Raw genomic sequence first — 72,089 nt, forward strand, 5'->3', positions numbered from 1 at the left:
TGGAACATTTACTAAACTCCTGCAGTTACAGTGAGGTTCTATGGCAGTATCATGAGCAGCTATTCGGCCATAGAGACAGGGATCAAACAAGTACGAAATTAACAATGGAAAAATGGAGAAGGAAGCCTTACCAGAATCCCATCCTGAACCGAGCCTGACAGATATCCCTTGGATTCCTACTCTGGGCAGTGTGGAAGGAAAGAAACAGAAGAATTTTCAAAGGGGAAAAGAGAACAGCAGTAAAATTATGGGGAATGACAGTCTAGAACATCCGAGAAATTATTTTAGCAGAGAAATAGTACCCAGATGATTGGGAAACCAACCCTCAGGAAGGTCGTATATTGGCAAGGTTAAGCCTAAATCCTAGAGTGTTGAACGATAACTCATGGAAACAGAAACCTCCTCCTAGTGACCCCCCAACCCTCTTCATGTTTCCCCAGGAAGATTTCAAGAAACTAAATTTCGACGGAGCAGCGAAAGGGAATTCGGCGCTGCAGGATCTGGAAGGGTGTTCGAAGATACCAAGGCAACACCATTCGCCTGTACGCCATGGATTGTGGCATAGCGAGTAATAATGAAGTCGAGCTCTATGCGTTAAAGCGAGGGCTAGAAATCGCGAGAGAAAGGTTTCAGAGAATAGAGGTGGAAGGAGACTCAAGACTAGCAATGGAGATGGTTAAAAAACTCCAACGAGGAACCAGATGGGAGAAGATAAGCCAACGTCTGAAGGACGGCAAGGTTGGTTCAGGAAATAGGAAATCTGCAAGATCCGGAGGGGTGTTCCAAGATTACCAAGGCAACACCATTCGCCTGTACGCCATGGATTGTGGCATAGCGAGTAATAATGAAGTCGAGCTCTATACGTTAAAGCGAGGGCTAGAAATCGCAAGGAGAGAAAGGTTTTAGAGAATAAAGGTGGAAGGAGACTCAAGACTAGCAATAGAGATGGTTAAAAAACTTCAGCAAGGAACAAGATGGGAGAAGATAAGCCAAAGTTGGAGGACGGCAAGGTTGGTTCAGGAAATAGGAAATCTAATACAAAGGATAGATTACATTGTTCCGACACATGTCTGCAGATCGGGAACGTGGCCGCAAACAACATAGCTAACTGGGGAGGAATGAGTAGTCTAGAGGAAATCCTGAGAATAGACAAGGAAAAAGGAGAAAACCGTCGATCGGGGTGCGACGGGCTATGCAAGATAGAGGGTAGAGAGGCCGGATAGATGTCATGGCGAGCCAAGGACAGAGAAGTCGGCCAGATGGCACAGTGGGCAAAGGGAAGAGACGCTGGTCAAGGGCCATGGGACCCGACAAATGGAAGTGGAGGAACGAGCAACTCAGGGCAAGAACAGCTGTCAAGGCGGGCAGAGGAAAGAGAAGTCGGCCAAATGGCATGGCGAGCAGAGGGATGAAGGCTTGGACAGTTGGCACGGGAGCCAGCAAGTGGCGAGAGAGAAACAGGCAACTCACAGCAAGAGCAGTTGGCGGTAGGCAGGGATTAATGAACGGCATTTATGGGAAGGTAAGTGGACTCCCATCCCGAGACCCACACGCGAGAGGAAGGGCAGCGGACAGCGGAGCAGATCATGTGGCGGGCTTCTTAGAAGGGATGCCAGGCAGGTGGACGAGAAAACAAAAAGGAAAGGTGGTAAGGATGAGAAGCATTTGCATGCAGGAAGAAAAGGCAAGACATGCAGCTGGAGGTGGCAAGAGCCGAGTGTTGGGGGACATCGAGCAGCGTTCGGCTTTTGACTGTAAAACCTGGTATGTGCTCCTTGCCTTCACTTGCATTGGTTTGGAAAATATGAATTGGCATCTGCGAAGACTTCAGTTAGAAAGAGGCACTGTAATGAATCCGGAAGATGATTACTGGTTAATAATTATGGTGTTCCCTGTCAATTTAAGAGTTGAGGCCTCCCGGTATCCTTGGGTAATTGGCCTATCAACCTAGGGTGGGATTGACTGGTTAGCCATCCGAGGAGGGGGGGAAGGGACATCTGATTTTCGTCTCAAGGGTAGCTAGGTTCTGGGGCAGAAGGAGAATGCTAGGTCAAATTGATGCTAGCAGCATCATCCTAAGCGGTTTTAACTGCGTCTGTAGGAAAACTTCTTTAGGCAGTTAAGGATGGGTATGTGGATTGAGAGGGAAGGATTCAAGGAAAATTGCGAAAGGCCTGAAGTGATATCTGACCCTGGTGCCTCCTTCAGCCATCAACCTGGCTGCAAATCCTTAGTCCAGTGTCGATTCAAGACCTGGAACAGGCAAGCAGAAGAGGGTGCAGTAACTGGGCCTGAAACCGGGGAAGGGAGAACGTCCAAATTGGGCTTTGGCTCAGCTCCTTTGAGGGGATTCAATGGTGAAGGGTAGGACTTTCGCGGCCCAGGGATAGAACTGTAGTCTGGTGGGAAAGTGAGAAGCATTGTCTTGCCCTCTGGGGTGGCGAAACCCAGGAAAGAAAGAACTCTGGGAAACCGGTTGGTAGGGTCAGGAGCATAGAATGTTGGAGGTGCAGGGTGGTCTTGTGGGAGCCAGACAGAGGGGCAATTCAACTGCTCATGGGAAGCAACCTAGAAGATGGTGTTGTCACTATCCTGCAAAACCTTGAGGGAAGTGTGTGGAACCTGGGTGTCGATGGGGGTAAAAACAGTAAACAGGGCACGGAGCGGATGAAAGAGACTGCTCCTGAGCAGTCTCACCCGGATTTGGGGAAGTATGTTGGGAATCCTGAAAGGATCGAGGCCAATTCTCAGGCCGAGTATCAAAACAAGAATATAAGGAATGATGTCAAAATCAAGACCATTACAGAGCATAAAATATTATGTGTTCACTATGGTAAATTTGATGACGGTTCATAATGTTTTAATTTTGGTTTCTGTTATAGGTAGCTTAAAAACCAATGTGCAGAGGACTCTGATGGCACGACACTCGAACCACGCCAGTGAGTACCAAGCCCCGGTCCAGGTGAGCCGCTTGGACAGGAAAGTAAAAAGCAGCAAGAAGAGTTGGATGGCGAAGGAAGGCAACCAACAGGGAAGGAAAGGAAACAGAAGACTGGGAAAGACAAAAAAAAGATGAAAGGCCTGGACCGACTACAAGCAAAGGACCGAGCAAAAGAGGTAGGAAAACATGGAAGGAAAGTATGCAAAACCTTATCAACGCATACTACATAGGAACCCCAGCCGAGGTGAAAATTGTCATCTCTAAATGGGAAAGAGAACTAAACGCTAACATCGAAAATGAAGAGATTCAGGCAGAGGAATGGGAGACAATAGTCAAAGATCCAGGTAATACCAGAGGTCGCCAAACTTTGTTTCGGCAGACCATCCAATAGTATTGGGTCATGAAAAACATCCTGGCTCGTGCTATGACCACCTATAAGGAAAGAGAAGACCCGAAAGAGGACAAACCAAAAGAGCCAAGTCTGAAAGATCTTCAGAGGGAGATACAATCTGTCCAAATGCAGTTGTATCAAAACAACCTCTGCCTGAATAGGGTCAAACAGAGTCTCCAGAATATGATGCGAAGTGAAGTTCCGGGATCGAGCGCGAAAGCCCCAGCCCCAGTTGATTCTTCAGATGATAAAGTCGCCAATGTAGCATGGATAATTAGAAAAACTTTGTTTACATTTTGGACAGTGTTTGATGCAAATAGGTAGCCAACAGAGCTGGTTTCCTGTGGGCAGGTTGAGGCCACTTGCAGCTTTGTTGAATTCAAACTTATTATTATGAAATATTAATAGAAAAAGGTATCTACCAAGCTTACACAAACAAAAACAAAAACAAAAAAAATCTAAATATTTAAATTTAACTATAAATTTATTTATTGCATTAAAAAATGCATAATATTTCAGTTTTTTATCTAAATTTTAATACATAAATTTGATTTTTTAATTAAAATTTTATTTATTTATTCCTTTCTCCCACAGCAGACTTTTTAGATAAAATCAAAGTTTTTTCAAAATTTGGAACAAAGTGCAGGTATGTAGTGGGTTTCAAAATTTGGTAAAAAAACCGAGGTATGTAGGTGATCTCTGCAACAAAATCAGAGGTAAAAAGATGGAAAAATGGGATCTAAATCGTCTTTTCCATTTACACAAAAAAATGTTGAATCTCATATGCATTCTTCCCAATGTAATTTGGAAATTATTCCAAGAACTAATCACTCCAATCGAAGCAGCAGTAGTTATGCGCGGCTGCAATGGCAAGTCATGATGTTTGCTTGTACTGCAGCTGAAACCCATATACTCAACTCTCGAGAACAGTGCAGCAAGACTGATCCAGAATGGCATACAACCAAAAATGGAATTGAAGGATGCTGCATCAAGCGTACATGCTGCAACAATGTTAGATACACCACTATTTCTCGAAGTCAAATATCCTTTTGTCACTATCAACAAATATGCTATATTTAAAATAGATTTACAGAACATGAATATTCCAACTACATTCTCTACTGAGTCACTGACTACTTACCAAAATTAAAAGCTATATATGTACGTGGTAATCACCTCTTTATTATAAACGAAACAACCATTTTTCCTTGTTAGACCTGTCGCAGCAACCTACTCATGATCTTCAAAAAGACAATGTTTTAAACAAATCCCCTCCTTGGTGATACCTACCCAAAATAGACACTCCACACTTTTCTGAACCCAATGCCATGTACTGATTAGGCACTCCATGCTTTGCTGAACCCAATGCCATATATGGATTATTGGGTAAATACGTAGCAGCAGATGAGAGGCAATATATGATTATTTGTATACATACACTTTTCAATCCTGACCAAAAAGACAGGAATGACTTGCCCGTTGAAAACAAGTTTTAAAGAGCTTGAATTTGTTTTCTCAAGTTCATGAACACCAAAATTTTGACAATACAAAGGCAAGTCCTCCTGCTGCGTATTAATCTATTTAGCTTTCCCAATGCCTCTACCAAAGTCTGGAACCTTCTGCTTCTACCATTGTTTGGAACAAGTAGCAACTAGCCAATTGACTTTTCAGAGTCATCATCCAATTGAGTGTGTACATAGCATAGCCAAGTCTATGAACAGATGATACCATGAGTGCTGTCAGCTAAGATGACAGCGTAAAAAGGTTTGCTCCTCTTGAAGTTATCACTAAGCAAGTGAAACCTGCAAATGTACACAAATGCATGTTGTTACTCTCATACAATCCAGATCTAGCGTGATAATGAACAAATTTTAAATACAAACCAATTTCAGTACCAACTAGTATGAATCTTATTTTCGCAAAGAAAGCTCTCCTTCTTCATCTGCATGCTGAATAAATTCCCCATTTCCGTGGTTGAGACGTGTTGATAGAGAAGGTGACAATGGTGTATACATATCTGCAAATTATTGCAATGCCAAGGAGAACGTTGCTAATCTGGTAGTCATACAGATGCACAATGCTGCCATTCACAATGAAATATCTAAAAGTGAAATACTAAGAACAAAGTAGCATATATAAAAGCAGGCTTAAAACATACTCAGTGAGGGTCCTCTATCATAATCCTTCGTTATGTGCAACAAAACAGTCCCAGAAAGAACAATGACAAAACCACAGATCTCTGACACAATATTGCTTCCACTTTGACCAGCCCAGTCCTGCAAGCAAGGACAAATAATGACACAAAAATATGTAGTGCTCAGGGATAGAAATTGTCAGAAACAACAACTCCTTTTGATATGTTAATTTATTGACCTGAAAATCCATTCAAACAAGTTCAGAATAGATGCATACCCTGAACATAATGACACTTGCAAGGATCGTTAGAGATGTGAACATGACATAGTAAATTGGAGACACTACTGCAGTGTTGAAAGTGTCCAGAGCCTGAATTATAAAAATGAAGTACACATTAAATCACAGCACAGGTCATCAGACAGATTGCAGTTCCAGATTATGACAGAAATAAGGTATTTCAATAACTATGGAAAGTATGAAGAAACGTAGAGTAATGTGCATATTAAAAATAGCAATGTTCCACCAAGACTCCAGTGTGGGGAGATGCACAGGGGGAACGTGTGGGAGTACTCTCAAAGTTTAGGGAAATTTCAGGGGTGCGGGGGGCGTCGGGGTATATATATATATATATATATATATATCAAGTTCATATTCAATAATGAAAGCATAAATAGACTAATAGTAATACATTGATCCACACATAAAATTTAAATTCATAATTGAATTAAATCATGACATACATTGATTCACCCTCATTATTCATTTTGATACATACATCATTCATATGACATAGTCATCATTCATCCATTCCATGAGATTCAATCATAAAATTCAATAATGAAATATTCAAATACATTGATCCATATCATTCATCATTCTATAATCTACATTGATTTAAAAATTAAATTCATCATTCATCATTCTAGAAGAGCTCGATAGCAGGCAAGAGAGTAGAGCTCGATGGTGGCAGGGGAGCACAGCTCGACTGTGGGCAAGAGAGCACAACACGACGGCCGCAAGAGAGCACTCAGCAGAGCTCGACGACAGGGAAGAGAATTTGGGAAATGAATAGGTAAGTTTTAACTTTTTAATTTTTAGTTTTGTTTTATTTTTATTGTATTTTTAAGTTTTTTAATATGTGAATTTTCAAACTTCTTTTATATTAAATGTTATTAGACAAATTCAAGGGGGGATGCCCAAAAGCACCCCTTTTGGGAAGTCGCGTCCCCCACACTGGGGAAACGCACCCCCTGGGTCTCCCCACGACTTCCCAAAAAGGAGTGAGTGGGGAAATGCACCCCCAAATGTCCTCCTGTCCCAGTTGTGTGGGGTGCGTGCACCCGACCCTGGTGGACGCATGACAAAGAATGAAGAGAAATCGTGGAGCAAAGATCGCTCTTCTCAATGTTATGAATCAGTGAAATAAGATTACATTGGACACATTAGCGATAAAGGACTGCAATGAGACTAAACTAAATTGGACTAATTGAAACTGAACTAGGACACTTGGAAGGACGGTTTGACACCTAGCAGGTGGTTGGAATTAGATTCTCCAACACTCCCCCTTAATTACAACCACATAAAAATTCAATTAAGAGTCCTGTTGGTCTATGTCTCAGCTAGGCTTACAATTTAAAAAATTGACTTCAACTAGATTTATTTTTCTTCTTCTCTTCTTCCAAATCCTATAGCCCCTAAATTGTCTCAACTTTTTCTTCTTGTTGTATTCTTCAAACATTTGTTTCTTCATTTGCTAGTGCAGGTCTTTTTAAAAATTCGGCTTGTACGTGTACTGCTGCAACATGTCATTTTCTATAGTGTGCTTCTCATCATCAATATTTTGCTGCAACATAAGTTCATAATACAATTTCATCTCTTCAGGACTCTAATGCATGAAAATTTCATTAAGGTTTTCATCATCCATGTTGTCTTCAAGGTTCATTGTTGCAACCTCTAGGTTGACCTCATCTAGACATGGTGTTGCAAGCCATGCTTCAAGGAAATTTAAATCTTCTTCATAATTGTCCCGTTCACTTACCCATTGGAAATCAATGGTAAGTTTAAAAACATCTGCAAAACCACATTGGTTTTGTTCCTTCTACTCTGCAATGAGAGCTTTCTCCTGTTGCGCTTCCTTCTTTGCTTTTGCTTCTGTCTCTGTTTCTTCGACTTCTTTGCAAATCTGTGCTCTTGCAGACAAGTTGTCTTCCACTTGGTTTTCAGATTCAAATGGGCGTTTCTCACGTAATAACATCATGTCGATTTCATGTTTTTGTTGCATCATCCTCAACCATACATCATGAGGTAACAAGTCTTCATCAAATTTAACATCAACAAATTGAGCTGTTGAATTGACCATAACATTGGTTATTCCAATGGCAGCTTCATTGTCATCGGCAAGCTCTGTCGATGGATTCACCAAATTGTCATCAGCAAGCTCTGTTGTTGGATTCACCAAAGTGTCATCCACTTGTGGTTGTGCACAGTGGGATTCACAAAACTCTTCATTTTCAACTGGATTACTCCCCCTTACAACAAAAATATTCTCAAGGGTATCCCAGGCCTCCTTGGTTGTCTTTGCATCTGCTATGTGGGGTAAAACGTTGTGATCTACATATTATTTTATGCATTTTAATGTGAAGGCATTCTTTTGCCTCTTCACTTCCAAATCTTTCAAAAAAACTTCATACATCTCCCACTGTTGCTTCGACTTTCTTAGCCTCTTGGCTTTTCCCATTTGTTGAGCACACGTTCACTGTAGCTTAACAAGCAAATGTACTTGCAGACATAGCAGTTGTTTGGAACAAAAACATCTTTGTGATAATATCTTTGCTGCTCGACATAAAAAAATGAGTCTACAAATTTTCACAAGCACGCCCCTTTCACAAAAAGCCCTTTTAAGATACCTTGCAAACTCTTTTTCAAATCCTTTGATATATTTTTTTTAAATAACACTCTTTTAAACAAAGCAGCACTTAAAAAAATATCCCCCTTGCACCTTTTACATGAATATTCTCTTTTGAAGACTCCATCAACAAAGCCCTTTGAATGGAAAACAACACTTTAATACGAGGGAAGTCCCTTTTTTTTTTAAATAACATAAGCACTTTTGAAAATCACATAACCCCTCATAAAAACTTTTTAAAGAGTTCATGAAAGTGAAGTTCTTAAATGAATGACATATGCCCACTTAAAATAAACGCCTTTAATAACACAAGGCCTTTTAACAAAAAATTTGAAACGAATTCAAACAAATGATTCGTGACATCTCCATGAGGGTTCTTTTCAACGCACAGAGCCACGAAAAGTCAAAGACATTTTGTTTTTCGTTCTCCTTGTCGTCTAGTGAAAGAGGGTAGTTGGAGGACCTTTCATACCTTAAAAACAAATCGCTCAGAAAAAATTGCTGTCATTTGCGCAGCTCCCAACAAAGGTGCTTTGCGCAATTTTATGCACTTTTTCAATTCAAAGGGTTCGTCAATCCTAAATTTTCCACAATTTCGTAACTTTGTGCCTCTTTTGCGCACTCTTCTTTTTGCTGGGGTGCGAAACTGACGCACTTGGCTCTCTTCACATTCAAACTGCTTTCGCACTTTATCCTCGGACTCCCATCCACGACCTCTGACGACACGCTGCTCTCTCTGGAGTCTTATGCAACCTGACGGTTCTTCTCTCTGTTGCTCTTAAGGAGCCTTATGCAGCCTACGCTCTGATACCATGACAAAGAATGAAGAGAAATCACGGAGCAGAGATTGCTCTTCTCAATATTACGAATCAGTTAAATAAGATTATATTGGAGGCATCAGTAATAAATGACTACAATGAGACTGAACTAAACTGGACTAACTGACATTGAACTAGGACACTTGGATGGACGATTTTTATACCTAGCAGGTGGTTGGAATTAGGTTCTCCAACAATGCGTCCCCGTGGAACACTGAAAAACTGAAACTAAACTAGGACACTTGGATGGACGGTTTTGACACCTAGCAGGTGGTTGGAATTAGATTCTCCAACAACACATCCCCATGGAACACAGAAAAACAGTAAAATTTGAAATTAACTAATATATTCAAAATGGAAAATAGTAAAGATATTAAAGATATCATAATACAAATTACTGAAATTTGCATTGAATCAAGATTCCAAATGGAACATTGTTATATATGTATGATAGAAACCGCTGAAATTTGAGATGAGGATAAAGATTTGAAATTGAACATTAATATTACAACATTACATAATTAAGAGAGACAAAACGATTGCATTATACATCATGTTCTGATAGAAATTTAGAAAAACTAAATTTTTGGGTATGTGATGGTTAGCCTGTCTCCTTGATATGACAAACTAACTTAACATATTAGAACATCGTATGTAATTATGGCCTAAAACAAAGAAAATGTGCATTTCTAAACAAATTTGGCCATATTTTATAGTAATGGTACCTGTTACATATAGCACTTGCAAACAACTTGATATAAAGATGAAGCATATTCATTGGAGGAAACAGGAAATTTAATGTGCTATAAAATTATAAATTGGTCAGAGCAAATTTGATCAATGCCACATGCCATAAACCTTGGTTTGGGTCAAATGTTGGTTTAGATACATAGCTTCCCAATACAATCAAAAGCACCAAAATATCTAGAGGAACTCTAGAAGCAAAACTGTTACACTTTTCAACTCTTTAAAAATAAAGATTGTTTGCCAGAATTGCAACTCTCAATCCCTACAAAACTAAGATCCTTAGCAAAAATCTAAGTTGCACTGAAACGGATACGGGAACGGATACGGATACGGGGTTTGAAACGGATACGACAAATTTTCAAAATATGAGGATACGATACGGCAAGGAAACGGCATGCATATATATATATATATATATATATTTCATATTACCATTCATCTTTTAGAATCTAGAATCTATATCTAAAAATGCATAGTCATCGTCATGAATTCAACATAAACAAATCATCATCATCAATTCAGCATAAACATTGTCATCATCATTAGTGATTATTATAACATTCAACATATTATCATCATCATTAATAATGTAATCAGAAATGCTACGGCCTTTGTGCTTTTGGGTCCAACTCCTTCAAAGAACGTGTCATGCATGGCAGATGATATCTATCTTCCTTGCATGACAATTAAAAGGCCCATGGGATCATTGGGATATTCCATCAAGACCTATTTGAACATTTAAATCTTCTCAATGTCAGCTTGGTCTCATGACTATATGCAGGCAGAAGATTGGCTAGAGAAGATTTGTTATATTGGAGGGATTTCTGAAATCAAGAGCAAAATCAATGACAATTAACAAAACCTTAACCAAAATGAAAATTAATTGCTCAAATAAATCTCTTTACGAAGACATTCATCAAACCCTTTTATTTGCATTGTTGAACATCGATCTTTTTCTTAGTAAGGATCTTTGATAAATATATGGAGTGTCATTGTTTCTAAAGATTTAGAAAAGATTTTATGAGACCGTGTTTATAGTGAGTTTATTTGCAAATCTAATTTCTTCATTTTTATTAATTATTTATGGCTATACAAATTTTCAAGCTTTTTAACATTTTAAGGGTGGATTCTGATCACAATTTTCGTGGATCCGTTTCCGGATTTCCAGAAACGGATCCAAAAAAGTTTAAATCCCTTGAAAACGTATCCAATTCCAAATCTAAAGTTTCCGATTTTTTGAAACGGCACAAAAACGTTTTTACAGTGTTTCGGACAAGAATCGTATCCGTTTATGTATCGGAAACGGGGATCCGCGTTTCCAGAAAATTCTTCAGGAGTTTCCGGTAACTTAGGCAAAAATCCTCGAAGTTCAGGAAGAAGGAGAGCAAGATTCAACAACCAAAAGCAATTGTGTACTGCTAGAAAATACATGTGCCAAATATTAACAAGTACATATGGCAGTTTTGACTCAAGCCCAAAAGCAATGTCTATAAAAATAGTCATATAGGAGCATAGAAAGGAACTTAATAGCGCAACATATTGCTAACATTATTTTTGGTTTGAATGCTTCCCATCACAAGCAGGGAATTCACCTGTAGACTTGTGGAATCAATTCTTGGCTAAGCAGCCATGACTGAGGGAAATCTAATCTGTCACAGGCAACCAAGGATCGCACCTGGCCCCATCCACATGATATGGCTCCACAAAGGTAAATCAGCCTACAAGGGGCAAGCATGTCACTAGCAAGAATCAAACCTGGGTGGGGACAATAAAAACTCCTCACTTTACACCCACGCTAGACAACATTAAAAGCACATTGCCAGTATTAATCATGGAGTCGAATTAAAAACACATATCACATGTCATGCCCACCAAGAATCCTAGAATGCTATTGCTTACTGAACAATTTAAATATTCTAGCCTCACTTAATGTCAGACTTGTAAGGGTGCCTGTGCTGTAGTTCATTACTGCTAAATTTGGTTTGTAATATAACATGGCACAGACAAAATAACAAAAAGATAGAAGGCGATCATAATAGCATCAACATGGAGTGGAAGATCAAAAATCTTAAATATGCAAGGTCGGCTGACAGGAGAATATTAGGCAGTCATTCAATAATGCTCAGCTCTCACCATCTGGCACATCATTCCTTAAATTTTTATAAATCAAAATACTACTTCCAAACTGTGTAACTGTCATAACAATTTATTACATTAACTATCAATAGGTAACCACTCTAGCTGATTGCGATGATTACATCTACTCCTTAATCTTAATTGCATACCTGTCTTCCTCAATTGCAAAGTGTAAAATATCTGCAGTTTGCTCTAATGTATATCCCTGGAGATAACCGGCAGTCACCTACAGTATATGGTGGATGCATGTAGTAGCTACAGGTATCTTGCTCCAGTAGCACTTGGTGGTAGTCAGCGATATACAACAGTACCTTGCTCCAGTTGTACTCAATGGAAGCTGATGGGCACTTCCTACTCCTTGGACCAACATCACCCCCAGGGGTAAGAGTGCTCACTTTGTTGTTCTCAAAGTTTTCTTCACAAGAATTTAAGTTTCTCCTATTTTACTCTGCTTGACATGGGATCATCAACAAGAGCTACATAAACATCATCTGGTTCAGAGTCTGACTCCTCACACTCCTCTGCAACCTTAGTAGTAGTAGTAGTAATGGCAAAACTAGACCTAACAAATGAACGACTTGGTAGAGCTACACGACTAGTGCTTCCCATTGGTTGTTTGCCTTTACTTGATTCAGCTACTGGTTTTGGTTCCACCAGCACTACTAGATCCGCATTGGGATCAACCCATCCAACTCCATGTCATCAACATCAAAATCATGATCAATGTTATCAGAACTGGTGGAACCAACCTGTCCGATCGTTTTTGGCCCAAAATCAGTCTGAAGCAGGCCTTTGAACCGACTGGTTCTATAACAGAACCGGCCGATTTGGAACTGGTTCCGTGTAGTTTGTACCTTCCCAGGTCAGCGTAAAAATTTGCCTATTTTTTTTATTTGGTTGGTCCACTTCTAATTCTCCCCTAGGCCAGCCTAATATTCAAGCCTATGGCCCTACTATTGCTATGCAATTCATGGTAATGTTAAATTCTTAAAGTAAAATTCCATCAATTTACTTAAACTTTTAACATTACCATGTAATGGTTCAACATGTTTGAGAGTGGTTCCAACCTCATTGAATTTCATACGAAAAAAGTAGAATTTTAGATTTCACTCAAAATCCAACAAACTTAACAATTTTTCAGGATTTCAGGGTTGAGGGGATTGCAACGTTTCCATTGGATTGTCATGAACGAGGGTAAAGAACTAGTATTTAATAAAAAGCAACAATCCCTCTATGTACTTTGATGTTAGTGGCATTGGTTGTCGAACTCCTCTATCATGACTCTACTAAAAATGTACCCATCACTCAAACAAAATTTTGACTTGACATGCTACGTTTTTTCTATATTATTTTAATTCTTAGAGGGTTATATTGATGACGAAGATCCCAATATATGGAATTATTTTGATGATATGTAGGCATTTGTTGTAGCATGAATTTTTTTTATGTTAGAAGGCATCTAGAGCCTATTTATTGATGTATTTTCCAATGTTCCACGGGTACTCGTCCCCCACCTGGAAAACGTGTCCCCGCGCTTCCGTGCACTCTGGGGACATGGGAACGTTTCCCCACGTCCCCAAAAAACAGAAACGCGAGGAAACTCAAAGGGGGAACATTTCCTCCCAAAGTAGGAAACATTCACTGTGTTTCCAAAAAACTTTGAGGTCAAATCATATAAAAAAAAGTCAAATCCCTAAAAAAAATTATAAGATATCATAAATATACTATGACTCGATGGGGAGAGATGGGTTTTTCTGCTAATTTCATATTTGAAGGGACCAACAACACAATGGGATGTTGATCCAAAGGATGATGTACAAGTGGATACGGAGGAGGGGCTTGATCAGACACATATGGGGTTGGTTGGTGTGCCACTTAGCATGTTTGAGAATGCAAGTGATTCTGATTCAGATGGTGACATGGTTGATCCTGATTTATTCATGCAGCAACTGGATACAAAGACTAGAGGGGCATTACCTTGAGCAATTATGCTCATTTGTCACTTGATATGTTCTTATGTTATCTACCTTTCTGTTTCAAACTTTGGTTGTAGACTTTAGTTTGTTTTGAATCTTGATATACGATATATTATACTTGACTCTATAAAAATTTGAATCTTGATGTATCAAACTTGACTTTTATTTCAATATTCAGTATTCACAGTTAGAACTTCAATATGGTTTAAACTTTTATTTTCATTGTACAATGTTACAGTTACATGTATGATTGTATCATGCTTTTCGTTTTAAATTTATTTTAGTTATATGATTCATCAATTTATCCTTCATGATAAAGATAGTTCAATTATAAAATTTCAATGATATATTTATAATTTTTTAGTATTTTACTATTTTTGTTGAGGTCCCTTGTGTTAAAGACCCCAACGTCCCCCCATGTTTCCTAAAAATTGGTGGGGATATTTTGCATAGGCTGCTCTTGCGTTTCTCTGCTCCCCCATCCCCACGTCCCAGAAACTTGGTGGAACTATGGTATTTTCGGTTTATAAGCACCCTTACATGCTATATAAATAAGATTTTTTGCTTATTTGTGTATAAATGGTTTGGATTCATATGGATGCACATGAATATATATGTTTATCTTTAAAATTTGAACATTTTATGTGTTTTTGGTAAACCTATTATTTGGTCCCATTTTTTTACCGGTTTCGGTCGGTTCCAACCAATTCCTAGTCCACAAGGTTTTTTGGTTTGGTCACCAGTTCGGTTCTGATAACATTGATCAAGATCAGACTTAGATGACTAAGTCTAGTCCACCAATTATGATGTTGAATCAATATCCTCTAACACAATGGGATCGAGATCAGGTCTTTTATTCATCAATAGTCAAAGATTGTACTACAAGAAGGCGAGATCATTTTACTATTTTTGTTCCAAACATTTTCTATTCTTTTTGTGAATTCGCTCAAAAATAGTGCTCACAACCAAAAGCACTGCAAGTTTGGTTGAGGACTCTAACTACAAAATTTTGCAATTGAGGACATTGATTGCCAAATGACTCCCACCAATGTGTGCAAAGACAGACTATAGTTAGTTCATTGTACAACAATTTAGATTATATGTTTGGCTAAAAGAGCAAGTATTTACAGTTTGAATTATAAACAATAAAACTTAAAAAAAAACGAATTGGAATTGCTTACCTAGTTGATCTACATCTCTTGCCATCTTTGCCAAGTTTTTGCCAAAGGTACTTGAGGCCTTCATGAAAACACAATCTGTTTATGTATTTCCAGGTGCTCAGACTCATTAGGGACCATGCGCTCCAAGCAATCTTACAACCCATATCTGACCTCCCCAATATAATCTTCTCATAGTTGAGCTCTATAATAATACTTTGGGTTCAAGAAATACTCGGTTGCATGTATTGGACGATGGAGTTGATTGTTCCATATATTGTCAATGATCTCCCAAATTGGCCCATATTTACCTATTTTATTTTTGCAAGTTGTCAGTATCTGCTCCTTTGCATGATCCATAACCTCATAGACATAGCCCATGGCCAATTTTTCCTCATCCACCACCCACAACACCTTAACAAGGGGCTCATCGATTTTCACAACCTCCGCAAACTTTTTGCAAAAAGAGTTGTCAAATACTTTTTTTTTGGTTCTTTGCCATCTTGTCTATGAGCCCACCGAGATGAATTCCATTCATCACAAGAAAACATTTTTTGCAAGTTTTGTTGTTGAGAATTGAGAGATTACAACATAAGGAAATGAGGTGCCAATCTCATAATGGCAAACATAACAAGCTCCTTGCCCCCAGTGTTTTTCCTCATTAGGCTCAATACCCATGAGTGGTTGTAGATGTATTTTGTGATGCAATTGGCATGCTCTACGGTGTTCTTTACCCACTCCACTTTGCTTATATACTCAAGCATGAGATCTATGCAATGCATAGTGCATGGGGTCCAAATTATGGTCCTATATATGGACTCTAGCATCTTTCTAGCAAGAACATAGTTTGAGGCATTATTTGTGATGACTTGCATCACATTCTACTCCCCCACTATCCTAATCATCTCATCCAAAAGCTCAAATAGAAGATTTGCATCCTTCACCCCATCAAATGCATCAACTAATTTCAAAAACATGGTTCCTTGAGGACAAGAAACAAGGAAATTAATGATAGTGCAGTTTTTTCCATTAGTCCATCTAACATGATGGAACAACCTATTGTGGTCCATGACTCTCTATACTCAGTGAAATATTCTTCGATGAGAAAAATCTCTTTTTACAAAAGACTTCCCCTCGAGTCATGCATATTAGGGCCTTGGACACCTTTTCTTGTAGATATAATAGATTCCCGCATAGCTTAGCAATAAGGTGAGCGAGTAGCATTAAAGGGGATATCTACTTCAGACCACCATCTAGCAATGAATTAAAAAGAAACTTCTTTGCATCGCTTTTTCCAATGGTTGTCCAAAGTGGGTTGAGTTAGACTTAGTTGGGAGGAAGTGCCATTAGCAGAGGCAATGACAAGGGAAGGTGTGAAATAACTCTTAATGTTCATCATCTTGTTACCTTTAGATTGTTGCCCTTGAATGTAGGAGCCAAGAGCAAAATGAACATAACGAAAGGGGTCATGGACACTAGTGGAAGGGATAGAACAGGAGTCTTGAACCTCAAAATCTTCATAACCACCTGCTCGCATGGCTTGTACAATTTCCTTCTTCCTTGCAATTTCATTTTCGATAGCATTATCCTTAGTCTTAACCTCCTCAAACTTCTCAAGAAATTCTGCACTAATAGGCCCTATTACTTCATTTGGTGCTTTACATGGTTTTACTTGGCCTCTTATCCTAGGCCAAGTGTTGTTTCAACCTATGAGTACCCCCCCTGCCCCACACAAAAGATTTTTGGCAATATTTGCAAATCATTTTGCCATCAATCATATGACAATGAGCCCATGCATTATTCTTGGCTTTTGGGGGCATAGTGGCTGATGAAATGTTTGAAATTTGTGAAGGAAATAAATCTGCAAACAAACAAAAAAACCAAGTAAAATGGAAAACCGAAGATGAATTTGGAAAGAAAAAAATGGGGCAGATTTAGCCTACAAACGGGCTGAAATTTGGAATTTGAAAACTGAAAATTGAAACTTGAAAGAACCAAAAAAAATTAAATACATGGACAGCAATGGATATGGATTTTTTTAAGTGAAAAGCCTTACCTGGAAATGAAAACTAGTTGCCTTAGCCTCCTCTTGAAGATGCCAACTCCACTAGATAGCTCCAAAGAAGCTCCAAGATGACAAACACAGCCCAAACTCTCTGTTGTACATTGCTCTTGCAAAAGCCTGGCACTCTCCAAGCTCACAAAATCTCCAAATGAGATGTGTGAGGCAACTAAAAGGGGAGGCATGGTTTTATTGGCTTGGAGGGGTTGTTTTGGAGAAAAGAAACCCCTAGTTTCCAAAAAAAACACTCGATGCCACCCTAAACTGCCATCTATGGGTTTGCGGCCGCGCACGTGGAAGAGTTTAATGAACCAACTGTGTTATGACAGGACCAGCCAGTTCATATCATTTTATGTCAGTTTGGTACCAAACCAGCGGGTTCCCAAACTGGGGTCATTGGCCAAGTTGACCTTTGAGGCTAATGAACCGGCCAATTTTACCAGGTACTGGTTCAACCCGACAGGGTTTTAAAACCATGGTTTCCATTTCTCATAATTCATCCTACGATAGCCTAGTAATTAATGGAAATCTTAAATTATTGAAGTAAAAGGATGAAAATGAAAGAAAAGGTCGGATTCTTTCATTTTCATCATTTTACTTCAATTTTAACATTACCATTAATTGTTTTAGGATGTTTGAGAGTGGTTTCAACCTCATTGGTTTTGTATGGAGAAGGAAGAATTTTAGATCCCATTCAAATATAGCGGACTTGATAGTTTTTAGGATTTTAAAATTAGCAAGATTGCACCATTTCCACTAGATCCTATCATGTGTGAAGTTATGAAACTAACACTTAATCAAGAGCACCAAGCCGTCTATGTACCTCAATGTTGGTGGCATTGATTATTGAACTCCTCTATCATGACCTTAGTAAAAATGTATCCTTCACTCAAGCAAAATCACTGATGAGGCATGTTAAGCTTTTTCTATCTTATCTAAATGATTAGGGGGTGAGGATCCCAATATAGGCAATAATTTTGTTGTTATGAAGCTGCTTGTTGTAGCATGATATACTGTTGTCTGAATATTTCATTCAAGAGAGATGGTCGAGAATTGGATACTTATGTATGTACATATATGCTTCATTGCATTGTTTCTTGTTCCTTCATCATCTATATGTTTGTTTTCAAGCTTGAATTCGATTTTTTAAGTTTTATATTATGTAGATGATCCATTTTGGATTGTGCATTTACAAGCATCAATTCACATATTACTTTGGATGGAGGTTCAATAGAATGGTAGTTTGCACAGTTTTGTTTGCAAGATTGAATGGAGATTTTAATCAAGGATTAGTTTACTTTCATAGTATCTTTAAATAACTTATTGTCCAGAGTCATAGACAATGGCATGGTTCGTTACCTATTAATAAACCCAATGGAAAAAGGGGTATATTTTGTCAAATGCCAAAAGATAATTATGTGCATATAAGTTTCGTACAAAAAGCTCAATGAAGTATAGCTTGGAGTTAGTGCCATTGTTAGATTTGTTAACCCGAGAACTTGTATTGAAAAGTTTAATAACAACTTCGATAAAGAAAGATGACGTTTGAGCTTGCTTTCAATAATCCACCTTAAATCCATAGGACGACATCCATCTACACTTTTATTTTACTAAGACGACAATGAAAAGAACCTTTGATGCATCACAATAAGATCCTCTAGTTAGCTTTAAATCAATTATAGCCTGGTCAAAATTCACAAATGCCGGAAAGAGGATGTTAGATAACCATTAAGATTTTTGGATTGTATTAAACAATCATACCTAATAAAAGCATTTTCATCATTGTTTATATGAAGTCTATTTAATAATAGAGTGATATAATGCTTAATGAGAATCCTTTGTGTGAATAATCATGGGAGAGTGTAAGGCATTGCATGTTGCAAGTGGAAGATTGACTCAAGAATGTTGAACTTGCGTAAGATTTTTTTCAATCTTCATTTCTCACATGGCAAATACTAGAAACTTGAACGAGAAAGAAGAGAATACATAGTGCTTCACAGAATCAAGCAACAGATCCAAGAACCATGCAGCTACAACCTTGACCAAAAGGGAGTAAGACCAAAAGATAGGAGCGAGGATAGAAGTTGACTGCTACTGGAGAGAAAACTTGCAAAGTCTCCGAAGTGATGAAGGAAGAAGACACAAATTTGCAAAACCACAAACCTCAGCATTGTGAAAGGGACTAGGAAGTGCAAAGTGAGCTAGTCAAGTCACTGTTGTGGCTGCCCAAAGTCATGAGACTTTTGTTTAGAATGTAAAAACAAAGTAACAAAATTGTTTAATAAAAGCTTCACTTGAGTAGACAAGAAATTGTAATAATGAAATATTTGATTAAATATTATCCTCGTAGTCAACATGAGGTTAAAGACAAATGTGTAAGGCTGGAAAGCCCAAGAGTCGAAGATTTTAGGATAGTTGGGAATTGCAGAACTGGAAGCCCATGAGCCATATACAATTTTTATTAGTAGAACCACTGCAATTCATGCAAATGGTTCTCTTCTTAGCAATGTAAACTATCTTTGTATGTTAATAAAAGACGGCATTGGCTATTGTGTTTACTCTTGCAATGTTATCAACGGGTGTAGACTATTATCTTCGGTCTTGGTTTTCTTGATGCTTGTAGGGGTAGACATTGCAATCTGTAGACTATTCCCATGCTTGTAATGGTTGTTCTCAGTGACTTGTTGACTATTCTCAGTTTATCAAAGTCACCTTGGTTTTGCACAAAACTATTCCCCACACAATTTGTGTTAAATCTTTGTTTCATGTCAACCCATTCTTTACAACTCCTAGCTAGGATTTAGATTGGTTGCATTTCTGCATTTGCATTCTTAGCTGCATTTCATTTTAATTCATCCAACCTATATTACAACAACTAGGTCATAACTGGAGGGCTTGCCATTCCAATGGATCAACTAGATCCTTTCGTAGGGTGAGCCTATGAGGTTGACAAGGAGCATTTGCTCATGTCAACAAGTTGATAACACAATCTATGTCCAGCTGCAACCATATTAAAATCTTAGATCAACTATAATATAAAATAAGATTACAAGTTCAGTAATATAGATATTATTGGGTAAAATATAAAATAAAAAGTGCACACCTTGTCCATAGAAACTTGCAATGAAAGAAAAACACACATGAAAGAACAAATGGAAATACAAAATTCACACCACTCGACGAGTACAAAAACTTCATGTTCTTCCCAAATTAACTATCGAACACAAAGAGAACTTGTATGACAAGTTGTCACATGAATTCCTAGTCAAATGAAGGATTCAACTTGAAGAAGATGCTACATGGCAAGATCTAATCTTAGCCGTCAATCACTTTGGAGATTTGGGTTAGGGATTTAGCTCAATGAGAAGTTATAGAAACAAGACTAGCGAGAGGAGAAAGACACACCACATAATGAGCACAAGACTTGAGAGGAGATCTCAGTGATTGAGTGGAGAAGGACTTCCATTCAAGTGTGTTGGGTCTGAGGAAGGTGCAAGGGTGTAGCATAGGAGATCCAGATCAGCCAAGCAGATCAAGAACACAGACCTAGGGTTTGATCCGCTGGATCAAATCTAGATATGCTCGGGCCATTTTCCTAGGAAGGGAGCCCGTGTAGGTTTTGATCATGATTAATAAAGAACTTATTTGATTGGGAAAAAATTTGTGTGTGTGCTTATGTGTTTCATATTGGTCGTGCTTCCATTGAATAATTTTTGTTTATGTCAAAAACTCATTTGTGCTTCTATTTAGAAGACATAAAATCTACTAGGAATTAATTGCCAAGTGTTGGATTTAGAAATTAACATGGTATCAAAGCGATAAACTCTAAGAAAGCCAACCTCAAAATTAAGTTTGTGCAGGGGTCATTGGGGTCAAGTTCAGCTAGTGATCATACAAAGAGGAAACAAAAATTACAAGCTATGCAAGGGCTAAATACGCAGGTCGTACGAATTTTGTACATCGTATGAATTCTGGCTACAAGTGAAGACAAAGTTCAAATAATAATAATAATAATAAAAAAAAAAAATTGTGTGCAGATCGTTGTGGCTGACACCATGGGGGGTTGTCAAACCCAGCAGTCAAGGGCATCAACACAAGTTGTGTGAGAAGGACCAGTAGGCCAGCAGCAAATTGGCCGACGAGAGTTGGCAAGCAGATCAAGGGCAACAGTTCTTGAGAAGAACCACCGAGGGTCAGTGCCTAAAAAAAATTGTCATGTGCATGGAAGATTGCAGAGGGTTGTTGCAAGCAGAGACTGGTCATAGGAGTGTTGGGTCGAGATGTAGCCACAGTCGTAGGCCACAATCGACAAGTGTGTCAAGGGGCCGAAAGTGGCAACATGCAGGTAGGGCGAAGTGACAAAGCCATAAATCGTGGAGAAAGTCTAGCCATCGCCAGATCTGCCAGGCGCAACAGAGGACCATGCAAGTGTGAATGCACAAAGAACATGGTCGTCAATTACCAGGGTGAGGTAGAGGGCCATGGAGGATTCTAATAACAGAGTAAGGACCGCAACCAAGAGAGAAGCATGGAGGTCGGGTGGTGGTCAAGAGTCTGGAAAGCAGTTGAAACAACACCACATCCACCAACAGAGCCACCAAAACAGTCGCGGCAAAGGTGAGAAATCTGTTGAGATCTATCAGGACATGGTCAAGAGAGAATGGTGCAACAAGTGGGTACATTGGGGCACAACAACTGCCACAAGCTATGCACGTGGAATCGGAGTTTGTAGTTTGTAGAGTCAAGCATCCTAACAGCATGAACCAACAACAATGACAGGCCACGAGGTTGCAAATCACAAGAGTGTGTCCCCGTGAGCAACCAAGGACAGTAGAACAACCATAAAGGCCAAACCAAGATTGGATGTCGAGACAGTTCATATGAAAACCAACAGATCTTAAGTTTAGCTAGTGGATTTCAAGGGAGCTTGAAGGACTAAGCATCCAACTGGGGTTTTACTCTGCTTGACGGATTAAGCTCTATTGGATGCCTAAAGGACCAGGCAAATTTGTTTCTTCAGTTTACAAGACTTGACATATATCTTTGACAAGATCTGGTGAAGATGATAACAATGGTGTTCTCCTTAATGTGTGAAATGAAGCATATTTTATTGGGAATTCCTTACTGATTTAGCAAGAGAAATTCTCTACTACATCGGGGCTTCAATTTGAAGACAAGCTCGATAGAGCCTCAAATTTCCTACCTTGGAAGGCTAGGGTTACCTTGATTCTCAAGGAAAATGATCTCTATGAGATTGTTAAGAAGGTGATCATGGAGCCGACAAATGCCAAGGAGAAGGCCATTCTAGCAAAGAGGGTCATAAAGGCACAAAGGGTACTCTTGGAAGCAATGAAGAACCATTTGATTCTTCACTTGTCTGAGAAGAAAGCCAAGGAGAAGTTTGATGCTTTGGTGGGTCTATACCAGAGCAAGACTGTTAACAAGAAAATGGTGTTGAGGGGCAAGCTTTGGTCTACATAGATGACCAAATATGACTCGATGACGAGTTACCTAATGAAAATCACTTAGATTCGTGATCAACTTGCAACAGTGGAGGAAACAGTGAACGACATCGAGTTAGTGAATGTGGCACTGAACAACTTCCCAAAGATGTGGGATCCATTTGTCAAAGGAATCTATGCTCAGGAAAACCAACCCACATTTTATAGTTTATAGGATGACTACATCTAGGAGGAGATAAGGGAGCAATCAAAGGCCAAGGCTAGTAAGCAGGAAGGTGATGAGGACCAAGCTCTTGTTGGTAAGACAATGAAGAACAAAGTAAAGGTTTGAGTGGGGGTGAGGAGTCAGCCTCACAGCCAAAGAAGACGAAGGACTTGGCAAAGGTCAAGTGTTTTGCACATCATAAGACAAGATACTATGCTTCACAAAGTCCAAAGAGGAAGAACGGTGGAAAAGGTATGCAGTAAGTTATAGCTACGCTGGCAGAAGCTCAAGTGGAAGAGTTTGTTAGGAAGTTTGTGACAGAATTCAAACTAATTTCCTACCTTTCCTCGAGCACCATACCAATTGGTGCATAGTTATTGGAAAGTGGAGCCAAATGTCATATTACATGAGCATAGGGGTTGTTTAACAGCCTAACAAATTGGGACTCCGACTTAGAGATGCATGTGGAGTTTGGTGTTGAAGCTAAACATGCAGTTAAGGGAGTTAGGACAGTGATATTCCAGTTTGAGTCAAGAGGCATGTTGAAAGTAAAGGACGTGTTATGGGTGCCAAAACTCAAGAAAATTTTTCTCTCATTGTTGTAGCGTTAAGATGGACAGACATTGATCAAGCCCATGGGATATAGCTTTGACAATGGCCATGTCATTGGCGTTAAAGAGGGAAACTTGTGTAGGCTAAAGGGCAAGCCTGTTCGAGCAATGGAAAGAAGAAGGATAATGACAGAGAATAAGGAGCGAGAAGCTCCAAAGGTTAAGCATAATAGAGGGAGTCAACTTTCAAGCTCATATGGGCAGGAGCAGTCAGCAAATCCTTCCAAGTTTGTCAAAAAAGTCTCATGGTATGAAATGACTTTACAAGATGTTTAGGAGCATGAGACTTTTAGGAACAAGTTCAAAGGGAACAAATCTTCAAGGATGATTCCAAACCAAGTGGCATGAAAGGCTTCCAGTTCAAAGGGAGTAGCCATGGTAGCGAATGCAGTTCCAGGATTGAGGTAGAGCCAATTCCAGGTGGTAGAAGTACCTCTCTCACTAAAAGGGAGTGTTGATGTTTGTAGCTCAAGCAAGTACTTCTGCACATGCCTAAGTGTCTAGGCATGTAGAAGTCGCCCAAAATCTCTTTAGGATACTTGCTCAAGTATTAAGTAAGTTACTTTTATAACTTAGCCTAACTTAGGAAAAACACATAATTAATTGAAGTAGCTATTGAACTAGAGAAACTAAGGAAAAGTAAAGTATTTAATTTAGTAATTATGTTTTAATCTCAATTGTTGACCTCAAGTGAACCGACATCTAATTTCAACCATCAATTACTTTGGAGATTAGGGCAAGGATTTAGTTCAATGAGAAGTTATAAAAGCAAGGCTAAGGATAGGAAAAAGACACACCACACAATGAGCACAAGACTTGAGAGGAGATCTCAGTCATTGAGTGGAGAAGGACTCCCATTCAAGCATGTCAAGTTCGAGAAGGTTCAAAGGTGCAGCATAGGAGATCCAGATCAGCCAAGCAAATCAAGGATAGATCTAGGGCTTGATCCGCTGGATCATATCCAGGGTATGTTGTATTTGTAAATTTCTTAGTATGTCGTTTTCCTAGGAAGGGAGCCCAAGTAGGTTTTGATTATGATCAATGAAGAATTGATTTGATTGGGCAGAATTTTGTGTACATGTGATTGAGATTGGTTGTGCTTCCACTAAATAATTTTTTCTTGTGTTAAGAACTCAGTTGTGCTTTTTTTCAATGGGCATAATCTAGGAATTAATTGCCACATGTTGGGTTCAAATATCAACATATGGAAGACAAATAGATAACTATAGAAGGGGCCCTTGAGTAGGGTGTGCCTTAGATAGGGTGAAACCATGAAAATTCTTCCCTTGAGAAGGGTAGGGGGTGCCCATAGGAAGATAGCCCTCAAAAGATGTTTGGTTAATTAAAAACCATATGTAGTACCAATTCAAGAAGCAATGTGTAAAGGGTCTAGACTCTAAAGTTTAGGCAATATTTTCCATCCTGTTTAGAAGATTGGTCTTTTCGCTCTCTTAATGCAAAAGGTAAGTTGGGAGGATTAGTCACAAGGTGGGATAATTCTAAGTAACTCATCCAATCCTCCTTTCAAAATGTAGAAATAAAGACTGAGTGAGAAAAGAAATGATGATAAAGGACAACCTTGTAGATGAAGCTTTCTAGAAACTTTTTATCTTTAATTGCATCCTATGGCTAGCATAATTCTTTACTTACAAATAGGGACTTCAATGATTTTGACCCATTTACTATTTGTGAATGATGTTTTGTTGTTTGTAAAAGGGTCTTTCAAAGAAGCAAAAAGATACAAAGAAATTTTGGACTTATTGCAAAGCAACAAGGATGGAAGTGTGTGCTCATAAATCTTCAATGTTATTCAATAGGTTGGATGGAGGTTTGGAAAGACAATGTTCTTAGACAATGTCATTTTCCATCCAAAGATTTGATAATGGATTAAAATATTTAGGATTCAGTCTTAAATCCAATTATTATAGGGTAAAGGATTGCAACTAACTACACTAAGAAAATAGAAGGGAGGGTGACAAATTGGTGCTACAGGTGGTTATCCAACAAAGGTAGTGTAATGGGAATGGAGGCGATAATGGAGCTAGGGTTTTTTCTTCGCGAGAAGGAGCATCTGGATGTGGCCGCCATACTCTGTTCTTTAGAGGGTTCGAAGGGTGGTCATGAAGGTCGCGGTTCATGGCGGCAATGGATGGGTTGGGCCCTCGTGGCTACACCATCATCGTCAAGTCTTCCCGATTTACCCCAAGGGATCTTGATGATCTGCTCTCACAGGCCGACCAGGTTGATGTGGGTTCTTCGCTCCTCGCAGATCCAAACAGTTTTAGAACCCCGACAGATGAAGCAGACTACCCACCTCATGTGGCTGCGTGCTCAGGCTGCGGGCCAAGCAAGGGTGATGCTAGGCGGCTGCCTAGGTTGTGGGATTTGGTTATTGACTGCCCAAGGCAGGTCGCAGGGGGCTTTGCTAGGGGTTCCCCACGGATTTTCTGATTCGGGAATGGTTGCAGGTCGGACGCTCTGCTCACCCTGGTCACCTACTTTCTCTAAAGACGGTACTCACTTCCTCAAGGCGGCTTTGGTTTCCGGAAAATTAGTGGTCGCGGTCTGTCTGAGTCTATGCCCTTTGAAGCACTGGCCGGGGTCTCCCATGAAGCAGTCGACTTGTTCGATGGGCTGGGCAGTTGGGGTTATGGCTCCGGATTTTTTGACAGCAAACATCCGCTCTATCTGGCCCAAAATGTTTCGCTCTGACCGGACCACAACGGCTCATGATCTTCCCCCTGATGCGTGGACTGGAGGCAATATGAGGGAGGTTGGCTCCTCGTTCCGGGTAAACCCTTCCTGTTTTCAAATTTATATAAAATCTCCAGAGGGGCTTTCCCTTTCGATCTGGGTTAGTCTAGCAGACAGTGTTCTTTTCCTGAAACAAACCATTAAGCAGAAAGTTGGATATCCAGCACACATGCAAAATCTAATTTATGGAGGCAGAGCTTTACATGATTACAAGTCTCTGAAGGATTACGATATTCAAACGGCATCCACCATTGTCCTCAACTTGAGATTGAGGGGGGGTAAGGTCTGTCAAAAATCCTTCCACGGCAAGTAAGGGTTTCAGGAGCAATACATTGAAATACTCAAAATTCAATAAGAACCAAATGAACAGAGGCCCCTCGTTTAAAAATATTCTGCAAGGGAAAAGAACAACGACAAAATAAAAATAAAAACAATAGGAAGGTTCAATCTCTAGCCCATAAATAGTGGAGCTAATGAACTCAACCCCGGAACTAAATATAGATGATACTGAAGCAGATGTGAGTTGTGCCTCTTTCGAAACACAAGCCATTATCTGTCGATTTAACTGTTTTTGGCCAAAACCTGAGGAACTTTTTCATTGGATTTTGAGCAACTGGTCCCTCGATTATGAAATACACCTTTGCTCAAAAGGATTTTTTATAGTAAAACTCCCTTCTCCTGCGGCCAGAGACTGTATTCTGCAGGAGGGGCCATGGTTCTGGGGATCGACAAGACTTTTCATCACTCCATGGTTCCCAACTTTCGATGCAAACACCATGGTCATCTCCAGAATGCCGGTGTGGATTCATCTGCACAATCTCCCTCTTCATTTCTGGAATGAGCGCATTCTCTCTGGTATTGGGAACAACATTGGGAAATATCTCAAAATGGATGCCCAAAGGTTGGATGAAAGGATCTACACACATGCCCGAATTTGTGTGGATGTGGACCTCAGCAAAGGTTTGTCGGACCGTATTCAGCTGATCCACAAGCAGATGAACTGGACTCAGACTCTAGACTATGAAAACACAGCTTTTAGATGTAGAATCTGCAGACAAACAAGGCATCTTCAAAATATATGCCCGGAAGCCAAAAAAAACAGCGTCAGAAGGAAGAAAAATGGGAAGCAACCAAAAGGATGGAACTTCTATCCAACCCAACAAGAAATGGAGGAAGACAAAGCAGAGGAGGATCTCCCACATCCTAGGAACAACCAAACATCACAAACACCAGAAAAACAGGAGGAGTTTGCTCAAGTTCCCAGGGGAACTCAAGACAACCAGGCACCAGATTCCCAGGGGGAACAAGAACCCATGGAATCACAGAACAACCAAGTTCAATCAACAGTTATGTCAAAATCAATGGAACCAAGCAGGTATAAGAGGATACACTCATCAGACAATTCAGACTCAGATAAAGACATCCTTAGACCTGATAAGTCCATGCTCGCTCTTGTCACTACCACTCAGCCACAGGGGGGTTGGCGCAAGGTTGAGAAGAAAAAAGAGAGGAAAACTTAGTTTTTTGTCCATTGTATACTAGTTCGTTTTTATTTTTGATGTTTATGCTTATCATCGGCCAATGGCTTGGTGATGTTTGGTTATCTGCAAATACAACATGTAATTTTATTTTTCTACATTAATAAAATTACGCCTTTTTCCTTGTAAAAACAAAGGTAGTGTAATATTCCTACTAGGAAATCATAGTGATAATCAAGCAAAACTACAATATGCAATACAAAAAATTCAGTCCATGAATAAACAACAGCCATTTACTCAAAAATTGCACCAAGTTGAGCCATTTTATTAACTGAACCAAGAGGGGTACAAATATGTGCGAAATAGGTGCACCTGGGCTTACTACAGCAAGCAAAACAAGGTCCCGGGAGAGAAATGGTAGTGCCCAAGTGCCAAAAATGGCTTTGCTACAAGATCTGCACCCACCCAGAATAATTTGTTAATACTGCTAGGAAGGATTTGCTGATTTAGCCCTCCAAACTGCTCCAAAAATTTTGAGAAATTAGCCATAGCCTCTACTCCACCAGCCTAGCAAAACCCAGGAAGGAATCGAGCTAGTTCCAATTGACTCGGAAGCCCCCAAAAATGCGCACTGCCTTCCTCAGCCAAGAACACACACCACAAGAAAGAATACCCTCATACAACCTCCCAAACTCCCAAAAAAATCCACAACAAATCCTCTGTAAAATCTCCTCATCCAAGCCCCAAAATTCCCGGCAATCCTCCTCCACAAATATCCAATCTCTCAATACCTACGCAGGCCAAGCCAAAGACCCTTTGTGCACTGCTCAGAGGCTAGATAAACGCTGCTCCAAGCTCCCTCAACTCCAGCCTTCCAAAAAACTCCAAACCTCCAACAAATACCAAAAAGATAGCTCCCCGAATACTGATATGCCTGGGAGAAATTTCTCCCACAAGTGCATGCTCCCCTAATTGCACCCTGTATGCTCCCAAGGAACTCGAACTCTCTAGAAAATCTTCCCAAATCAGCTCACAAAATGTAGCAAGTGACTCCCCTAGGGTGGCACTCGAAGTCCACTGAAGATGGAGGTGAGATCTCCCCTTGGAAACCTCTTGTGCTCAAAGGCACGAGTAGACTGGACTAAAGTCCATAGTTTTTAAAACCGGCCTAGCTAACTGGTTACCGGTCTAACGGGCCGGTCAACAGGGCCACTAGTTGGAACCGGCTGAAAAACCCAGTTAAGGAGGCGCTGTGGCGAGAATTTGGCCCTAACTGGTCCTAAACCAGCCGGTTACCTGCCATGCCCACCGAGGACCCACATTGCGGCTTTTCCAAGGTAGTTTAGGGGTTTTAGAGGGAAATTAAGGGTGCTTTCCCTCCAAAAAACCCTCTCCAAGCCCTTTAAGGAATAAAAATGGTTAAATGATCTTGTTTTCGTGCAATACAACCTTCGACTGAGTAGGAACCAAATGATGAACAAAGCACCTGATCTAGATCCCATTGTGTTGGACGATATTGATCCAACATCAGAATGGGTGGAAGAGACTGAAGATCCTGTGTTTGAGGCTAATTTTGATATCGACATGACTTTAGCGAGGGATGAAGCAGATTTTGTGGCGGCATCAAAACCAAGATCAGTAGCGGCATCAAGGAAAGGCAAAGAACCAATGGAAGGCACTAGTCGTGCAGGTCGACAAACTCGTGCTTCCATTAGGTCCACTTCTATTGTTATTGGTGGCATTGCTACTGAGGTTGTAGATCAGGCTGAGGCATCCTCAGACTCTGAACCAGATGATGTCTATGTAGCTCCTGATGATGATCCTGTGGCTAGTAGTGGTGATGAACTTGATGATTGATCATGTGTACATTGTAGACTTGTAGTAGGCCAATGGCCTCATAGCTTGCAGCATTGTTTTTGGACTTTATAGGCCATTTAGAGCCTCATTGCTTATGTATTTTGCTATTTTGTCGATGATATGTATTGCACTCGGTGCCATTTCGATATATTCACCTTTACATGGTATATAAATGAGCAAACTTTGCATATTTTGTCTCTATTGGCTTGGAATCATGGTTTTAAATCTTAAAAATAGTTTTGTTTCACTAAAAATTAATTATTTCATGTATTTTTCTAAAACCGGTTCGTTTAGACCAAACTAGTCCCGGTTAGACTGGTTCCGGTCGGTAAACCAGTGCATTAGGTGGACCGGTCTGGTCACCGGTTCCAGTTTTAAAAACATTGGACTAAACAGCTCCAGCCTACACGAGACTCAATTCTTAGTTTTAGCAAATGTCCCAAAATGATGCATGCTCCTCCCATTTATCCTTGGGCTCCTCTCTCCATTTGGGACCCATAATTCATTCCCCCTTCTTCCCTTTCTCTCCACAAGTGCGAATTTCTCCAAGGGGTGTGTATTCCCTCTTGGAGTGGCCCCCACTTTCCACTTGGAATTCGATTTGCCTCCTTTTTCCTACATTTGAGCCTTTTTTAATCAAAATTGCAAAGTGGGCTCCTCCTAACCCACTTTTCCTAAGTCCATCATGTCAAAATACCAAAATTGTGCAAAAATGTATTTACTTAGCAAAATTGTTAAGTGGGAACATCACAGGTAGATGGACAAGGAAACGGAAAAGAAAGGAATCCCTCTGCTGAAATGTCAAAAACTGGAAAAATCTAAGGAGGATAGAAGGTGTGGCTTAAAAAATATAAATTTGTTTGGACAAGCCCTAGCAGCAAAAGGCTTATTGAAGATAAAAGAGTTGTGGGGTAAATGATTACAGAAAAGTGTATAGCTCCTGGAACAGTAGAGGATTGGATAAGAAGTGAAGTAAAAATGTTGGAAGGTGTATCAGTCATCTGGAAGAACTTAGTCAACTAAGGCTTTTCCTTTGCTAAGTATATGGCTAGTCTGGAAGGTGGGAAAGAGTGACAGGATTAGGATTGGTGAAGATCCTTGTATGGGGTGTGTAGAAAATTATAAGCTGTCTGAAACTTAGAAATCTGAACTGGCAGATACTGAGATTCACTGCTTAGCAGAGGCAGCCGATCCTGTATCAACCTCAATATGGAACCAAGGGTGGAAATCAAATGCCCAGTGGGAATTACATGGAGAGATAGCAGAGGTATGGCAGCAGTATATCCCTAATCTCCCCAAAAAGACCTATCAGACTAAATAAAGTGGAAGACGAAATTATATGGCCTAAAAAATAAATCCTCAAGTTTATACAGAACAGCATTGGGTTATAAGGCCAAAATGAAGGAAAGCGAATAAACGGGGATGGTGGAAATCTGTATAGAAGCTTAACCGTCTGCTAAAAACCAAGATTTTCTTATGGTTGGATTTATTCAATGAAGTTCTAAACACGAGTAATTGCAAGAGGAGAGAATGCCATATGGCAGTGTCTAGGACAATGTACTTTATTGAAATCATCCTCCTTTATTAAAAAGGTGGATGAATTCATAAGCCGGTTTGTGCATTTCCTATATCAAAAAGAAATATGGGAAGAGGCTCTGAAGTTATCAGATGGTAAAGGCAAATGGGAGGGAAATACAATGTTAGAATGCTTTGAAGGTTGGCAAAGGATAAACAAGTGAAAAACCATAGAGCTCTGCATTGCACAGAGGTGTGGACATATGGTTTACAAGAAACGAAAGGATATTTCAAAGCAAGGAAATTCTATCAATTCAAGTCTTTAATCAGGTCAGATATGCTTATGGAGGTATTTGGCAACCTTTGAAGACAGATTCAATAAGCTTTGAAGACTCAGAGATAGACAACTCAAAGCGGCTACTTTGGCAAGGCAATCCAAGTAAATGTGGAGGAGGTACAATATTCTTAACGGACAAATATGTCACTACATTTAAGCTTTATATCAGCAGTAGAAGAAGGATCTAGTAATAGAGCTGAGGTTTATGCTCTTTGGTTGATATCGAAAAATGCCATGGATAGAGACCTAAACTGTCTGCAGATAACTAGGGACTCCAAGCTCATTGTGGAGTGAGCAAATGGAAATTACAGGCTGGAAAGTTTACTACTTACACCTATAATGGATAGGGTAAGCGAGGCTATAAATCAATTCCTTTCTCTCATTCCAGCATGTTAATAGGGAGCTCAACATTAACACAGATCTGTTATCTAAATAAGCCCTTAGACTGCAGAAGGGGATGCTGGAAATTGCAGAAGAAGTGGAGGGGCATGCCCTTCCAGTCAGATTTGTTTCTATTTATTCCTATAATCAAAACTACAGTCTGTCATAAGAGGGTAACCTTACTTGTTTAGTTCCAGTTTTTTTAATTTTTGTTTATGATTGTATTAGACTATAATTCTGACTGAAACACCTGATGAAGAAGAATGTATTAGAAAACAAAAACATGTAGGTTTTGTTAGACCTGTAGTGCAATCTTATGCATTTTGAGGGTGCCAGGAAGAGACAGCTTATGTATATTTGATTTCTACTTGAAATATAAATATATGTTTTTTTCTTGGGAAAAAAAAGTGCACTGAATATTCAAGAACTTGTACAAAGCCAATTTACCCATTAATAGCTAGGTCCCCCCGCCCCCCCATGAAGAATCCTGAGATCCAATGCTGTAAGTGTCGGCAAAGCACAGTCTAAAACAAGTTTTTGCTTCTGATCCATAATATGGTTCTCTGATATGGTATTCTTGAGCGTTTATGGTGGAGATTAAACTTAATCAAGATGGGAACCACTTTGTTTGGATTATTATTATCTTATTATCAATAAAACTCCACAGTAGAAAACTGACCATGGAATCAAAAGCCATATGAGAGTTGAGCTATGAACCATCCTTACTCACAAAAAGAAAAACTATGAAGGTTATAGCAAAACCTTCAGACTATCTTACAGGTAACTATTACTTGCAAGTATTATTCCCTATCTATAGTGAAAGATTTCACGAAGTTGAGATCACCTCCACCATTACAGCTATGAGTGAGGATACATTAATCCTGCTTCAAAAAACAATGTCTATGAGTAGCCACGATTATTCTTTGTGAATTTAGACAGACACAAGGCAAAATTTCATTTCTTAGGATTTAGTTATGTTTCAGGCATAAAGTATAATGTAAATAACTTGAGTATCATTAGGATTTTGAAGTAAGAAACAGTTCGCCTGACCTTGTTCAAATAGTTCATTTGCATGATGACACACGTTACCACTACCATAGTAAAAAACCACGTTTCTGGATAAATTAACTGGTTCGTCCCCTCGAATGTTAGCTTCAAAGAGGTGCCCAAGGCTTTCACACTCATGACCTGCAGGCAACAATATCATATTCTGAAGGAAAGTAAAACTCGATATAGATTAGTTTGGAGGTGGTGATTGTCTTCCTTGGAAGGCATTTTGCTACAGTATATCTGGCAGTGGAAAGAGAAATATTTGGAATAAGGAAATAAGAAGAAAGTTGTTATGACCATACCGATAAAGAGCCCATTAGAGAGCAAATGCCTGTGAAAACCAACACATTTGTGTGTCCAAAACGTGGCGCAAAGTGGAATATTAGCACCATAACTATAACTATAACTGATGCCACGTACAGTAAAAATGCTACACAATAAATCAGAAACAATAAGAACCATAAGATCTCTCTTTCAATAGTCCTATCCTTTACATATTCAATTCAGTTCACCAATTGCAGGTCTAGAAAATCCAACCAAAAAGTGTAAGAATAACAGAAATATGACTACCAGGCTGAGTTGCCAAATGCCAAACTTCTTGGACGGAACCGATGGAACTTTCCTGGGGTACATGAACCACAATAACTATGGAGCCAACTACACACATTATACAACCCAGCATCCCCAATTTATGTAGTCTCTCCTTCAACAAAAAGTGAGCTAGTATAGCACTGTTCCAGCATATTGAAAGCCATACCAAAATTAGACTCTCTTATTTAGGTCCTATTACAGGGAAGAGAAAGGAATAAAAGGTAAAATAAAGAACTTTGAAGCTGGTTATATTTTACCTGATTATTATGCTTAGTGCACCTAGAGGAGTTACCAGAACTGCAGGAGCAAAAGCATAGGCTACAAAATTTGCAACTTCGCCCACAATCACTGCCATTAAAGAACAGTTGTAAATTATATTCTATGACTTGAAATAGAAGTAATAGAACAAAATTAATTGTACATGTCATTAGTAGTATTTAATGGTGGTAAAATGAAATGCATACAAACACAATCAAGTATCCTTCAAATAAGTTTCAGGGAACTAAACCATTAAGAATTCATGGAAACAAAACATTCTAATTTTTTATACTTATTTTTTTCAAACTAGGTTGAATTTAGACCAAAGCCAGCCCTAATGTTGAACACTTTACCAATTTATAGGTGAAAAGGAAACCAATCAAAATAACAGCAAATGACGAAAGTTGTTCCTTTTATTAGTCCCTGCCATCTAGGCATGGGACTATAGTAATCGATTCCATTAGTTAGCATTAGTACATTTAGATATTAATCCAAAGTTTTTATAAACTTCACCTTTTTTATAAAATGAAAGTTGTTTTCAACCTATCAAATTGCCGTAATAATTTTGAAGACCAATCAGATAATTGATGGTCTTATTTGGCCTCCTTTCGAGGCAGACATGCCATATCATTGATATTTTTCATAGGATATCTCTCTTCAATGCATTTAGTTGATTAGTATTTCTTAAATTGAAACTAATGCTAGCATTAGTTTATAAACATTAAATGCTACCCTATAACCAGGCAAACAAACACTCGTTGTGGAACTAGAAAAGGACTAACCATACAACCATATGGTTGTGTGCATGTTGATGTGGTGTATGGTGTCGACTAATGGGACACTTGTTATTCTTTGTGTGCATGTTGATGTGGTGTGTGGTGTCGACTAATGGGACACTTGTTATTCTTCTCCTAGAAAATTTAGAAAAATAAGTGACAGCTTCAAACTTCTTAGCAGTGCAGCTTCAGACTTCTTAGCAGGCCATCGGGGAGGATGGTAAAACATGCCTTTTAACTTTGGACTCAGTTGCAGCTTCAAACTTCTTAGCAGTGCAGCTTCAGACCTCTTAGCAGGCCATCGGGGAGGATGGTAAAACATGCCTTTTAACTTTGGACTCAGTTGCAGCTTCAAACTTCTTAGCAGTGCAGCTTCAAACTTCTTAGCAGTGCAGCTTCAGACTTCTTAGCAGGCCATCGGGGAGGATGGTAAAACATGCCTCTTCTCAAACCGTCAACTCGCATGGAGACATCCTTGCCATCTCTTCTCTAACCGTTAGCTCGCATGGAGACTTCATTTCCATGAAGAAAAGAGAAGAAGAAATATGAATCTAATTCCAACAACTTTCTATCTATTTGAATGGGCTCCTGTTACACGTTGTTACAGGTTGTTTTAGTGCAACAAGTTCATTCCACACCATCTTCTAAGAAGTCGTTGCGCAAGCCATTCTTCCTTTTTGGGCAAGGCAATAGAACCAATATTTAGTCCCCTCAAAGATGGACACTATCCTAAAAGAGATTGGGTACTTCGCCAGAGTGTTGGAGCATAACCTCCTCCTCTATGGATGGGCATTCATCTCTTGCCCTTTCCTGTGACTAGTTTGTTATATAGACCCTATTCTTCTTGAGTTGTGGCTAAAGGAATTCATTCTCTGAAGTTACTTGCGTGTGGATTTGACTGAGCTTGCTTTATTTGTACAAGGAAGAAAAACCATATTTGTTGAGAAATGTAGCTCTATTTGGATGTCAGCACCTGCAACAAAAAATGGTAGGACGTTTGTTGGTGTTGCAGATTTGTGTGGTTTAACGAAAACATCATAAAATATGAATACAAAATTCAAATGTAAGTATATTACCTTTCTTTGTGGCTTTCGTAGTGTAGTACCTAGTCACAGGTAAAGACAACCTAGGGTACTGAAGGAAGCAAGTTAGAACAAGACCCACTACTGGTAGTTTCAGACATGATGTAACATAACCTATTGCCTTCCCGGTCCGGTGAAGCATCAAGATTACCATTGACTGATGAATGCATTCTCATTTTACTATTGACCGATGAATGCGTTCTCTTTTGGCATGGTGTTGGCATGGCGTTTTCTGTTGGCCTTCCGGGTAGGAGACTGATCAGTTGGTGGTAGGGGACTGAACAAACTGATAGGTATAATTTGGTTGGGTACATCTATTTTCTGTAAATCCTTTCAAACATACCATAGCCATAAATCTTCGTCCTTATTAGCATACCTTGGATCTCTGAATACATTTCCTTAAAAGTAGCTACAGAACATGAGTTGGGAGTCCTTACGGAGTGCTTAGGGGGTCCTTATGGAGTGATCACAGATATAACAAGTGGCAACTTTGGAAGTCGAAATCTATGGTAATGATTTAGTGTGATTTACATAGGGTGCACGTAGCGGCATGCAAGCCCACATACCTCTCATATGTTTTTCATATTAATTTTGTCTATTATTTATAATATTAAATTTTGTTTTTAACTATTTTTTCATATTTAATTTTATTTATTATTTCTTTGAGGTTGAATGAAGGTTGTGGCTTTTGGTGTCTTCCCCTGCACTTTCCTGAATATCCAAGGGAAGCTGTAAATTGTAGCATTTTGTTCTGAAATGTGTTGTAGTTTTAATGATGTTGTCCAGTTTTGAGCTCAAGTTTTCAACATCACATGCTAGTTCAGTGATTCACTACGATTATCACTCTGATAGGTTTGTATTTGGTGGCTCCCCTGTTTCATGAAAATAACTATTTGGGATTCAACCTTAATTTACTGGCTTTTATTCCTTCTTTTGTAGGCTACCCAGATTGGCCCCTTGTTCTTCTTGGTAAATCACATTGCCACAATCTTGCTACATGCAGCTGCCCAGATTGGCCACTTGTTCTTCTTGGTAAATCAGGGAGATGACAAGCCGACATCAGGAGTTCCAAGACTTTACCCATAGATTCTGCTGGTGGATCTATTGTTGCCTCTGCAACTTTTTGTGCTCAGTGAATGTTCCACAGTTCAACATGAAAGTCGGTGAATGTTCGACGGTGAATGCTACATACAAGTAAGTACCAGTGCTATTTGTCAATATCAATTTTAAAGTCGGTGAATTCTTGCTCAAAATATATTTTTCCTTACTGTGTCCCGTGAGTTGTTATGCAGCATCCATGGGTGTGATACTTTTATAGTTCAGACTCCGCAAGATGTTGTCCATCCCACCTGGGACCCTACCCATTTCCCAACCACACAAGCCTAGTAATCCATATACTTGGTTTCACATCCTACCGCATGCTTAGTATAGAAGAGACCCTTAGTATAGAGGAGACCTGCAGATTGCTGCAACACCCACCACAAATTTCACATAGTTCACTTTGTTTTATCTATAAGTTATAACAGACTGCTCAAAGGTTTAGTGTACATGAACACAATTTCTTTATTCTCCAAACTAGACATTATAAATCACAAATGGAAATCACACCATGTACACTTAAGATATTTGAAAAACACTTGTATTCAATTCATAAACTCAGACATCTCAATTTATTTAACAATAGTTTTTTTTCCCTTTTTTTGGAGAGGTTTTCTTCTAATTGCAGGCCGCAGATCCAACAGTTCCTGGTTTCTCTAATACTAACCAAATAAGCTTCAATTGTACTCATTGTCCCTTTGATTTTTAAGTCTGAAAGCATCTGATACAGTTGTAATCTTAGTCACCAGGTTCGAGTTCGAGTTCGAGTTCGGCGACCATGAAATTCGAATAAAGTTCGGCAACTAAAATTTTGTCGATAAAATTCGACATAAAATTCGACATATAGAAATTCGAAAAAAAAAATGTATATTAAAGATAGATATGCATATGAGAAATGGTATGGCAGCAAGTCCTGTGAGCAACCATTCATAACTGTTCAAAAAATAAAATACATCTGAATCTTAAAATAATTCAATCTTTTAAAGATAGATTGGCATAAAAAAATATACAAAAACAGTTTTAAAGAATTTTCATTGTCCAATATGGGTGATACAAGGTTTCCAAACTCAAATTAAAAAAAAAGCTAAGAGTTAACACACAACAATGAGCAATTTGAATCTATCGAATTAAGCTTTTTGTGGTTAGCTGGAAAAATTTCAGTTTCTTCCGGCACTGCAGTAACTGATGTACCAGTACAGCATAATAGGAGAGCCTCAGAACCATTTTGTTGATCAGAAGAAACCAAATTCAACTACATGGTTCATTCATTTTAATTGTTTATGATTCTTTGTATTTCATCTTCAGTAGCCCATTTAAGAATCAGTTTTTCTTTCCTCCTATGTACCGTCTGGCAGTATATATGTTTGTGCCTTGACTGAAAATGATTGAAAGTGTCCACTTGAATTGCTTTTGTCTTCATTCATGCTAACATAATATTTTTTAAACCACGGAACCTCTTTGTGGTTCACAATAAAGCAACCATAGAACTCTGGCTGTGTCATGAAGGCAATGATTCGATGGTGCAGGGTTTGCTGAACCTTCTTATTGTGTTGTTAGTTTGTTACTATAGCGTTGAAGTTTTTTACGTTATATTAAGCATTTATAGCTTAAGTTTTTAACATTATATCAGGCATTGGACGTTATCTTTATTTTACAATGAGTTTACCATTGCCTTGGTACAAGAGATTCGAGAACAGTGTTCAAATATAAAAACGAGATTGTCTTTTACCAAGGGAACTGATAAAGCTGTTTTATTGGCAATGGGCACTGCTACAGAACTTCAGAAAATAAAGGATCTAGCGACGGGAGTTGAATCATTATTGAAGCCTAAAACGCGTGAAAAAAAAAAAACGAATTTAATCGAACTGTAGGCGAATTTAATCGAACGTCCGGCGAATTTCAACGAACGTCAGGCGATTTTGTTCGAAAAAAAATCGAATTCGGCTTGAAATTCGAGTTCGCCATTAAATTCGGCGAACTCTAACGAATATGTTCGTTTGTCATTGAAATTCGCCGAATTTCGAATTTAATGGTTGAAATTCGGCGAATCTGGTGACTGAGGTTGTAATACCATTAGAAGGAAAATATTTGACCTCGTAGAACTTTGGTAACTAGCACAAAGTCTACAATAGCGCTGGCATGTAACACTGGGAGATGTTTTCTGAGGTTTTTAGTGATCTTGTTGAAGAAAAATGGTGCTTTGAATCTAGAGATGAATATGAGAATATAACACTAAAATTTGCAACCTGAAACTATATATTAGATTGAGATTTGTTCTATCTATACCATTTAGAGAGGTCTGGATGTAACTATAAAATTTGGATAGATTTCAATAAATATAGTTAATATGAGAAAACTACTAGGCCTCAAACTCACAGGTTGTTGCTAACGAGATTCGTCATCCCATCACACCCATAGAACTTGGCTAAGAAAATAGTGGTGTTCACTTGTGATAGTGTGGTGCTTATCCGTTGGAGGTAAGGTCTCAGAATGCAGGATTCGTTGCAACCCTTTGGCAGGACTCGGTAGCAATTGCAACTCATCCTCATTATATCTTCTCATATGACAAACGGGCAGAGCATGAATAAGAATATTGCGTTCACAATATGTGCACACAAGGTTTGGCAATCTAATATATAAAAAGGGTAAGAACATTTCATGCATTCCTATTTCATAAATTATTCTTTTGTTATCCGATTTTTCATGGTAATCTTGGGAGATTTTTTAACCAAGGTTTTAAGCCAAATACTTAAAACAGAACGCAAATGTTAATGCATGAACAACTATTTTGAATATAAAGATGTATCATCACTTACAAATATGATAGAACTCCCACTGAGGTATGTTAGAACTCCCACTGATTTATTTGATCGTATTGAATGGCTAAGCAGATTGAAATTTCAATCCCGTCACTTGTACAGATACTCTATTAACCTGAACTGTAAGGTCTTAGTGACAACAGATCCAACTTACCTTCAACAGGAATGACAATTCTGCTTCCAAAGGGGAAAGGAGTGATAGCATGTTCTCCTTCCAAAGGAGGCAGGAATAGGCATAGATGCTCAAAGTTCAAAGCCTGAAGAAGATACCTAGGCAGGAATAGGGAGGGTTTTTAAGCATGTATGCTATGATTAGTGTTAGGCATTAAGAGTTATTGAAGCGACTTTACTGGAGACTAAACTCGAGTTTCCTCCTCTTTCGAGAGCAATTTATAGAAAGACATGACTTTCTTCCAGGTGGAGGAATTCTCTGCCAGGTGGTGCTCATCACCATGTAGTTAGGACTGTGGAACGTGTGTTAACAATTATCTGGTCCTCCGTCTGCACGCATAAGTATTTGGTGTGGCAATTATGATTAACTTTTAAATAATAAATAATAAATCGAACTATATTCATTTTAAACCAAGAAGAAACAAAACATATGTGGAGACTAACTTCATGATTTTTAATATTTTTTTGAACGAAATTAAATAATTGATTGTGTAACTAATATTCGATTTTCTTTTCTGCAGTTAATATTCGAAGTTTCAAATCCACCGTTTGATTGTTCTATGTTTATCAAGAAACAATTTACTAATTATATGTTCTATGTTTATCAAGCAACAGTTTACTAATTAATAATTATATGTTCTATGTTTATCAAGCAACAGTTTACTAATTATATTTGCAAGCAGCCATGAGACTCTTAGCGAACTCCTCGGGTAGTACGGCCACTGGTGAATTTTCACACTGCTTTTGAATTGCAAGCCCAAATTCGTAGCTTAATACTCTAGCAACTGGTACAACAACTGCATTTCCAACTTGTATGTACCCATTCAAGAGACAACAAACATTAGAAGATATATCAAACTAAAATATGGTATTATAATATGAAGGGCAACAAATTCCTTGAGTTACATAACAACAGCTTCCAAATGTCAACAGGAAAAAATGGATAAATCTAACGTTTGTTTCACGGTACCAAATAATTTATAATAATCAGGAAACCTTATATGTGGGCATTTTCCCAAACTATGAGCACACAATCCTGTTCTAGGTGTAATATAACCTGAGAGAGAAAACAGAGTAATTTGCAATTCGCCTGTTAATGAATATGCACAAACAGTATAGGGACTTCAATTAATAAAGCATATTCATAATCAAGTTAGCAAACCTGATTGTGAGGCTCAGGTCGAGTAACAACAGTTGGAACTCAAACTAACCATAATGCATTTTTTCTTCTTTAAACTTGTTGTGAATGGGTTTATATCTTAAGTCTTTACAATCTTATGTCTTAGCAGTAGTTCTATAACATCACAAAAGCGGGCTCTAAGCATGCCTTTTAATTGATGTTGAAGTTTTTGGGAGCTTCAATGGGTTCCTCAGATCATATAGTGAATCCAAATGGTGCTAAAGGTAGCATGTAAGGTCCACCCAATGCTTGTGTAGTTGTAGAGTATCTTGCCAGAGGAACACTCGAGTCCTACCTTATAAAGAATCAAAGAAAAAAATTCACTTTTTATGTTGTAATTGAGCTAGCTTTGTAGCTCTCATGAGGGTCAGTTTCTGTCATAACCTTGAAGGCAATTGACAAATTACAACTATTATTATAACTAACTTTTGCATTATCCTGTTAGTGTGTCCTTTGGTAATTGAAGATTTAATATTTAATAGTCTCATGGGTTGAAGTGGAATTTCTTGCACTAGGCTGCAAACCTTTTATGATGATCAATATGTTCACATGTTTCCTTGGTTGTAGGGTCAATGATCAACTCTTACCTTTTCCTATGTGTCTCGACCTCCATGGCTGCTTACCTTGCCTCTTATTATTTTATTTCTTCCTCTCTTCTTGTCCCAACTTGCTTGATGGAACATCAATCGATCGTGTTAATTAAGCTGATGACCTTGAACCAGTGAATGTGCCAGTTCCTAAACTAATTGATTATGCGTATGGGCAAATGAGCGCCTACCAGCGTATCTACATTAAGTCTTCTAATACCAGAAGAAGAGGTAGGAGAGGTGGAACCTGAGGTTAAAAACCAAGTTGCAGAGGAAACATTAGAGGTTGAAGCGTTTTCAGATCCAAATCCAGCGCCTTCCCACTTACCTGTAATCAGGCCAGTGTGTTAACCTGTAGGAGATTCAATTTTTTATTGAGACTTTTGTTTGCATTATCAGAAGCAGCTCCAAGAGCATTCACTGCTTTCTGGAATCTGTCTTCCTGAAAACTACTATTCTCATCTACCACCAATAGTGCTTTAGAATGGGCCCCACGTAGCCTTAATATCATTCTGCATCATGTTCACAAGACTCTCCTGACTCAAAAGATTAACTTGCCATATATGCTCAATCTTTTCTTTTCACTGGACAAGACAAGCTTCAATCTTCACAACTATCATTCTGCATCCTGTCCATAAGAATCTCCCGACTCAAAAGATTGACTTGCCATATATGCTCAATATTTTCTTTTCACTCGACAAACAAAGTTCAATCTTCACAACCATGGTAACTTTGGGATAAACACAATTTCTGTTCACTTCATGGTGATATAAATATCTTGTTTGCGCTTTCTTATGCTGCAACAGTCAATAAGATGCGCAGGCACGAAATCTTATTTTGTCTATCATATCCCAGGGTAGATTAGAATCATATCTATCCAATATTAGTCACTACTTCTGAATAGAATCTAGATATCATACACAAAAGAGATTTGAACAGAAATTAGAACTTTGGAAAGGTCAAATGACTTGGCAGGTTTGATTGCTTGGTGACACTGTCTCTGATCCGGATTTAAACAGGAACGCAACAAATTACAGAGATAACCATATACACAAAGATGCAGCGGAAATAATACTTCATTTCATTAATGGAAAATACTGAAATATGCTTACAACCAGAAATGGAAATAAACCAGCTAGGGCGATGGTAGCTTATCTCTGAGAAGAGATGTGATGGCTACATGCCTCTGAACTGTGTTACAATGAGGCTCGAAGGCCTATTTATTGTTGAGAAACAATGGAAAACCCTTAACATTCCAAAACCTAACCCTAGGAGATGAAACGCCAAACTGTGGGCCCCGTTTGGGGTAAATTGGTACATCAACTTCCCGGGGTCGTAACTTTGTCATATGATCTTTGTTTGACGCATACAATAGCTCGTTAGAAAGATCTATCCGAGCACTACCATTGTTGGAACGGGCAACTATCATGTTGCCCCCGGATTCCCCAAAAAACGTCGTTTAGGGCCTCAAAACGGCTCCGGAAGTTCAGGACCCGAAAAACTGCTAAAAATAGTAAGTTGTGCTACAATTAAGGAAACTGAAAATGCTGAGAAAGACAATGGTGGGGGTCCAAGTGGATTTGGCAGGTGGCCACCAATATCCACCTGGATCATTCCTCCCCCCTTAGGAAGCAATGGTCCCCATTGCGTTGAGCTCCTCCATGAGATGAGGAAACTTTTGCTGAACTTGTTCCCTGGTGAGCCACTTGCCCTGCTGAAGGAGTTGGCCTGCTTTGACAACTCGATACAGTTGGATATTCTGTTGGCGAGTGTTCTTGATCTGTGTGTCCATGATCCGATCAGTTGCAGCTTGTTCCATGCAATCTGGATTTAATTCTGTGGGTTTGAGCTGTTCTGCAATGTCGGATGTGTCTAGCAATGGTGGAAAGTATGGCCGAAGGCGGTCCACATTGAACACTGGGTGCAGGCCAAGGAATGGGGGAATGCTGAGCTCAAATGCATTGTCTCCCATAGCCTTAGTAATGGTGTAAGGACCATATCGGAGTGGTCTCAATTTCCGATAGGCTCCAGTAAGGCGTTCCTTTTGCAAATGCAACCAGACATTGTCGCCCACCTGAAACTTGTGTGGCACCCGATGTTGATCATGTCGCTGCTTGTACTTGGCATTTGATTTCTCAAGAATGTCATGGACCTGCTGGCGAATATGTTGGATGCGCTCAATGAAGCTGGTGGCCTTATCTGTTTCGGCCTGGACATGAGCTGAATTTATGTGAGTAGCTGCAAGTGGCATGGCCACATCAATGGGGCATAGTGGCTAGAATCCCAAACCCACCTGAAAAGGGCTATGGCCCGTGGAGCTGTGAAGAGCTCGGTTGTAGCTGTGCTGAACATAGGGGAGGCTCTCGTCCCATGTGCGTGGATGCTTTGAGTTATACATGCGCAGAATGTGCACAATCATCCTATTGACAACTTCTGTCTGGCCATCAGTTTGAGGATGGAAGGCTGTGGACTTCGTGAGTTTGGTGTCCAGCATTGACCAGAGACTGGACCAAAATGTGCTGAGAAACCGACTGTCCCGATCTGAGATGATAGACTGTGGGATCCCAAAGTGCACCCACACTCGTTCAAAGAAGAGTTTAGCAGTGGCTTCTGCTGTGATATTCTTCTTGCAGGCCACCATAATGGCCATCTTCGAGAACCTGTCGACGACCACAAAAACACAGTCATTTCCATGCTTAGTGGAAGGAAGGCCTGACATGTAATCCATGGAGATGGATTCCCAAGGTCGACTAGGGGTAGGCAACGGGGTATAGAGGCCGTGCTTCTTAATGGTCGGTTTGGCAATGGCACAGGCAGTACATGATCTGATGTACTTCCCAACATCCTGTCGAAGATTCGGCCAATAGAAATAATTTTGCAGTACTGCCACTGTTTTCTCGACCCCGAAATGCCCAGCAGCCCGACTGTAGTGTGCTTCCCAAATCATCTTGGCACGCTCGCTTGAAGGAACACAAAGGTGACCGAGGTGGCATAATAGGGCATCCTGGAGGTGAAAATCTGCAACATGCCGACCCTCCAAGAGTGTCTGGTATGTGTGGCCGAATTCTGGGTCGCTTTTGTAGAGAAGTGGCCAATCAGAAGTCTCGTGCCCACAAGAGTTGAGCACGGTGGTTAACGCCATGATCGGTGGTCGACTGAGGCAATCTGCAACATTATTGGTGTTGCCCTTCTTATACTTGATATTCAAGTGGAACTGTTGCAGGTATGTAGACCACTTCTGATGGCGATCATTCTGCAATTTCCCTTGGGTCTGTATGAACTGCAGGGGTCGGTGGTCTGTGTGGATGACCGTTTCCTTCCCCAAAATGTAATGCTTCCATTGTCGGCAGGCCTGTACAATGGAATACATCTCTTTATCATAAGTGGGGTACTTCCGGACTGTGTCTGAAAGTGTTTCACTGTGATATGCCACTGGATGTCCATGTTGAGTAAGGACTGCCCCAATAGCATAGTCAGAGGCATCTGTCTCGACCTCAAATGGTTGTTGTAAATCTGGTAACGCGAGCACTGGTGCCGTGCAGAGGCGATCCTTCAACTCCATGAATGCCTTCTGTTGAGATTCAGACCAAAAGAATTTTGCTTTCGCCCCTCCCTTGGTGACTTGACTCAAGGGCCAAGAAATATGAGAAAACCCCAACACAAACCTGCGGTAGAAGTTGGCAAGACCTAGAAAGCTGCGGAGCTCTGTTAGAGTGGTTGGAGAGGGCCAATCCCGAATGACTTGGATCTTGGCTGGATCGACATGCACCCCCTGTTCATCAATGATGTATCCCAGATACTGAACCTGGGTCATGCCAAAAGTGCATTTCTCCAAATTGGCACATAGCTTGTGTTGCCGCAGTGTTTGGAGAACCTGTCGGATGTGGTGGAGGTGCTCTTCCCAACTCTGGCTGAAGATCAGAATGTCATCCAAGTATACTACTACAAAGGAGTTGGTGAATGGCCGCAAGATGTCATCCATTAGCCTCATAAAGGTTGCAGGAGCATTCGTCAATCCGAAAGGCATAACCAACCATTCGAAGAGGCCCTCCTTGGATTTGAAGGCAGTCTTCCACACATCAGAGGGTTCGATTGGTACCTGGTGATATCCTGACTTCAGATCGATCTTGCTGAAATATTTCGCCCCCTTTAGTTGGTCTAGGAGGTCATCAATCCGCGGGATCGGGTACCTATTACGGACAGTGATCTTGTTCAGCGCCCGATAGTCAATACAGAGTCTCCACGTCCCATCCTTCTTCTGTACCAACACGATCGGGCTCCCACAGGGCGATGAACTCGGACGGATGTGACCTTTCTGCAGGAGCTCCTGAATCTGCCTCTTGATTTCATTGTTCTCCAGAACGGAGCGCCGATAAATTGGTCCATTGGGTAGCGGCGCACCTGGGGTCAGATCGATGGAGTGCTTGACTTGACAGTGCAGAGGAACCCCTGCCGGGGAGGTGAAGATGTCCTCGTACTCCTCCACAATCTTGTCCATCTGTAGTTGTCGTGCAGAGGGACCCCGTCTGGAGGCCGCGGCCACTGTCTTCTTCTTTCCTTGAGGGCGTATCATCAGGAAAACAAATTTCCTGGTTTTGGAAATGATCTTACTGCATTGTTTTGCAGTAATCAAAGAGATGGCGGTAGGTGGTGCTACCTCTGGTATCCTGAACAACTTATTTCCCAATGTAATAATAACAGCACGGGGCCTTGATTCATACACAGCATGTCGCTTCCACAAGTATGGTTGTCCTAGTAATACATCACAAACTTCAAGGGGAGCAATGTCACACAATACCTCATCCGTGAAGGGCTTGATGTTGTATGGAAGGCGACACTGCTGGCTCACGCGAAGATCTCGTCCTTGGTGAAGCCACCCAATGGTGTATGGTTGTGGATGTGCTGTGGTCGGTAAGCCCAACCGCTTCACGACCTCTGCCGAAATGAGGTTCTTTTGACTCCCGCTATCAACAATGAACTGTATCGGGGAGCCCTTTACCCACATCTGGGAGTGGAAGAGACGCTCCTCCTCCTCTGGATCTTCGGGTTCATTTTTCTGGATCTTTGCGGTAGCAACAGTGGCGCTGGGATCCGCATCAATGATCTGCTTCCCTTTTTCATACCCCTTATCGGGTTCTGACTCAGAGTCGGAACATGCATCTGATTCTGAAACCTTTAGCTCAGCCACCAGTGACTGCTTGGCCCGACACTCACTTGTGTTGTGAGTGGAGCTCTTATGGAACTCGCACCATTTTCAAGTGTCCTTTCTCGGCTTCGCGGCGCTGTTCTTTGCTTGCAGCTTCGACTGGTTGTCTTGGGCTGTCCCGCCTTGGCTTTGTCCTTTGTTCTGTGAAGGTGCCCTGCTTTGGATTCGCAGATCCAAAGTCTCGCTTCTTTTGTTTAAACTTCTGCTCGACCTTGACGGCATATCGGTATGCTGCGCCGAGCGAGGGGATGTTTAGGAATTGTATTTCTTCCTGGATGTACTTGTGCAGGCAGCCACGGTATTTGAGTATCAAATGTTGCTCTGAATCCTTGATACCCAACTTTGTGCGAAGGGTATGGAAAAGATTGGTGAACTCCGGCACGTCTTGGTCCCTTCCCTGCCGCAGCGTGGTCCACTTTATGTATTCATCCTCATAGCTTCCAACAGGGTAGTACTGCTCCTTGATGGCATCCCGGAACGAATCCCAGGTGGGTGCGGCTGAAAATAGTGAGCCAGTACTTTCATCCTTCTGCTCGCAGTAGGTTTCCCACCAGTCCTTGACGTGGGGGGCTGCTTTGAGAAGAGCAAAAACAATCTTTTCCCGACTCGAAAATTCATGAACAGAAAAATAACCCTCTAGCAGATTTAACCATTTATCTACGGCATCTGCGTCTATCTGACCCTCGAATATGGGGATTTCAAAATTAACTTGTACCTTAAAGGGTGTGGCGTTTCCAGAGTAGCTGCTGGAAGCCGATGCGTTGCTTCTCGGTAGCCGCTGAAGGATCTGAGCAAAGCTGTCCATCATCGCGTTCCGTTGTCGCTCGAGGGCTTCTTCGAGCAAGATTTTGATGGGATCTCCTGCCCCCTCGTCTTTCTTCTCATCCGCCATGGGAGGCCGTCGGGATTTGCGAGGCTGGTCTTGCAAAGGTTCAACCAGTTCAAGCCCTAACTCCTTATATCCCGACCTTGTTGGGGACATGCAAAGAAAAACAGAGAAAAAGCAGACCAGTCTGATACCACTGATCCGGATTTAAACAGGAACGCAACAAATTACAGAGATAACCATATACACAAAGATGCAGCGGAAATAATACTTCATTTCATTAATGGAAAATACTGAAATATGCTTACAACCAGAAATGGAAATAAACCAGCTAGGGCGATGGTAGCTTATCTCTGAGAAGAGATGTGATGGCTACATGCCTCTGAACTGTGTTACAATGAGGCTCGAAGGCCTATTTATTGTTGAGAAACAATGGAAAACCCTTAACATTCCAAAACCTAACCCTAGGAGATGAAACGCCAAACTGTGGGCCCCGTTTGGGGTAAATTGGTACATCAACTTCCCGGGGTCGTAACTTTGGCATATGATCTCCGTTTGACGCATACAATAGCTCGTTAGAAAGATCTATCCGAGCACTACCATTGTTGTTCCATGGACCCATGTTGCCCCCGGATTCCCCAAAAAATGTCGTTTAGGGCCTCAAAATGGCTTCGAAAGTTCAGGACCCGAAAAACTGCTAAAAATAGTAAGTTGTGCTACAATTAAGGAAACTGAAAATGCTGAGAAAGACAATGGTGGGGGTCCAGGTGGATTTGGCAGGTGGCCACCAATATCCACCTGGATCAGTCTCTTTCGAGGTTCCGCTAGCTCAACTGTGTCTGCTTTAACTCTTCTTCATGCCAGAGCTAGAAAATGCAACTTTCAATTTCCAGTCTCATTGCTATCAGCAATGACAGTCAATGAGTGTCTCCGGGGTATCCCCTTTTCCCAATCTTTAGAACATTCTGGATGTTCACTTTCCCAAATAAGAAGCCATAGACATTCAACCAAGAGTGGCCCATCCGAACTAGAAAGAACACCTGTAGGTCGGCCTTCACGTACACAACAAGTTGAAATTAATCCATCCATGTTTGATTGTTGGAATAGCCAAGTATTTACAGAAGGTAGTAATTGCCCAGTGGTTTACATTTGAAATGGAATATACAACTATCCAAAAACCAGGAATTCTTCAAGCCAAATGGCATCACATTGTACACAATCCCTATTTAGGCACATAGTCTTTTTCTTCTCTTCTTCTGCAATCAGCAGTCTTTTTCTTCTCTTCTTCTGCGATTAGCACTTGGTGAGCACAGGCTAGTAGAAGATGGAATTCTTATGCATAGGGACAGATTTTATGTGCCAAACTCTGAAAGCTTGAAGAAGTTTACATTGAAGGGCACCTGATTTGTACATCTGTTGACACTTGGTATATTGACACTATGTTTGTTGGTTGTATATTCCTATAGGCTTTTATAGAAAGTTTACGTAGTACAGGAATGGTTTGTAGATATTATTGATATCTGGACACAAAAAGCATATGCTGAATAGCATATACTACATGTAATTTTTCACCATATTAATGAAAGATTACGATTTTTCCGGTGGAAAAAAAAAAAGAAAGTTTACGTAGTTTTCTATTTATGAGGACAAATGGTTAGTGACATGTCTACTAGGTCACCTGATCTGTGAAGGTTTTCAATTTTGCAGCTGAAGTGTCCTAAATGCATGCTCTGTTCACTGGAGATTGAGATATATTCAACATTTATATTCATAACATTAAGCCAGATGTCTAAAGATTTTGTTGGGATCCTCCAAGATGACAAGTCTTCTCCACTAATTTTGCAAGTTTGAAGTAATCTCTAGATGTATTCCAAAATTGAAGAGTGAGCTCCAAAGTGGAAACATCAAGCTTCAATCGTGAACTGTTAAAAACTTCCAAAAAATAAAAACTTGAAAAGAGAATATACTTATCTCAGTTACAGAGTCCTCTGTTAATCTCACTTATAGAGTCCTTGTTTGTTGTTGTTCAACTCATTAATCACTGTTAAACATGTTATATAAGTTCAACCTAGCCTTTGAAGAGATCTGCCTATAAGGTCTTATGTCTGACTCAAAATAACATAGCAGTTGATGTTTAATGGAGAATTGGGCATGTTTTGGGAATCCAATCGTAAGCTTTTCTCTAGTCTTGTTCTTAGTCCCAATCAAATTAAGAGTCAACTCTCGAGTTCTGAATGAGATTGAGTCAATGCCCAAGTACTTTCCAAGTCAGATCTCAAGTTTCACTTACTGAGTCAGATTTAGCTAGGCTCTAAGTGGGGCAGAGTCAAACCAAGTGAGGTAACCATGGCTGCAAATTGCCTCGTAGAGGAGTGCAGTAGAGTATACCTCCATGTTTCCGCTTCATGAATGTCAATAGGTAACCGGATTCATTGATATACCCCGGTGAATCCGAATCCCGTGTGTCCGATACGATTCACTGGAAAATCGTATCCCAAAACCGGATTCGACAAGTCCGACTAGGATTCGTACAAATCCTGTACGAATCCCGTACATGACCAGCGAATCCCGATTTTAGGATTCGTATCCCAGAAAAGTGCCTGCTGCGGGTTAAAAAGCACACATTTCTTCTATTCTTTCATGTTGTTTGTCATTTGTATTTGCATTGTTTGAGTTGTTTGCAAGGAGATAAGGGTTTGGAGCAAGGAGCTAAGGGAGTAGAGCATTCGGCAAGGAGATTCAAGCACCAAGTAAGTGCATTTCAACTCCATTTTTTTGCATTTCTTATTCTATTACAACAGTTTGTATATGATTTTTTGTTTACAAATTTGTGCATGTTTTGTTCATTTTTTTTACAGTATTCATGGCTCAATCAAAGGCAGTAGTTAGGGGGCAAAGGAAGGGCAAGAATGTCTCCATTGGAGATGCCCCTTCTCCCCTAATATCATCAAAGTCTGCTGCAAGTAATGTTGAGGGAAGAGGAGGACCTAAAGACAACATTGAGAAATATCCCTTGTGGAAATATGTCACAAGAGAGGATGGGACAAGCACCAAGGGGAAGGGAGGAGGCAATGTGCAATGGAGATGCAACTTTTGTCACATTGCTTTCAAAAGCACATATTTCCGTGTGAAAGCCCATTTGTTGGCTTTACCGGGTTGTGGGATTGGAGCTTGTAAAGTTGTTCCTTTACAAAAGAGAAAAGAATTGGAAAAGGAGTCCACTGTTGGTATGGAAAATGTGGCTTCAAAATCAAGAAAACCCAAGAATGAAGACCCCCTTCCATTTTTGAGGAAAGCCACCACCAAATTTCCATTTGAGAGTTCTATTGGGGGACAAGCAGCAAAAAGAAGAGCAATTGCACTTGGTCCAATGGACAAGATTTTCCAAAAAGAGAGACGGGAAGAGCTTGATCTCACCATTGCCTTCTTCTTCTATCAAAACTTCATATCATTTAATGTTGCACGCTCACCTCTATTTATTGAGATGTGCCGAGCTCTAACTCAAGGGGCTCCATCAGGGTATGTGCCTCCTGGGTCAGAGAAGCTGAGAACCACATTGTTGACGAAGGCAAAAAAAGAGGTGCAAAAAATGCTTGAGCCTATTGTAGCATCATGACCAACATCTAGGGTTAGCATTGTTTCTGATGGATGGACAGATCCAGCACGACACCCAATCATCAACTTCATGGTGTCTTCCTTGAATGGTCCAGTTTTCATGAAAGCAGTGGATACACTTGGAGAATACAAGGATGCACAATTTATTGGTGAGTTATTTATTAAAGTTATTGAAGATGTAGGTGTTGATTCTTGTGTGCAAATCATTACAGATAATGCACCTGTTTGCAAGGCTGCTGGCATGATTGTGGAAGCTAAATATCCACAAGTGTTTTGGACACCTTGCATTGTCCATTCATTGAACTTAGCACTGAAATCCATTGCTTCTGATGTGCTTTGGATTGGTAACATTATTGAGGATGCACGACATATCCGTAACTTTGTGCAAAATCATACAAATGCCCTCACTATCTACAAGGAGTACACCAATCTATCATTGTTGAAGATTGTTGATACACGGTTTGCCTCTTCATTCATGATGTTGAAGAGGTTGAGGGAGGTCAAGACTGCTCTTGGGTCCATGGTTATTTCTGAGTTTTGGTCTTTTTGGAGAAAGACAGATCAGGTAGCCTCTAAAAGAGTGAAGGACACAGTGTTAGATGATGCTTGGTGGGAGAGGGTAGATCTAATTATTCAGATCATGGACCCTATCATTTCTTTGCTTCGATTCGCAAATACAGACAAACCCATCCTAGGAGAGGTTTATGAGGGATGGGATTCCATGATTGAGTCTATGAGGAGCATTATTCTACAGAGTGAGTGCCCCGAGTATGAGACATCACCAGAGGCCTTCTGTGATACTATACATGATATTATTGTCAGCAGATGGGACAAGAATTGTATACCTTTACATCGTTTGGCTCACTCATTGAACCCCAAATACTACAACCATGATTCATTGAATGGTGGACCTTCCCGCAGATTCCCTCCTCACATGGATGGTGAAATCTCATAGGGGAGGAAAGAGGCATTCATGCGGATTTTTCAGGATAGTGCATTGCTTGATGAGGCGGAGGATGCCTTTGCAGAGTTTTCCACTGGCAGTGGTCGATTTGGAGGTTATGATGTGTTTAGAGAGGGGGGCTAAGAAGCCCTATTCTTGGTGGGCAAATCATGGGGCAACAAGCCCTCCTCTTCAGCAGTTAGCCATGAGGCTCCTCTCTCAGGTGACTTCATCCTCTTGTTGCGAGAGGAATTGGAGCACATATGGGAATTTGTATAGTGTGAAGAAGAGCGGGCTTGAGCAGGCCAGGGCAGAGACAATGGTGTATGTCCACACCAACCTTCGTCTTATTTACAGACAAAGGGAAGAGTGGTTGAGGGGAAAGACAAAGATGTGGGGTGTCTTTCCTGATGATATGGGTCTGGACACCAGTGTTGAGTTGGCATTGGCAAACATGGATCTCAATGATCCAGTGCTAGAGCCTGTTAGATTTGATGACTTAGAGGGGTCATCCTCCACACCAGTAGATGCAGAGGCGACTATGGATACAGGGGAGGAGGAGGATGCAGAGGAGAGCAGTGGGGACCATGATGATGAGGACATTGATGCTGATTCTAATGCTGATGATGAGGATTGATGCCTTGAGGCTTGTATACCTGTAGTTGTTTTATATTTTCTATTTCTATTTGCCATTGGCATTGCACCAGCACTACCTATGTAACACATTTTGATTTGATGACTTAATGAGAAAACTACAGTTGTCAGTGTGTTTATCTTACTATCTTGTAGTTGTAAGTTGTCTTTCATTTATGAATTATGAATCATGATTTATGTGACCACTGACATGTATTTGAATTTTGTATGTACTATGCATGCTATAGATGAAGATCTATGTTTGAAATCAATAAATTTGTATCATTAATTAAAATTTGTGTAAGAAATATCTAATTTTTAATATATATATATATATATATATGAATGAATAAAATAATATATAATGAATCCTACGTGTCCTGTTCGGGGGGGGTCAACGTGTCCGAATCCGACCCTACGAATCCTGAATCCTACGAATCCTGAATCCCCGTGTCAGGTGACTTAGCATATTATGTATATATAGACAAGATTCTAAATGCTCCCTCCCTAAAAAATAGAAGGTTTCGGGCGCGTGCTGACAATGCAAGGAAGGTGCCTCGTGCTTATCTGATCCCTGCTACTTGATATCATGTTTAAGGGGAATTGGGTGCTAAAATATACATGGATCATAAGTTTGAAGGTCTTCGTACCTCCGAGAAACCACGTATTCATCCTTTTTTGAGGGGGATAGAGTCTTGGATATCTTGAAAAATTGGGGATCTTATTATGTGCCCATATTGCAATCCTCTACCTCAGATAGTTCTAGTTTTATGGAAGACAACCAACAGGCAACATTGTCAAACAATTTGAACTGTGTTTTGTATCGAAACATTCTTGTTTTGAAATATACAAGAAACACTCAATATTACCTTTGGAAAGTTACAGGGGTCAAACATATTATGTTAAAAGCCAAATTCAACAAATTTAGGTAGAGATAAGTGTCAATATAGAGAGCAGTGTCAACATAGAAGGGACTAACATAATTCATAAATGCAATCACAAGATTTATGTCTATTTTCAACTAAATAAGATCGATATTTATTCTGTTGGGTGTGCCAATTTACAGTGGTATAATCTACTAGGTTTCCAAAAACGCCCTACAATGTAGCTATTTATAAATATTCAATGAAAGTCATACAATGTAGCTATTTGTAAATATTCAATGAAAGTCACACAATTGCACTGTTGGATGCTATATTTAAAGATATTAATATCCGGTTGGGTGTGCCAATTTAAAGTGGTATAATCTACTAGGTTTCCAAAAATGCCCTACAATCTAGCTATTTGTAAATATTCAATGAAAGTCACACAATTGCACTGTTGGATGCTATATTTAAAGATATTAATGACCTTGCAATGGATCCTTTGATGAAAGCTATTCGAGTGTTCACTATTCAACTCAAATCTATTCCAATGTTCACTATTTAGCTTGGAAATGTGCAACTATCTTTCCCATCCCTGCTCCTGTTTCATATGCTCATTGTTTGGATGCAACAATTGACAGCCTTTGCTCTTGGCATCATGCCCTTGGGCAGGGACTTGTTGCTCGCAACCCACCTTGTTTCTATTATATTCATCTCAAAGTCAACCAGGTTTGGATGAACAATGCAATCAATTCAGTCGATCAAATGTTTTTGTTGTAAGCGAATCCTGAGAGGTGGCATAAAGGACCAGCAAACCAGTACAAATAATACACAAATAATTTAAATGAAAGCTCGTGTTCTGCCTCACTTCACAAGCAGATACACCTAGAGACATACGCGTGTGTTCCTTGCATGATAAAGTTTAAGAAACAAAAAGGAGTTAAAAGTTTGCAACAAAGATACAAAATGAAAGAGGGCTCATTGTGCCCGGCCTCATCTGTGATACACAACCTAACATCCTTCGATAATTTAGGAATGTTATGAAGATATGTTAAGAAATTAATAAAAAAATAAAATAATCAACTGGGATCCAATGGCCACATCTTAAATACACATGATAAAATTGTAGAATAAATCAGAAAATTTAAGGATGCAATATCACAAAACAACTAGATCATTAGAAAATGCCACTGACAACAACAAGGTTCAGTGATTCAATTTAACAAAGATCTCATAGAATTTGACTTTTCCCAGTGGGGAATTAAAATTGCCTATTTTTTGGACATTTTCTGAAATAAATATTTCAGTAAATTACATGATTTTTATTGGATATTCGCCTACATTCTATATGTATGATTTTCAAACCAAAATAGTTGCCTATAATATTATACATAGACTGAATCACTCTGACACTAAAATGTCTTCATAGACCTAAAAAAAAAAAAAAGCGAAGCTAGATGCCCTGTTGTTGCTGTATCATAGGAAAAAAAAAGGTGAAAACCTGAAAGAATTATTGACTAAAATCAGTGGAAGTGCCACTGACCTATAATTCTCAATTCTGGTGGGAAAAGGTGAAAATGAAAAAACAGCATCTCGTCTTATCTGAGATAAGCACCCTTACGATGCAACGCTCTTTTTGTAAAGTTTACTATCAGCAGTTTTGCTCCCCCACAACCAACCTTTCCATTAAATTCCCTTGTATTAATATTTTGGGAGTATTTTTGGTATTTCGTAACAGAAGTCATTTTAAAACAGAGAAAGAGAAGACTAAGAAACGCTCTGAGATTATCTGATCAGCATCACAGTTCATTGGGCAGGAATTGCCAAAAAGTACTCACTATCTATGCTTGTGAAATGTAACAGAACAAAATGTAAACAATACAAACTTTCAGGGTTTAGCAAGTTTCACATGAAGCATTAATTCATTTAGAAAAACAATGCAAACTTACTGGTCACCATGCCCGTCCACCAGAGAGGCTCTAGTAAGTATGAATAGCCTCCTACTCCTGTCAAGTCACAGAAAAAAGCTTAGGAGGAGGAACTTTTATCCCAAAAAGCATAACAATCCCAATTTACCTCCATAATGCATATCGCATCGCATGATCCCAATTTACCTCCATAATACATATCGCATCGCATATCGCATATGTTATGTATAACGTTTGCAAAACTCACCTGCACGAACTCCAGAGGTAGCTGCTGCCCTCTTGAGTCCCTTCTTCTTAATTATAAAACTTGCTCCTATAAAAGCGCTAGATAGCACAGCCAGAATAAAACCCGTGAGATTGTCTGAAGATAAAGCCATGTTAAGCCCCGCCTATTGGCTTCTCCAACCCCTCGTTACCTCGTGCCTTGCATGATTAATCGGTTCATTGAATCAAGCATGTTTTCACATGGTCATCTCTAAAAACTCAACCATTGGAACTATTCATTGCATGGAATCGCAACTTATGTTTGCATGGGTATCAGTAACAATTATTCATATTAAATCTGAAACCCCTCCTGGTACTGGAATTTCACCCAGACTCCATACACTTCTATGTCCTCGTGAAATATAACACCAGCCAAATCCGTGTAATTCCTCATAAAAAAGAACAAAACGAATGCCCAAAACAGATCTTTACACCAGTGGAATCCCTGTAATGCCGCCTAAACATGAAAAAAAAAAATCCCCAAAACCGATCCCTGTGATATTGTGTTGTTGTCGAGCAACGTTTCTAAAGGAAAAGATAGGTACGGTTGTTTTGTTTGTTTGCTTTCACAGATTTCGTGGTAGAACTGGAGATCCAAATCCCTGCCACTGCTCCATGATACATATTAATTAATAATTCTTGTTGTATACATGGATATACCTACCTACGGGCCACTTCCGAGAGCCCGATACTATAATGTTTCTGATTATGACTGGACTGTGATCTGTGGTGGGTTGTCTTTGTACATATGACGGGATTCCGTATAAAACCATATACTGGAGGTTAATAATAGACATGAACCCAGAAAATTCAGGTCATTTTATATTTAGCGGATGATTATTAATTCAAAAGAATAACCTTCCCAACTTCCGACCAGCCATGGCGTTCACGCTTCATTGGGTAAGGCAGGATCTTGTTTAGGTTGTATTGCCAAAACCCTTAATGGTTGGCACACATCAATCATATCGCTTTCACGTGAGTAGCTTTCTTTTAAGAAATGAAGTATAAAAATGCCCACATGTCCCATCCATGGCATCCTCATCTCATTAAAAAAATGCTCTCTCTTCCCATCCATGGTATCCTCAGCTTTCTTTCTTTACAAAATTTCGGCAATGATTATACAAGGAGTTTGCATTTAAACTCCCCATTGACCAATGACATACTAGTATTGTCCACCGACATGTTCAGGTTTTCTTTTGAATCTACAACCAGGTTGTATGGGAAATATGGAAGTTTAATATGGGGAGAGTTTTTGAATTCAGGTTTTTGTGATGGATATTTTGTAAATTGAAATTTTTTTGGTAAAAAGTCACATAAAAATATTTGAGTTTACGTGTTTCGAATCATCAGTGTGTTTATGGGTATAGGATGGCAAGGGTGTTTCGAATCATCAGTGTGTTCATGGACATAGGATGGCAAGGGTGTTTCGAATCATCAGTGTGTTCATGGGCACAGGATGGCACAGGGTGGTTCGGAACTTAGACTTAAAAAATTTCATGTGATTTTTTACCGAAAGAATTTCAATTTATTCAAGAAGTTGTTGAGTAGTAGCTTCTTTTGTTGGAAGTAATTTTGAAGATATTGCAAATAAGTGCTTTCCATTATTGCATGTTTATAAATTGTTTTTAAGTTTTTTTGGTTGGTTTTATGAAGTCTCTTACTTTTTATTATAAAATGTTTTTAATGTACCTCATTTAAAACAATGAATCTTTATGTTTCTTATTAATGGTTTTATGAAATCTCTTACCTCCCTTATTTTGTTGGTCAAAATATTTTTAATGTAACTCATTTAAAACAATCAATCCTTATGTTTCTTATTAATGGCTCTAGAAAAAATGAGAAAATGTGATCTTTATATAGTGTTTGGCCATGTAAGCAAAGAAATTGTTGTTAAAATTATCATTAAGGAATGTGATTGATGTGGATTTTTTTTAAGTTAGCAATTCAAAAGTTTGTCTTTTAATGAATTTTCTATTTTATGTTTAAATCCATAGTTCTATGTTTTGATGAGAAAGTTAATGTTTTAAAAGGGGAGTTGTCTTTCTACTTAGTGAGTATGGCAGGAAAAAAACTATGCTCAATGTTTGGTTTTAGGGCTTTTTGAACTTTTGTTTCAAAGTGGCAAGACCTTAGACCTTGGAAGTTTTGGCTTATTCTTCATCAATATCCCTATATGAGGAATGTTCCAAATATTTGTGAAAACGTTATCATGGGAGATAATTACCATGGAGTTGGGCACTTTGACCATCACAGCCATTATGAAGGCCTTGATTTGAGGTAATGTGGGAAGTTTCATATCTCAGCAATGATTAATATTCAATTGTAACAAATAAAAGATAGATGTATCATGGCTACTTATTACTTACATAAGGACTCAACCCTTCAATGGTTCCTCCATCTTCATGTTGGACCTTAAGATATCATAATGACCATTACAACTCCAAAATCATTCCATCTAATGAGGTGGACAAAGACAAATCCAATATTGTTTCCCTCTATGGTAACCTCAATGATGACCAAGCGGGATATTGAGTATCTAGTGGATACTAGTGACAAGTTGAAACGGTTTTTGGTCCCAAAGTATAACCTAAAACTACTTCTAATTAGTTAAGAGCTTTGTCTTTGTATGACCTATAGAAACAAGTTAATAGCCCAAGACCTATAGGCATCTTACAAGAGTGGAAACCTACCCCCTTATAGAGCACCAGCGTGTTATTTTAGGTGGACAAGTTTTGTTTGCACGTGATGATGTTGTTGTGTGTTGGGTTGGTGAGATTATATCAACAAAGGTTGACCCAATAGCCCTAAATATTGCAAAATATTTCCTTCTTTGGAAAAAAGCACATGATTCTTGTCCCACCGTTGGATTAATCCCTTTTACACAATACTCACAATAAATATGCATTATGAATACCTTATAATATAGCGAGATCCTAATTTTTTTATTACAATATTGATTTATTTTAAGGTCACAACCTAGCTAAACACCAAATTAATGTATGTAGACCCTCTTGTTTGTGGGACAATGAACCCCTTCTACATAAGAATTTGACTACTTAGTTTATGGAGGAGTATATACCCTACCCTCCTCCAAATTTGACTTATGACCTCAAATGAGGAAACACATGTTCTAAACCACTAGGTTCACTCGAGCTATCAATTGGGTTTAACTTGGGTGGTTGGGAGGAATATTATTCTCCTTGCCCAAGTTCAATTACCACAAGTGACATGTTGAGCACATAACAAGTATATTATTGTAATGGTTTGAGCCTTATTGTTGATTTGCTTTGTGTCTTCAAGATTATAGGTTTTACCCTTAGTACCATTCTCAAAATGAAAGGAAGTACTTAGGACTTTTCCCTAGGATTTATAACTTCGAAGGAAAAATTTCCACCTGAGTTATTAGAATTGTACTTTTACGGAAATCTTAACCTATTGTATCCATTAGAAAATACATATTTTACCTTATTGTTTGTGGTTCAAGAGAGAATCATATATCTTAGTGATGAAATAATATTGAATGAAATAAATAAAAGAAAAGAGATATGATAATTTTAAACACTAATAAGGTCACTTTAGTTTTGTTATTCAACTATTTGTTTTCTAATTAAAATTTAGAATTTAGAATTTTAATAATTTTAATTTTAATATCATTCAGAATATAAATATTCTTATGTCATGTATGCTAAGACATGTTATTTTAGAATATAATTATTTTTTAAAGCATCTTTAACTTGTGAATTTATATATTTTATGTTACAAACTACTTTGTTGCATAAACATATTCATATATTAGGATTTTGTTCCACATTAATCTACTTTTTCTTTTCTTTTCCTTCCCCCCACACACACATATAGATATCACCAAACACCTTCTACATTACCATTTTAACATGAAAAATAAATATGAATAACAATATGAAAAATTAACTATAAATTAATTCAACTCAGACCTTTCTAAACCTACATTTAATATACACCTCAACCTTCTACATTACCATTTTAACATGAAAAATAAATATGAATAACAATATGAAAAAATAATTATAAATTAACTCAAACCTTTCTAAACCTACATTTAATATACACCTCAAGGTTGCAAAGATCAAAGTTACATATATTGAATTCCAACAACATTTATTACATTGGTCATTTGTGTGGACTTGGCATATCCATCTCTAAACATTTTTTCATCCATGTGTATAGAGGTTTCAATGGGTTTATATTGGTATTCATATGCAATGCATAATTCAAAATCGATATTAATATTTTTGAGCCGAGAGGCTCATTTTACAGCCCAGTATGATGTGTAACGCTGTTTATCCGTCATCAAAGTTGAAATTTTGCTCATGTCGACTAAAAAAAATAAAAAATAAAAATCTAAAAATCTAGAATAAGAACAAAAATTAAATAACGATACAAAACATTTAAATAATATTGACTCATAAAAAAAATTGTAAAAATATTATTGGCTCATACAAAATTTACAAATGACAAAATTAAAGTCCTAAATTCATATTTAAATTAATATCAAATTCAATTATGTGTAATTTCATTATTTTTCACATTTATCTTTATTCTTATCTAAATGACTTAGCTAAAATAAAGTATCCCTTAAGAAATTTGTTCCTTTCCATCCGAATTATGTGGGTGCCTTATAATGGAAAACCCTAAGCCTAAAGTAAAGTTCATAAATTTGTCAATTTTGAGCATGATATCTTGCAATTTCATCCACAGTTCATTGTAAAAGTATTCCATGAAGTGAAATTCACATGGATATTTTTATGGGTGGTTGTTTTCGTGTTTGTGCTAAGCTCAAAAAGTGTACGCTTATTGGGTTATACAATTACACATGATTCATCAAAAGTTCATTTAGTGTACGCTTATTGAGTTATATACATGATTCATCCGAAGTTGATTTTAAAAGAAATCCATAGTAACATTCACATGGATATTTTTATGGGTGATTGTTTTGGTGCATGTGCTAAACTCAAAAAGTGCACACTTATGGGGTACTTTAATGACTGCATGGGGTCATCATATAGTTTTGGTTTAAGGAACTATACGAACTATGGGGTACTTTAATGACTGCATGGGGTCATCATATAGTTTTGGTTTAAGGAACTATACGAACTACATGGGTGATATTGTTTTATACTTAAAATTCAATAAAAGGGTTTTTAATATATTTTTTATAATAACTTTTTTTTGGAGATGAATTGAAATTACGTACAATATATACATGAAGCATTTATGAAGATCTCCTGACATAACTTTAAGCATTATGAGGATTTCCTAATATAACTTTAAATATGTATATTAGCATTTATGAGGATTTCCTATGTATATTAAATATGTATATTAAAATCCTAACAGACTTGCAAGCACTTTTTTCAAATTTCTTTTTAACCCAAATTCTAACTATATAATAAGTTGGAAAAAAGACTTTTTATATAATAAGTTGGAAAAAATACTTTTTATATGTACCAACAAAAATACCACCCAATATTTTTTGACCTTTCAACTTCAAAAATTTTAAAAGTGTTAGAATCGATTTATTTAGAAACATGAGATAACATTAATTAGTAGCAAGTTGAAATAACACCAAAGTTATATGTCAATAAGGGGAAATATGGAGTGTATAAGAGTGACTATGTTGTTTGTTTCTATCTTTACATAATAACTTTGTTCACACTAAAGGCCATCTTTAGAGAGACTCTCTATAACTCATTTGAACCAATAATCCTTCTCACTTAGACTAGACAACTCTAGAATAAAGGTACTCTACTAGTAAATAGTATCAAATTTCGTCACTCTATTTGCATAGGATACATTAATTTGGCTCTTGCCAACTTTGCTTTTACCCATCTACTTAACTAGTGATTCCCCATGAGGGGAAATGCCTTTGCTAAAGCATTAGAATATTGAAGCATTGTGAAAGTTTTATAATGTTTCCTTATCTAGTTAGTTATAGATGGTGGTTCAATATATTTTTGAACTAGAACATGTGTCCACAAACTATACTTAAATATCAATCTCCAAAAGCTTTTGGTTGCTAAAGTTTGGCTAAAAAAAGAGGATTTTTCTTTCCTCTCTTAGTTTTGAAATATCATTCCATTTTACTATAGGGATTCCTTCCTTTTTTTCCCATCCAAAGAAATTTAAAGAATTTATTTTTGATATTTTCAAGTATCCTTCTAAGATTGTGAACCAAAATGTGTTAATACACAAGGATTTCCTCAAGGACTACTTTGACTATGGCACCTCCCAAAGTTAGCCATTTTTTGCACTACATGTTAATCATCTCCTATATCTTCTTAGAAACCAACCTTAGTCCTTTAATTCACATCCTTTTTTTAGAAGAAAACTAAGATATTTAAACCATGTTTGAAATTTAATCTTCTGAAAAGGTAACATTTGTTGAATCAATGTTTCTTGCTTCTCATCCAATCCATTGGAAGCCATGATATAATTTTTCAAATTCACCCCTTCATTGTTGTTCTACTATGGGTTTCTACAATTCTTAAATCTTATTTGCATTTGTGAGAGACCCACCAGTAAACAACAAAGCATCATCTACAAGTAATACGTCAGTAAGATAAAATGTTTTGCCTATCTTGATCCCTTTAGTTGTTCCAAATATTTAGAATCCAATATATAATCCCTACCTAGACCCTTTAGAAGGAATGGAGTTGTAAATAATAGACAACCTTATCTCAATCCTTTGGTAGGAGAAAAGAACTTGGAGACTAAATCATTAATTATAACAATAAAGAAAGTTAAAGTCAAACAACCCATCATTTATTTTACCATCTAAAGGATCAATTAATATGAAAAATAATTATCCTTATACATATCCAACTTACTCTATCATATGCCTTAGATAAATCCAATTTCACCACCACTATAAGAAGATTATTTATTTCAATAGAGTGAAATCCTTTCAAGGTTACTCCGATGGCATCATGAATCTACCTTCTATCAAGGGAACAAAGTTGTTCTTGTTACATTGTCTCAAATAAAAGTATCTTCACTCTAGTGGCTATCACTTTGGCTATGCTTTTATGAAGATTATTTCACAAAGAGATGGGCTTAAAATCGTCATAAGAAATTGGATTTCTTTTTTCAGGAATAAGAGCTATGAAGGTGGGATTTAAACCCGGTAGAATATTTTCTATAGTCTTTGTTCCCTCCGTCATCCTGAGAAAATCCTCCTCAAACATCTAATAGAAACCCAAAAAATTTATCCTTTTGAAGAGAGTCGACAACAACTTTTGGTTCTTCTTTCAATATTTCCTCTAATAGCATCTCATTCGTTTCTTCATTGACCAAGACAGGGAAGAAAATAGTACGCTTTAAAACCTCGATAATTTTGGCCATCAAGGGTTCTTTGTATATGCCTTGGAAATGAGAAATCCTCAACTCTACAAGCTTATGGAACTCCCTGGATATATTGCCATCATCTTTTGGCATCTCCCATATGGTATAAGATTCCTTTTGTAATTAACATATCATGAAAAAACAATATTTTCATCCCATTTCAACTCTCTCCTTTCTTTTCGAAAGATCTTAAATTTTTGTTGGAGGTTGAAGTTAAAAATGCTCCCTATCTTTGAGATAAAATTCATATATATACCTTTCCAGGAAATAGTGTCTTTTTTCATTTCTTTTTTATGTTTTTTATGAGCCTGTGATATGGCCATTGATTTTCCCTTCATTAACCTTGCTACAAATTGATGACTAGCTTATTTCCTCTTAGATCCATTGTAACTTTGTTAATGGGCCTTAACTAATTCTTGGAATTTCTCCTCCTTAAGCCACGATGTATTGAATGTACATGGGCTTGAGGGTTTCTTGTCCTCTTTAGTAATTAGAAGGAGAATTAAAAGATGGTTAGATTCAACAATGGAAGCCACCCATGACCTAATTATTTTCTCATTGAACAAAATAGTTTCTAAAACAATAAACATACCCAATCTCATAGAGATTGAATCATTCCATACTCTAGCATTCAACTACATACCAAGGTATTTTTTAAGGATCCAAATATTCTACCTATGTATAGTATTCTAGGTGATTGTTTCAATTTGAAAAAACTATACATGTAGATATGTACACAAATTTTCAATAAAAATACAGATTATTTACTATTTAAATTTGATTTTTTTTTGCAAAATTGTCACTTAATCATATTTATGTAAAAAATAGGTGAAGCTTTAACTAATTGATGAATCATTTTTAGACAATAGCCAAAAAATATCCAATTGGTGAAATTTCACCCCAAGAAAATTGTTAGGCCCCTATACTACTAGTGTAACCCCTTATTGTTATTAGTACAATCCACTCATTATATTGATGTACCCATGTAGTGCCCATATTGTTACTATTGTGCCCCATAGAAGCCCACTATTGTTATTATTGTGCCCTTACATTATTATTGTTATGTCGGCTTTGTTCATGTTATGACCCCTTAGACTCCTATATATAGAAAGGAGGTCTTTTCATTTGTATCATCCAAGAATTGTTCATTTATGTAATGTAAAGGAGGTTGCCCCCTCGAAGAGGCTGAATTCTAAGGCGTTGATCTATCTTTTCTTGAGTTGGTTTCATAACATTTGGTATCAGAGCTTTGGACTCTAGGGTTTCGCTGCTCCAAACAGGTCATCGTGAAATTTTCGCTATAACTTTTTTTCTGCGACGTTTCAGAAGCTAAAAAAAAAAACCCATTTGAGAAGAAATCGCGCTGAATCTCATGTCCGAATTTCAGAGCTTTTTGTGCTATATTTACGGAGATATGATCTGAGGAAGTTGGTATTTTTGCAAACTCCTGAATTACATTCCAAACAGGTGACCTGAGGAAAATCATCATAACTTTCTCTCTGAGCATCGGATTGAAGTTTTGTAAGAAGGTACAGAAAGAGGACGAACTGTAGTTTCTTGTATATATTTTTCAGAGACAAAGGTCGAAACAGTGACACGTGGCACTTCATACAAGTTCGCTGTTTTGGAAAGGTCTATAATCAGGTCATCTTGGGAGATTGTGCATAACTCTTTCTTGGAGAATCCAATTTGGATCAGACTGGTGGAATTAGAAAGAGGACATAGAGGGCTACTACAGGTAGCAAGTTTAGAACTTAAAAATCCGAAAGTACAGAGCTACAGTCGTTTCAAGATCGAGCTCCTAAAATCAAGAAAAAACAAGATGAGGAAGTTTGATGGCAAGGATCCGATAAATTGGATACTTCAGATGGAGCAATATTTTGATCTACATGGTCTACCACTATTACAAAAGGTATGTATTGCATCTTCATATTTAGAACCGGATCAATTTTTATGGTATGAAGAGCTTTGTTCTCGTAAACAACTTGTTATGTGGTCAATTCTCACGAAGGAAATGATAGCACATTATGAGGATACAAAGAGCAACACCTTCTTGAGAGCAACACCACAACAATTGGAAAGAGTAAAAGGGCTTTGTGACATAGTGGAAAGCAAAATTATGGAAACCAGGAAGCATACCCCTCACAACTATAAATATGGAAGTGTTGTTTCTCCTAGCCTTCCACAACCTACAAGGGTTACACCACAACAATTGTAAGAAAAAAGAGAAAAAGGGCTTTGTTACAATTGTGATAGCAAATGCACTAAAGGTCATAAGTGTGCTGAGAAGAAATTATTTTACATAGAATATGAAGAGGAGGAATAAAAGGATCAAGAAACATCAAAAGAACAAGATATACGCGAGGACCCCACCCTAGAGAAAGAAGAAATGAATCAGACCATATCTTGTAAAGGATTGGAAAGAATTACCACTCCTCAAACTCTCAAGATAGAAGGGCATATCAAGAAGAAAAAGGTGCAAGAAGTGAAAGATCACATCAAGAAAGAAGAAATGAATCCAACCATATCTTGTAATTCATTGGTCGAAATTACCACTCCTCAAACTATCAAGATAGAAGGACATATCAAGAAGAAAAATGTTCAAGAAGTGAAAGATCACATCGAGCATCAAGAAATGAATCTAACCATATCTTGTAAAGGATTGGAAGAAATTACCACTCCTCAAACTCTAGAGATAGAAGGACATATCAAGAAGAAAAAGGTTCAAGCAGTGAAATATCACATCGAGCATCAACAAAAAGTTCTCCAAATTTTAAAGGATAACGCCACTTCGATGCAAAATCAAACGAAACAACAGGTAGATCAACATCATAGTGAAAAATGTTTTGATGTAGGTGATTGGGTATTTTTACAGCTACATCTCAAGAAAGCTATTTATGAGAAGGAAATGTTGGCAATACTACATGCACTTAAAAAATGGCGACCTTACCGAATGGGAAGACTCTTCAAGGATGAGGATGTGGAAGCATTGTTTTGTGCTATTCCTATTATCCAACTAGATTGGATAAACGAAGCAAGGGATGAATGGAAGAAGGATGAAGAAGTATGGCCACTTATTCAAAAGTTGCAAAAGATCCCAATTCAAACAATATTGCCAGAAATTGAAGAGGAAGGAAAAATCATATTGGAACCTGGAGCAGTGACAGAAACAAGAACTCGACAGCTACGAAATCGATCAATTTCAGAGTATCTCATCAAGTGGAAGAACTTACCCGCTGAAGATTCCACATGGGAGGACAAGAATTTTATACAGAAGCATCAAAAACTACTCAAGCGTTGAGGACAACGCTTTTTGAAGGAGAGGGGCATGTTAGGCCCCTATACTACTAGTGTAACCCCTTATTGTTATTAGTACAACCCACTCATTATATTGATGTACCCATGAAGTGCCCATATTGTTACTATTGTGCCCCATAGAAGCCCACTATTGTTATTATTGTGCCCTTACATTATTATTGTTATGTCGGCTTTGATCATGTTATGACCCCTTAGACTCCTATATATAGAAAGGAGGTCTTTTCATTTGTATCATCCAAGAATTGTTCATTTATGTAATGTAAAGGAGGTTGCCCCCTCGAAGAGGCTGAATTCTAAGGCGTTGATCTATCTTTTCTTGAGTTGGTTTCATAACAAAAATCCCTTGCTAGGTAAGTAAAATTTTGATTTACTCTACATCAACAAGTCTTGTTAACCCAAACTCATGCATCAAGAACTCTACTAATTAGTAGCCCTTCTAGCTAGCCTCCATATCTCTAAAATCCTGGTTGCTAAATTGAGACCCCCCAAGATCAGCCTATCATGTTCTAGAGAGTTGTTTATGAGTAATTCTTTCTTGAAACTAAACTCGTTCATCATAGGTATCATGTGTATTTGTCAACAAATATGGCTTCCCAAATTCCATAAAATAAGTTTGGAACATACCCTTATGAAATATGTTAAGTTTATTAGTCTAAAATATCACCCTCACCACCCCAAAACCAAATCCTAAGATCTCTCTTTTACATTCATATAAAGAAAATCCCAATTAAGCAACAATTTCATAATATCATCTACAACTATCTTCCCTAAACCCATAATCTCTTGCAACATCACAATATTGGTTTGTGCAAATGAAAGAGTCTACCTAGGGAAATTTTTATAAGGCTCTACCCAAACCCCTAACACTAAAACGGATATTTTGCATGGGTGAACACTTCAATGGGCTTGCTTGTTTTAACTATCCCCATCTAACAATTCTTTATCTTGTGCGTGACTAAGGATTGATTTTTTCCTAAAAAACTAATGTTTTCATTTTCCTCAACATCCACCCTAATACTCGCCTTTATTGTAGAATCTTCCACCAAGAGGATGATTTTCCTATATCTTAGTAAATATCAATCATTTCCACAAAGATAGGGGTCTTCCTTTGAGGCAGAGGAAAGCCAAGGAAGGTTGTGTACCACAACATGCTTTTTGGAAGAAACCTTGTAATATTAGAAGGGATATGGACATTTGCAGTATAGAAATACTCCAAACTGCGATAGGATATTTTTTTTTTGGCAATTATATTTAACCACCATCTCCCCCCTACCCACCACAAACAAAAAATAAAAATAAAAATAAAAAACCTGTGAAAGTTGTCCATTGATACGTTGGAAGTTTTAGTAGATAAAAGATTCAACATATTCAATTGGAGAGGGAATATTGTCAGGCTTATTCTTGACTTAAAAATCTTGAATGATGCCCGCATCTATCTTTAGCTCCTTTTATTCAAGCAAAGAGTCATTCTAAGAAGTTTTGTTGACTTGCCTCCATTAAAGCCTCTTTCCCATCGAGACACCCCATAGAATTTGAACACCAATCCTCTCTAAAATGTTTGACTTATTGAGATGTCTTGTGGATCTATTTGTTTCACTTCTCTACTAACCATGGACTATGTTAAGTTTTATAGGGTCATCTATACTGATAATTACTCCAAGTGATTTGAATCTTTTTCATATTCTTATTCGTTATTTCATCATTAAGAAATTACACAAAAGATATCAACAACATAATGTTTATGGTTGTAGGATCATGAAGAAACAACCACACAAAGAACACAAGAGTTTACCATGGGAAAACCCCAACAACCTTTTCCTTAGAGATATCATCAAGTTCAATAGAGATACATCAATTGTTGAAAATAGCAACAAGAAATGTTAAAAAAACATTAAGAAAATCCTAATTTAATTTTGTCCTTGAATTAAAATGGGAATAAAATTGTAACTCCACATCTCATGACAACTTGTAATAGTTAACTAAGTTAATTTGACTTAGCTATCTCAATTAATTCAAGTTGAGGGTCTAACTAGAGTCATGTAGAGTGTCTCCTACAATTAGGAGCACTAATTGAATTTATTTTGAGTTGTAATTATTTAATTCAATCTAACTGAGTTAAAGTCAGTTCAAATAGTTCAAATTGATGGAGGAATTAGTGGGGTGTAACCTGCAATAGTGGGGTACTACCTGCGGTGATCAACCAGTAAACTGAAGTTTAACTCATAATTAACTCGTGCATGTCAGATCAAAGAAATACCCAATTGAGATTGGAGTTTAGGGATAATGTAATATTAGTTGTAAAATCATCTAAATTAAACAGATGGTGCATGCAGTCAGAGAAAGGCCTATGAGGATTGTGCAATTCATAATTGAGGAATTTCTCCATTAAATAGGATCTAATTCCCAAGGGAACATGGCAAGGAAATAGGATCTTGGCAGGCAACATAATTAGCTAAGTATTGGCTTGAGCTTGTGTGGGAAGTAGTGAGATAGATAGAGATAATGTAGAGGTTGCTTGGGCTTGAGCAAAGCATTGTAATCTTCTCATATTTTCTGATTAATGCAACATACAGATAGCAGGGGTTTTTAGTTGTGGCTTTCCCCAAACAATTATTGTGTTATGTGCAATTGAATTCTTTTTCTTTTATGCTTCGTGATTTCATCGATCGTTTATTGTTTCTTCTGATGAGTAGAGTAGATTCAAGTCAATTGTTTTAGCATATTACAATCTGCAGTTTGGATCTACAAGAAATTTCTACATGGTATCAAAGCTAGATTTGTAGAAATTTCTACATGGTATGGGAGCTAAAATCATGATAGAAGAGAAGAATTCGAAGTTGTCCTTGCAGTTTGATGGTGTAACACCCTCCTCCCACATCTACCCAAGTAATCGGCCAAACGAGGTAAACATGTGACGAGAAGTCACTATGATATGATTCGACTCCCTATGTGTCAATTAAGGAAATGGAACCGACAAAAACACACCATACATACCTTCTACATCAACAACAGAACTCCCATGAGCCATCCCAACCACTTAGGTAACCAGCCCCTAAGACCAACTGAGTTTTTAGACCATTAAACCCCCGGAAGCTCCCTTGAGAAGGGAAAGCATGCATCTAGGAGGCTCTAGACACTCCCACAGGATGGGTCTGCATGCGTCCAGGGACTTTTCTACCGAGTGTTGTGCCTACATTTTTGGGATTTGAGCCACTTTTCCAGGCCCAAAGCTCGGGTCGCCGCCCAGAACTAAATGTCACTTTCATAACTGAAAGATAACCAAAAAAATAATGATACAAATGCAATTACTTGAACAAGGACTTGATTGGACCCCTACTAGCCATGACAGGCATTTCATCAAGCATGTCACAAACATGTAATCTATAAGTTTAAACAACATATCTGAGAATAGGGGTCTCATACTAATCTGAGAATCGCTAAGAAGCATTGATGCCTCATCACATTAGCTGTGGTTTCATCCATTGGGCCATAGATACATTTTTCATTCATTTACAACTAGAAACACGATGAGATACATACATAACCACTATCATAATACATATTCATAACCAACATAATAACAATAGAAATACCAAGGAAACAACAGCCATATAATCCACATATAAACTAGTATAATACTCATGAAATAACAAGGAGAAATAACCTCATATTAATGATGCAAAGGCCAAACAGTTGTGGGACTTCCACGAACCACCCGACTGTAGACATGGCTGAGCCAAATCTCTCTTCAGCCAGTCGCCCCTTTGCCATATTCCAAGCATGAATGTGGGATCTCATAAAACACATCAATCAAAACCATCTAGGGTTTCCAGAGTCCAATTAACACCCTGTTAACTGGATCGCTCCAACTGATGGGAGTATTACAAATCCACCCATACAATGCCTCAAATGGACTCATCCTCAAGGATTCCTGATACCCATTGTTATAAGCAAAATCTACCAGTGGAAGGTAATCTTCTCACTTCCACTGTTGATGCATCACATACATCCTCAACATGTCCTCCAATATCCTGTTGAGACTTTCTGTCTGTCCATTTGTCTATGAATGATAAGTTGTACTAAAGGCCATCTGTGTGCCCAAACCTACAAATAACTCTTTCCAAAACTTGGAGTGAACTTCGCATCTCTGTCTAACACAATCTTCTTTGGAACTCCATGCAATCTGATTACGTCATTGATGAAGACTTGTGCTACATCACTCGCTGAGAATGTAAACTTCACTGGAATGAAGTGTGCTACCTTTTTCAACACGTCCACCACTACCATGATGGAATCGTGTTGTCTCACTGTCCTCGGCAAACCTGTGATAAAGTCCATGGAAATGACTTCCCATTTCCACTATGGAATCATAATTGGTCGCAGTAGTCCACTTGGATGCTTACACTCTGCCTTCACCTGTTGATAATCCAAGCACCTAGCTACAAACTCTGCTACGTCTCTCTTCAAATTCGACCAATAATAGAATTTATTCATTGTTGTCAGCGTCTTCTATTAACTTGGGTGACCTGAATATGGCTTCACATGAAACTCCCTCAAGATCACCTTCTTGATCTCACTTCTATCTAGAACATATATCCCATCTCTAAACCTGACCAATCCACCTATCGTGAGATGATAGTCCACATCCTATGCACCTGTACCTATACCACTACCTGTACCTGTACTTGTACCACTACATGTACATATACCTGTACCTATACCTATACCACTACATGTACTACATTGCAACCTATGCACAATCTCCCTATACCTGTCATCGTGCTGACCTACCTGCAATATCCTATCTTACAAATCTGTCCCATAGGAACTCATAATTTTTATGTGATTTACCTGTATCCGCGTGCTAAGAGCATCTACCACCCTGTTCTCTTTACCTTTGATATACGTGATCTCAAATTCGAACTCAATGATCGTGGCCAACCACCGAGTCTGGCTGTCATTCAGATTCAATTGGTCAAATAGATATTACAAACCACTATGATTACTCATTAATACAATCCTCCTGCCAAGAAGATAGTGCCTCCAGATCTTCAATGCATGTATGATAGCTGCCAACTCAAGATCATGTGTCGGGTAGTTTTGCTCGTGCTCATTCAGTTTCTGTGACTCATAGCATACCACCTGTCTATCCTGCATAAGGACTCCACCAAGTCCTCTCTTGCAAGCATCTGTACATACTACAAACTCTTTGTCTGGATCTGCAATCTTTAACACGGTGCATGTGTCAACAACTGCTTGAGCTGTTCAAAACTAACCGCACACTCCTCTGCCCATTCAAACTTCTTACCTTTCCTCTATAATGATGTGATAGGATAAGCAATATGTGAGAATTTCTTTATGAACCTCCTGTAATAACCTGCTAACCCCATGAAAGACCTTACCTCATCCACATTCCTGGGAGTTTCCCACTCCATGATAACTCTTACCTTTTCTAGGTCCACTGCTATGCCGTCCTTGGAAACCATATGTCCCAAGTAGTGTACCTTAGTCTGAAAGAAACTGCACTTGCTGAGCTTAGCATACAATTGATGCTCTCTCAACAATCTCAACACTGCTACTTGATATGAAATTGGAGTAGGTGTTTTCTTCCTCTTTTCCAAAATCAAATAAA

The 72,089-nt window shown here is 38.6% G+C and overlaps 1 protein-coding gene across 6 annotated transcripts; it reads right to left on the reverse strand.

The window, feature by feature from the left end:
* Positions 1-4,225: 4,225 nt before the first annotated feature.
* Positions 4,226-56,675, reverse strand: LOC149228371 (putative magnesium transporter NIPA3). 6 transcript variants are annotated; one of them, XR_016247861.1, is made up of 11 exons: positions 55,743-56,671; positions 55,517-55,573; positions 33,768-33,858; positions 33,490-33,650; positions 33,222-33,349; positions 32,920-33,057; positions 5,745-5,837; positions 5,491-5,608; positions 5,228-5,349; positions 4,509-5,134; positions 4,226-4,315 (listed from the first exon to the last, which is right to left on the reverse strand). XR_016247861.1 is itself a non-coding variant. In XM_089378166.1 (10 exons), the coding sequence occupies exons 1-9, from the start codon at positions 55,870-55,872 to the stop codon at positions 5,243-5,245; spliced, it is 924 nt and encodes a 307-aa protein (XP_089234292.1). In that variant the 5' UTR covers positions 55,873-56,675; the 3' UTR covers positions 4,489-5,134; positions 5,228-5,242. The 6 variants fall into 6 exon arrangements, 4 of the variants coding, with proteins under 4 accessions (XP_089234292.1, XP_089234290.1, XP_089234289.1 ...); XR_016247862.1 differs by having other exon boundaries at positions 4,226-4,333; XM_089378166.1 differs by lacking the exon at positions 4,226-4,315 and having other exon boundaries at positions 4,489-5,134; positions 33,222-33,250; positions 55,743-56,675.
* Positions 56,676-72,089: the final 15,414 nt, after the last annotated feature.

Source organism: Pinus tabuliformis, chromosome J, assembly GCF_031772625.1.
Source record: "Pinus tabuliformis cultivar Carrire ecotype Pingquan chromosome J, CPIR1, whole genome shotgun sequence".
Taxonomy (NCBI): Eukaryota; Viridiplantae; Streptophyta; class Pinopsida; order Pinales; family Pinaceae; genus Pinus; species Pinus tabuliformis.

Excerpts from the sequence above, each read along its gene's own strand:
- LOC149228371 (XM_089378164.1), bottom strand. The coding sequence starts at position 55,872 with ATGGCTTTATCTTCAGACAATCTCACGGGTTTTATTCTGGCTGTGCTA. Across the intron at positions 55,574-55,742 it reads TACCTCTGGAGTTCGTGCAG|GAGTAGGAGGCTATTCATAC; the intron begins GTGAGTTTTGCA and ends GTGACTTGACAG. Across the intron at positions 5,838-32,919 it reads AAATGAACTATTTGAACAAG|GCTCTGGACACTTTCAACAC; the intron begins GTCAGGCGAACT and ends TTTATAATTCAG.